This window comes from Gastrolobium bilobum, unplaced genomic scaffold (genome assembly GCF_033153095.1).
Source record: "Gastrolobium bilobum isolate Gb01-03AN ecotype WA unplaced genomic scaffold, APGP_CSIRO_Gbil_v1 utg103666, whole genome shotgun sequence".
In the NCBI taxonomy this organism is placed as follows: domain Eukaryota; kingdom Viridiplantae; phylum Streptophyta; class Magnoliopsida; order Fabales; family Fabaceae; genus Gastrolobium; species Gastrolobium bilobum.
In genome coordinates, this window is record NW_026898640.1 from 1 (window position 1) to 55,151 (window position 55,151).

General features: G+C 37.8%; 1 protein-coding gene across 1 annotated transcript; it reads left to right on the top strand.

Annotated features, from left to right (window-relative positions):
* The first annotated feature begins 11,087 nt into the window (after positions 1-11,087).
* On the top strand, positions 11,088-27,182 carry LOC133317961 (protein PHLOEM PROTEIN 2-LIKE A9-like). The gene is made up of 3 exons (XM_061519869.1): positions 11,088-11,235; positions 11,881-11,960; positions 26,485-27,182. Exons 1-3 carry the CDS (start codon positions 11,185-11,187, stop codon positions 26,843-26,845), a joined length of 492 nt encoding a protein of 163 aa, XP_061375853.1. The 5' UTR covers positions 11,088-11,184; the 3' UTR covers positions 26,846-27,182.
* The last annotated feature ends 27,969 nt before the right edge of the window (positions 27,183-55,151 follow it).

The window sequence follows — 55,151 nt, forward strand, 5'->3', positions numbered from 1 at the left end:
CCATATATCGACCTTTGAAGTTTGCATACCATATGCTCCTGATCTTTGATTTCAAAGTCTTCAGGTTGTGTCATGTACACATCCTCCTTCAAGAACCCATTCAAGAAGGCGGTCTTGACATCCATTTGCCAAATTTCATAGTCGTGATATGCCGCTATTGCAAGCATGATCCTAATAGATTTGATCATGGAAACAGGTGAGAAAGTCTCATCATAGTCAACTCCTTGTCTTTGACGATACCCTTTCGCAACCAACCTAGCTTTGTAGGTCTGAACGTTGCCATCTGCATCAGTCTTTCTTTTAAAGACCCATTTGTTACCGATAGGAACTATTCCTTGCGGTTTAGGAACCAAGGTCCATACCTTGTTTTGATACATCGAATCCATTTCAGATTCCATGGCTTCAAGCCATCTAGAAGAGTCAACATCCTTGACTGCCTCTTCGTAGTTACTTGGTTCATCATCCTCGACGGTTTGCTGATTCTCAATCACAAACCCATACCTCTCAGGTGGATGGATGCCCCTCGTTGACCTACGGAGTTGTGTGTTTAATTCTCCATTGGAGAACGTCACCTGTGGAGCAGACTTGGGTTCCTCAATCTGTTCATGTGGTTCTTGAACTTCTTCAAGATCAATCTTACTCCTACTAGCTCCTTGAGAGATCAAATCCTTCTCAAGGAACTCAGCATTCTTTGACACAAACACTTTGTGTTCATCCATGGAGTAAAATTAGTATCCCTTAGTACCTTTGGGATACCCCACAAATAGACATTTAGTACTCTTAGCACTAAGCTTGTCTGATGCCAACGCTTTGACGTAAGCCGGCGATCCCCATACCCTGAGGTAACTCAGGTTGGGTCTCTTACCATTCCATATCTCATATGGTGTGGTCTGAACAGATTTAGACGGTACCCTATTTAGAAGGTATGCCGCTGTGTCTAGGGCATATCCCCAAAACAATTTTGGAAGTTGAGTCTCATTCATCATAGACCTGACCATGTCTAACAAGGTCCCGTTTCTCCTTTCGGAGACACCATTTTGGTGTGGTGTGTAAGGTGCAGTAAACTGCGAGAGAATTCCATTTTCTCTCAGATAATCCTGAAACTCATGGCTCAGATATTCACCTCCACGATCTGATCGTAATGTCTTAATCATCTTGCCACGCTGTTTCTCTACTTTATTCCTAAACTCCTTGAACTTTTCAAAGGCTTCGGATTTATATCTCATTAGGTACACGTACCCAAATCTTGATTTGTCATCTGTAAAGGTAATGAAATAGGAGTATCCTCCTCTAGCCTCTATAGACATTGGCCCACAAACATCAGTGTGAATGAGTTCTAATAACTCACTAGCCCTATGACTCTCAAGCCCCTTGGGCTTGTGACAAGTCATTTTCCCAGCTAGACAAGATTCACATTGTCCATAGGATTCCAAATCCATGGAATCTAGGTATCCACTTGCATGCATCCTAGACAATCTTGTTTTGTTTACGTGCCCTAGTCTACAATGCCAAAGATAAGATTGATTATCTATCCTAGGTCGTTTCACAGCTACATTGAGCACTTCAGTTCCCATTTCCAGAACATACAATTCATTTATTAATGAAGCAGTACCATAAACAATATCATTCAAAATGATAGAAAATGTACCATTCTAATACTAAAAGTAAAACCATCTTGTTCTAAACAAGAAATAGAAATAATGTTTCTAGAAATGTTCGGAACATAAAGACAATTATTTAAATGTAGTAAAAGTCCCGTAGGCAAAATAAAGTCGGCATCTCCAACAGAATGAGCAGCAACCCTTGCTCCATTGCCAACGCGAAGATTCACCTCGTTTCTTTCCAATACCCATGAAGTCGGATTAGCACAAGAATAATTTATCTCAATCATGAAAGTACCTGAGGAAGAAGCATCACCATGCTTTTTGTCCTTCACACTCTTCAGGTAGTCTGGACAATTCCTCTTCCAATGGCCTTTCTTGCCACAATGGAAGCACTCAGCATCGCCTTTGTCCTTGGATGCTTTCTTACCCTTCTTGTTGCCCTTCTTCTTCTTGGATTTTCCTTTGGGCTTAAGGGAGTCACCTTTAGCAGGCTCCTTACCCTTACCCTTACCCTTGGCCTTGTTAGGCCCACCAATCAGAAGAGCTTGTGTCCTATCCTTCTTGATAGACACTTCAGCAGTTGTTAACATGCTTAACAATTCAGGCAAGCTCACAAGCATCCCATGCATGTTATAATTCATTATGAATTGACTGAAGGAAGGTGGAAGTGAGGCCATGACTAAGTCATTACTCAGTTCGGCATCCATCAAGAAGCCTAGATTTCCTAGCTTCTCAATCAGCCTGATTATCTTAAGAACATGACTGCTAACAGACATGTTCTCAGACATCCTGCAAGAGAACAGTTCTCTAGAGGCCTCATACCTCTCATGTCTGCCTTTAACGTCATACAACTCCTTGAGATGTAAGACAATAGAGGGAGCATCCATATGCTCATGCTGCTTTTGCAGTTCAGGTGACATGGATGCCAACATGATGCATACTGCCATCGTATCGTCATCCATGTGTTGTTTGTGGGCCTCGAAATCATATTCCGCGAACCCATCTTCCCTTTCCCTAGGAGCTACGGGTAATGGACCATCAAGGACGTAGGCAATCTTTTCGGCCCTAAGAACAATTCTCAGGTTCCGATACCAGTCCATAAAGTTTGAACCGGTCAGTTTATTCGTATCAAGTATTGAGCGCAGTGACAGTGGATTAGTCATATTAAAAACTGAAAAATGTAAAGGAAGATTAATTAACATATTGTCGTGTTACAATTTATTAAAGACTTTAAATAAATTGCCCCTCCCACTATTTTATCTAAGTCAATGACCCTTACCATTTGACTTAGGGTTAATCTACTTTTTGATTTTACCTTAGTGAGATTAAGAGTGCGATTATTTATTTTAACCCTCGTCTGAGACCGCAAGATTAATTTAAATAATGGGTTGATCAACAGTATCTCATACCCTCTCTTAACATTAGGTTGACAACTCCTTGTCACTTAGTGGTGCATCTCATGCAACCAACCTAGCATTATTACCCTAAGCCCATAAGCTCGGCGGCCTGCAACTTATGCCTTAGTTAAGCATCAACCAGCACCCTAAGTGTCTAACACTTCTAATACTACTCTTACTCAACAAAACAGTGGGTCCCAACTGAGTTGTGGAGCACCACTATGTAGAGGAGGTTCGAGTAATATTGGTGGTGGGAGGTAATCATATGCTTAATAATTTATTCCTTTTAAGGGTTCCTTTTATTTAGGGATTTTATTAGGTCTCATCAAGCGTATTAGTATATTATCATGCTAGTCGTAACCTATGTCATACATCTATCGGTTTAGACTAGTCGAAATTGGACGTGCATAATAATACATACAAGCGTGCTTTGTCCAATTCATGCATACTAGTCGTTTAAAACATAAAAGCATACATGCTAATAAAACAGTTTTATTTGAGACGGTCATGGTGCTCGTGCATTCGTCATTCCGCTTCTCAAGCCATGGCTCCTTGTCGTCTAAACGCCACTAGCCTATTTCTCTAATTACATATAATTGAAGAAACTCCAAAACATCTTTGGAGGGACAAATACAAAATTTAAAATTCAAAATTACATTTTAATTCAAATCGAACAAAATTACACCTTTAATTTAAAATATAAAATTTGAAATTTAAACTCGGGCACCATGACCATCCCCTTCCAATTTGTACCTGTAAATACAAATAACTAGCAAGCACATAATATCACATATTATATAACATGTTCATCTATACGTCAGCTCATTTTAACATTTAAAATATCAACACAAGAATCATGATTCAAATTTTCTTAATGGCTGAATTATATAACAATTAATATAATTCAAATTTTGATGACTCTTTCTCAAAGGACACAAAATTAAACCACACATGCTGACACCACACATGGTATGGCCGAATCACATATCACATATATGATTAAATTTTTAACAAAATTTCATGTCTTTCTCATGGAACAATTCACAGCAAAAATTAAGAAAACAATCAAGGTACTCATAGTACCCCTCATGGCCGATTTTATCCCTTTCAAAAAGGTGTTTCTTTTAAAACTTTCACAAAGAAAAGAAACAAAATCATGATCACATACAGACACATGAACATAGCAATCACATTAACATGTTCATAAAATAAAAACTTTAACGATTTAAAGCATAGTATTTTGAAATCCATATGCTATGATTCAAGTTTTAATTCTTTAAAGAATTTTGACCGTAAAGAACAAGTTTTTACAAACAAGGTACCATCACCCGCCGATGGTAAAGCAACCGGGCTCTGATACCACTTAAAAGAAACTGACCTTGAAGGTCGAGGCATGTGAGAGGGAAAAACAAAATTTTTCGAGCGGAATAACACGTACCATATCAAGAAACATGCTTTAGGGCATGGATGTTACCTTGTTTGCTTTCCAAAACTTGAGGATGATCAAGATGAGGCTTGAAGATGCAAGCCCTCTAATGTTGATCCACACCACCCTTTGTCAAGACAGAAGAACTCTTTTTCAAGGCCACCAACGAAAACACCAATGGAGGCAAGCTATGCGCCCAATGTGTGAAGGAGGAGGCTAGGTCAAGGTGTTTAGAAGAGTGAATATTCAGCAAGAATAGACACAAAAGTGGCGCATGGTTTTCTTTGAAAAAGCTAGGTTATTTCAAAACTCTCTTAAGAAAAACCTGATCAAAAGGAACCCACAAGGAGATGAGAAAATGAGTTAAAAAAAAATCTGATTTTCTTCACTCAAATAAGGCCCTGTATATAGCGCACACTAGGGGGATGAGTAAAGTTGTTGCAAAATTCAAATCTTGTCAACAACCTCCTCTCACATCCTCATGATATAAAGTGAATATCTCAACAAGAATCTGACTCAACAACCATCATATGGCCAGCCATATAGTGCGCCCCACTTGGCCTCATAACAGTCCAGATACATTGAACAGTTGCATTCAAACTTGAACCAACTGTCTCACTTATTCTCTCAACAAACCAAATCTGACTGGAGCTCATTTGGTTGATCCTATGACCATCATCAGATACCTAAATCAGCGCCCCATATCCTCACTAGAAGATTCTCAAAGATCTCCTCTTGATATTTGGGATTTGTTCCAACAAGATCTTATCTTATCCTTTTGTTATGAAATAATTTTTCATAGCGAATTCAAATTCGAATTCAAACATTTGAATTCAAACGTTCAAATATTTAAATTTTAAATTCAAATTCAAAATTCAAAATTCAAAATTTCAAATTTCAAATTTCAAATTCAAAATTCAAAATTCAAAATTCGAATTTCCAAATTCAAATTCAAAATTCCAATTTCAAAATTCAAATTTCAAATTTCAAATTCAAAATTCAAAATTTAAACATTTGACAATTAATTTAACTAATTAAATTAATTAGTAATGTCTTGGACCATCCAAGCCCATTAACTAACCATGCGCCATTTTTTCCTTTTGGTGGGCTTCCAAACTTCTTCTTGGGCTAACAACCATTATTAGGCCCAATACCTTTAATGCTATATTGTCATGACAATAAGGTGTTAGTGTGTGACCCATTAGGCCCAACATAGCCACTGACATAAATGGGCTTGGGCCCAATAAGCCCACAACCCATCTAATGACAACACAGAGCACTAGCAATGCTTTGTTGCCCCATAGCTAGTTAGGTTAATGACAAAATCATCCTATTACACATATTTGGTTGCCGTATGTATTTCCTTTCGTCTCGGTTACCTTCCCATAAAACCTAGGGTAAGGAAGCGTATCAGCCCTTGCGGTTTAGGGTAAGCTTTATTCGAAATAGGGAATCTTCAATTTACTGACTCTAAAGGCAGATCATCTCGTGATCTCTTTTACTATGCATAGATTCCCGAGTCCCTGTAAATGTCATCCCGATTTCTCCAGTTTACAGATAACCTAATCTCTCACAGAGATTTGACGAATTCCTTCAGCTTATCACCCTAGCCCTGTGCTCTTTCAGAACAAGCCCAACAGTATACCTATGAGTCTCCATGTTTCAGGAAGACGAGGTATACAGTCAAAACATGCCTTCTAGAACACAGTCTAGGTAATAACTTCTGGTCTTAGGAAAGACATACCCAAATATAAAGAGACTACTCTAATGATGCTCTCTGTGAGAGTTCCTCATAGAGTCCCTTTGTGGGTCTGTTCAGTGCGAGCTATACCCTTATAGGTCCACCCACGACTTTAGCTAAGACATCTCCATATCTGTAGCACATGAGGTCTATACCTTGTATCCATATACAAGTAGATAAGTCGTGCTAGTCTTACCCGAGATTACTGACCCCATTCTCAGTATCTCTAGACTAGGAACATAAAATTAGGAATAAACATCCGGTATTCTTGAATCCTCATGATTGTGATCTCATCACAGATACTCAAGAGATACCTATTTTATTCGACGGGGTTTATCAAGTTATTCATAATATATTAACATTAATATCGAGACAGAATTATGAAACAAGATAAATAGTGTTTTTATTCGCGACAATATTAAAAAGGTCTATATCTATGTCCTTATTTAATCATAAGATTGTCTCTAGGACACCCAAATACTAACAACTCACTCCACCAACCCAAAGTCAGCCCCCAACACTCCCTCAAGCTGACCTCCTTACTCAGAAACAACACCACAAACCCCTTCCCAAAGGTGACTCTCCCTCACACAAGTGTTTAAGAGAAGCTTTCAAGGAAGAGAAAGCCTCAAAACTAAAGAAATGGTGAAGAAAGGGATGAAACAGTGACACACTCAGACCAGCCACCAAATCCCACGAAGAAGAGGCAGTTTTCTAGGGCATTGTGCCCTTTGTAAGAGTATATATAGCCACTTAACCATTAAACACGCAGTATTAACTTTAATTGCTACGCTTATTATCTTAATCCCAAAATTTGGATTATGAAACTACATAATTTTCTAAGATTTATCATATTTTTCTTATATTTTTCTGAGCACCTTTCCGGTACGCGCTTTTCAAAGCCAGTACCGGTTTCTAGCACCAGTTCTCATTATTTGGACTTGAAACTCGTTTTGCAAGTCCTACATATTATTCTAGTAATTATCATGCACTTACTTTAATTTTCCGGGATACGTTTTTGGCACGCATTTATACCGACTAGCAGAACCGGTATCTGCACTTTTCTTCCGAAAAGCGACTTTCAGCATTCTTAATCACTTATTATGATTATTAAGCCTCATAAATAATTATTAGGGTCAATTATGGAATCATTTCCTATTTTTGCATAATTAATTAATTAAATACAATAATTAACGGTGCGGGTTCTTACATAACTAGGGTCTACTTTACCTCTGATTCCCCTTAAGTGAATTAAATTAATTCAAAACGCTCTTGTTATCAAACGATTCATCATCTAATTATAATTATTAATTGCTTAAATTCCTAATATCTTAGTTATTTAACCGTTTAATCTAATTACAATCCTAACTTCATAGAAACCCTTTTCAGATTAAGCTTTAAAAGAAATAAATCTCACATGTTTGCAACTCTCACTGGTCTATGTCTAAAAAAAGAAGAAATTGGTATTTATCCTAGTCCAGATTAAAATCCTAAATATTTCTATTTAAAATTTTACCCTCACTATTCCTATATGTTTGATCAAGTAATATAAGAAATTAAACAAATAAATCAGGATAAACATATAACAATTGAGATAGATTTTATTGAAAGATAATTTAAATCAAAATAAGAGTAATCATTGGATCCATATCCCTAACTACAAATAGAAATTAGCCAGACATATCTGGCTTAAACAAAAAAAGAAAAGAAATTAAAATAGATGAAGAGAGTAGAACAAGAATGATGATTGATCGGGATTCCTCTAGTCTCTGCGTTCCTCCCTTTCAATATGTGCAAGCTTCCTTTTGTTTCCAAGATATTCCCCCTTTATATTAAAGAGAAACTTTCCTTTAAAATCTCCAATCAAATCTCTAATTAAATCTTCTTGATTAACAATTCAAAATATCACAGCCTATCAGATATGATTCCTCCTCAAATAAATCCAAAATTGCCTTTTTTTCTTATTAATAAATTAACTGTTGGGCTTAGAAATGGTCCTGAATTAGTAGTTTATTAAATATTTATTTTTTAAAACCACAAGGAGTTTAAGTGAAAATTTGAACCATAGGGAGTTAAATGATAAATTATTTCAGCACAGTAGGTGTAAGTGATAAGTTTAAAACTACAGGGGTCAAATGATAAATCATAAAATCATAGTGGAAGAAAATGAAGTTCCCCCATGATATTATATACTATTTATAAACTTGTAATATTTTGCATAATATTAACTAGCTGATAATTTATAAAATACATTATTAATATTTGATTTAGAATTTATTTATATATTTTCTTCAAAATGAAGAGGGAAAACTTCATTTTCACCCACTGTGATTTTGTGATTTATCATTTGATCCCCTGTGGTTTTAAACATATCACTTAGATCCACTGTGCTGAATAATTTATCATTTATCCTCCTATGACATAAATTTTCACTTAGACCCCTTGTGGTTTAAGAAATAAAATTTTAAAAAATAAGTATTTATAATAAATTTTCTCTCTTTTTTATTTTATTTCCTCATCTAATGCATTTAGGGTTTAAAACATATTTCAAGTTATTTATTCTGAAATTAAATTATAAATTATCTTAATTTTTTCATCTATAAAAATATATTTGAAATTAAATTTTATTATTTAAAACAAATTAAATATGTATTGTCAAAATAAGATGGGAAAATGAAAGGTTAAATTGGAATGAGACAATAGTATGGGAGGGAATTATTTTTATTTGATTTATTTTATGATAAGGTTTTCGAAGGAATTAGTTTTTCGTCGAAAATTTTCAACGGATTTTGATTTCTGTCGAAAAATTCAAAATTATATATTTTTCGATTTATTTTTATATGATTTTCGACGGAATTTGTTTTCCGTCGAAAAGTTCACAACTATAATTTCTATTTTTATTTATGGTTTTCGACGGAATTAGTTTTGAGTGAAATTTTTTCTACAGAATCTGATTTCAATCGAAAAGTTCATAATTATAATATCTTTTTTGATTTATTTTTTTATTAACTTTTCAATGAAAAACAAATTTCGGTGAAATAATTTTTATTTATTTATTTTTTATAAGGGTTTTCGACGAAATTAGTTTTTCATTGAAAATTTTCGATGAAATTAGTTTTTCATCGAAATTTTTTGACAAAATTTGATTTTCGTTTAAAGTTCATAATTATTATTTCTTTTTTGATTTATTTTTTATAAGGTTTTCGACGAAATGTTTTGACGGAAAACGAATTCTGTCAAAAAGTACATTAAAATAATTTTTTTGATTTATTTTTTATGAGATTTTCGACGAAATTCATCTTTTGTCGAAAAGTTCATAATTATAATTTCTTTTTTCATTTATTTTCTTATAAGGTTTTGATGGAATTAATTTTTTGTGAAAAAGTTTTGACGAAATTTTCCATCGAAAGTTCATAATTATATATATTTTTTGATTATTTTATAAAGGTTTTAGACAAAATTATTTTTTCGTTAAAAAGTTCATAAATATAATTTTTATTTATTTATTTTTATAAAAGGATTTTTGACGGAATTTATTTTCCATCGAAAAGTTCTTAAATATAATTTCACTTTTGATTTATTTTTTTATAATGTTTTCTACGGAATTTGTTTTAATTTTCAACGGAATCTGATTTTCGTCGAAAAGTTCTTAAATATAATTTCTTTTATAAAATTTCAATAGAATCCATTTTTCGTCGATAATTTTGGACAGAATCTGTTTTTCGTAGAAAATTTTGGACGGAATATAATTTTCGTCGAAATACGTTTTTCATCAAAATTTCCGTTGTTAATTTTGACAGAATATCTTTGGTCGAAAATTTTTGTCTAAAATTTAAGATTTTTCTAGTAGTGAATATCTTATGGAGATTTGAAGGACAACTTGTGTGCATGATTTATGTATTGAATATCTTAATCATAATATTTTGTAGTGAACTTTTAAGTTATATTGTGAATAATTAAAAACGCACAGGGCATAGAATAATTTCTCACCCATTAAGGGCTGCAATCTTGCAGAACTTCACAGAGAAAAAGGTAAAAAGGTGACTGAGACTTACGTGGGCTGCTTGCAAAGGAAAAATAACATAGAAGAAATCTCTGTTATGGCTGTTTTGATTTTATAATTATATGATCCTATCCTGTATGTGGAAATGTGCTGTGTATTTGTAAAGAGTACATTTCAGTCCATCCCCTGTTATTATTTTGAAAGACATGATGTAATTGAGATTAAAACACACGCACGCACGCGCCCACGTTAAGTACGCCTTTGAATTTTTGTCCGATGCTCTTGTAATTCGGCCAATCAAGACTTGAACCGGCTTTATTTGTGTCATCCCTTGATGTGTATCATTATACTTAGCTTAATCTTTGAATAGTAGTAAGCATGTGTTTCCAAGAATAGATTGGGTGGGTTATAATCAGATGAGTTTTGCTCGCAAAATACTAACCTTTATCTTCTTTTAACAAACATATTTTCCTTTTTTTTTTCTTTGTAAATAACATATTTTCCTTATTAAATTTGAGCGAGGTGAATGTCTAGAATTTATGATATTCAATTCGTTCTAAAAATTTTACCAAACCTTTAGGCAAGTATTTCCCATTATATTCTCACCTGTTTGTTACATAATTGTATTTATCATTGTAACTGCATTTTGAGGTTAGAGAAGAATTTTCTGTTTTCATTTTAATCTATGTGATTTTATAGAAAGTTGTTTTTGATAGACTTGAAAGCGGTTAACCATGCGTGGAAAAAAAGAACGGAATATCTTTTGGAAAGTTCAAGCTATTTTCTCGATCCCTTTGTGTTCAAGTTGTTCTATTATTCTTCCTTTTTATCTCATCGAATACAACTTTATTCTTCTTCACTTTAATATAATGTTCCTTTTTACTTCCTCGTTATCTTTATAAGAGGCTTCCTACACAAACTTCTCTAAAAGCTTCTTCGTTAAGGGAAAGCACTCATATAGAAGGAAAGAAAGGAGTTCAGGAAGATATAAACAGGTTTGCAGATTTTGGAGGATGCCTTTCAAGAAGCCTCATCACACTGCAGAATCTAGTTTCGTAACTAAGGCAAGTATACGTTTTCTTATATACATTCAGTAATAAATTAAAAAGGAAATTTGTGAGTTGTTTCACAAACTAAGAATTATTTCAGATTGAACAGCGGGAAGAACTTTATTTTTCAGGTCTATATAAATAAAAATTTATTTCTTCCTACTTCCGTGCTCTACCCAATTCCTATTTTATATAAGTCCGCAAGGATGTAATCTCCTTATAATAAATTTGACGTGGTCTGCAATTGGAAAGTAGTTTCTAAAATGTAAGCTTACAAATTTTGTTTTCATACCAAAGGGTCGTCGGGTTGACCAGAAGAAGGGAGAACCTCACTGGTTTGATGGAATGAAAACGGTTCGTACAAAAAATTAAAACAAATGAAATTTTTTTCGCCTAAACTGGCTCATCTTCACAGATTGTTACAAAAATTGATAGTTACATCTATTTTTAATAGCTTTATAACTCAAGTAGTATGTTAACTTGAAGTTACCAGCTAAAGAGTCCATCAAATTATTAGTAGTTCGAGTCGGTTTGGGGCAAATGCCTTAAGTGAGATTTAGTCTCCCATATCTACCTTATTACTAAATCTCATCCTTTGACTGAATTTTAAAGTACTTATATATGATGCTTGTATTTACTATAGCGGTATAATATATGCAGGTTGGCGGCAGGTATGAGATAAAACCAAGAGGACTCAACATTGTCTGGGGAAATGATTCTCGATATTGGAAAATACCAGAGTGAGTATAATAATGATATGGATTAAATACTTAATTTTTTTTATAACGTAAAGGAAAACATTTATACTTCTTTAGAATTTTCCGTTATCTTTATTATTTTATTCTTTTCTTTTCTTTTTTTGATCTGATCTCATAAAATGGAATTGAAATCGACAATTTATGTTATCATTTGAATTAAAGAATGGATAAGCTATTGTCGTTAATTTTTGTAAAATTGTGAAATAATTCAACACTTTTGAAGTTCTATGTTTTATCTATATAATATGATTTTATTGATTCTCATATTATAGGAAATAAATTTATCTCTTATATATACATAAAAAATGTTTGGGCCCATATTTTCTCTTTCTCTCTCTTCTCCTCACATGGTCCCACACATTTTTATGTATGTACAGAAGATAAAATTTATCTTCTTCAATATGATAAATATTAAACTCATATAAATAAAGGGTTTAGTGTTTATCCTTTTAAAGGACATATAGTTATGTCATTTTAAATAAGAGAAAAACACATCAACATCAACAACACCTTTATCCCAAATTAATTGGGGTCGGTGGTAGATGAATCCAAATGAAAGATACAAAAAGGTTGAAAAAAGAAACATAAAAGTAAAAATAAAAATAAATAAATCGAATAGTAATAATATATATAAATATAAAAGTAAAAGTAAAAAAGAAAGGGAAAAGAAGAAGAGGGGAAACGAAGGGGAAAAGGACTAAAAAGGGACCATATGGAACATAGGAATAACAACGGGTCTAACCCTCCACCATGCTTATAGCTTTTCTCCATTCCGTTCTAAGACATACCGTCCGCCAATCTATATCCCACTCCATTAAATCTTGTTTTACCACCTTTCCCCAAGTAAGTTTCGGTCTATCTCTACCTCTTTTTGTGTTGAGCTCTTGGTAACAAACTTTTGTTCTTACGGGAGCATCCAGGGGCCTTCTCATTACGTGCCCAAACCACCTCAATCTATGTTCTCTCATCTTCTCAGCCACCGATAGTACTCCTACCTTTCGTCGAATATCTTCATTTCTTATCTTATCCATCCTCGTATAACCACACTTCCACCTTAACATCCTCATCTCTGCTACTCCCATTTTATGCTCATGTTGCCTATGTGCTGGCCAACATTCAGCTCCATATAGCATTGCAGGTCTTACTGCTGTTTAATAGAAATTTCCTTTTAACTTAAGGGGGATTTTACGGTCACACAAAAACCCAGATGTACTGCGCCATTTCATCCACCCTGCTCTGATTCTATGATTTACATCCTCATCAATCTCTCCACCTTTTTGAAAAATGGAGCCCAGGTATTTAAAAGTGTCTTTCTTGGGTACCTCTTGATCACTTAGATGCACGGGATCTTGGTCTACATCTCCTACCAGAGAAAACTCACACTTCAGATATTCAGTCTTGCTTCGACTTAATGTGAATCCTTTAGATTCCAATGTGCTTCTCCACAATTCAAGTTTTCTATTAACACCATCCTTGCTCTCATCAATAAGCACAATATCGTCTGCAAAAAGCATACACCATGACACTTCCCCTTGAATATATTTTGTTAGTTCATCCATAACTAAGGCAAAGAGATAAGGACTTAGAGCTGACCCTTGGTGTACACCTACCGTGATAGGGAAACTTGAAAAAGGGTATTCTAATATATTATAGAATTGTAAATAATCTGTATAAAGGGTTCTCTATTTATAGAGAATATTTGACCTAATTTTAACCTAATGGGCTTGGCCCAATACAACAAATAAATGACTAAATAATAACTAAATAATTATTATTTACAACACTCCCCCTCAAGCCGAGGAATAGATATTTATCATTCCCAGCTTGCTAGTAAGTTCTTGAAATCTGTCTGAAGGAAGCCCCTTTGTTAATAGATCAGCTAATTGACGCCCAGTGGGAATGTATGGAGTGGTAATCAACACGCTATCAAGTTTCTCTTTGATGAAATGGCGGTCAACCTCAATATGTTTAGTCCGATCATGTTGGACTGGATTATGAGCTATACAAATAGCGGACTTATTATCACATAGCAGCTTCATAGGTCCCTCACATTTTATTTTGAGATCATCAAACTCAGAGGCAAGTCGTGTTTGCAGAATCTGTCTCTCCACAAAATCATCACCTGTGATAATAATATCATCAACATATACAAGGAGCACAGTAAGCTTCCCATTTTGGGAGTGCTTGAAGAAAAGAGTGTGATCTCCTTGGCTCTGTCTGTATCCTAAGGTCATCATAACCTTAGTAAATCTTCCAAACCAAGCACGAGGTGACTGCTTCAATCCATACAAGGCCTTTTTTAATCTACAAACTTTATTTTCCCCCTTCACAGAATCAAAACCAGGCGGGATTTCCATGTAGACTTCTTCTCCTAACTCACCATTGAGGAAAGCATTTTTCACATCAAATTGATTTATATCCCAATTGTAATGGGCAGCAAGGGATAACAAGATTCTCACTGTATTCATCTTTGCAACTGGAGCAAAGGTTTCTTCATAATCAATGCCATAGGTTTGAGTGTAACCTTTGGCCACTAATCGAGCCTTATATCTCTCAAGAGTGCCATCAGAATTATATTTCAGGGCATAAACCCATCTGCACCCTACTACTTTCTTTCCGTTGGGTCTATCAATAACCTCCCATGTTTTATTTTTCTCCAAAGCATTCATCTCCTCTTGCATGGCTTGAGCCCAATTCCTATCTTTCAAGGCTTCATGTACTGATTTTGGGATTGCAATAGAATCTAGTGCTGAAACAAAGCTTTTGTGCTGCACAGAAAGATTAGCAGAGGAAACAAAATGGGAGATAGGGTATTGAGTACAAGAGGGACAGGAAGAACAAGTTTTCTTGTGACAAGATCTTTTTCCTTTTCTAAGAGCAATAGGTAAGTCATCAGAAGTAGAAGCAATGGGTAAGTCATTAGAGACATCAGAAGAAATAGACAAATCATAAGAGGAAATAATATTAGAATCAGAAACAGGAGATTCAGGAGACTCAGAAGAAATAGGAGATTCAGGACTTACTAGTGGTTCAGACGATTGAGGTTGCTGGTGAGACAATATGGGTTGTATCTCAGGTGTATTTGAAGGTTCTGACACACCAGGAGCAGACACACTAGGAAGAGAGAAGATTGATCCAGACTCAAAGAAGGAAGGGGACGAGTCTTCTGAAGAACTATTCTCCCCCTGACGATGAGGACCCAAGAAATAAGATTCAGATTCTTGAAAGGTGACATCCATAGAAACAAAAAATTTCTGACTTGGTGGATGATAACACTTGTACCCTTTTTTATAAGGGTTATAACTAAGGAAGACACACTTAAGAGCCCTAGGATCCAACTTACTCCGATGTTGTTTATGAACATGGACAAAGGCAACACATCCAAACACTCTTGGTGGAAGGCTCTGCAATATGGGAACAGAAGGAAAGAAGGAAGTCATGGAATGAATAGGACTGATATTGTTAAGGACCCGTGAAGGTAAACGGTTGATCAAAAAAGTTGCAGCTAATACTGCTTCTCCCCAATAAGAACTAGGAACAGATGTCTGAAAAAGTAGTGCTCTAGCAACTTCAAGAAGGTGACGATTTTTCCTTTCAGCAACCCTGTTTTGTTGAGGGGTATCAACACATGTGAGCTCATGAATCATACCTCTGTCTGAAATGAATTGTGACAGGCGTTGATTGACGTACTCAGTACCATTATCAGATCTGAGTCTTTTAATACCCTTACCAAACTGAGTCTTAACCATGTGATGAAACCGAATAAATATCTCTGGTACTTCAGACTTGTCTTTCATCAAGTATATCCATGTTATCCGAGTACAATCGTCAATAAAAGAAACAAACCACCTTGCACCTGAAACACTGTGCACTTTAGAAGGGCCCCAAACATCAGAATGGATAAGAGAAAAAGGTTCCCTGCTTTTAATAGTGCTAGAAGGAAATGACACTCGATGGTGTTTTGCAAATTCACAAACATCACAATGAAAGGCCTCAACCGACTTATTGAGAAACAGAGAGGGGAACATAGACTTCAAAAGACTAAATGGTGGATGCCCGAGACGCTTGTGATGGAGCCAAATCATAGACTCTGCAGTAGAAGGATGACGTGTCATTAATAACTAATTTTTGCTAGCATGGTCTGGAAGGAGATGATACAACCCATCCTGTTCATTAGCAACTCCAATTGTCTTCTTCGTGGTAAGATCCTGAATAAGACAATGAGAAGGAAAAAATGTGATAGAACAATTCAAATCAGTTGTAAGTTTTTTAGTGGAGATAAGATTAGTAGAAAGCTGAGGAACATAAAGAACATTTTTAAGAAACAAGGAAGGTTGAATTTGAATGTTACCAGAACCAATAACTGATTTATGGGATCCATCAGCTACGGATATAGTATGACTACCAACAGTAGGATGATAAGAACAAAACAACTCAGTACGACAAGCCATATGATCATTTGCACCAGAATCCAAAATCCATGAGGTTTTAAAATCAGTGCAAGAAGCAAGAAAAGATATAGAACGTGTGCTCTTACCAGATAAGATCGAAGAACTATCATGCTCGGCCATTCTTTAACAAAAAAAGTTAACAACCAGCGATAAAATCAACCAAACAGAATATCAAATGACCTCTGATCAGAAAAATAATTACAGATCCAGACAGAAGACAAGAAGACGAGAAGAATGGTGGTGGTCCGGTCCAAAAACACGGCCGCACGCGCCTCCACGCGCCGGAGAAAGGAGCTGCGCGTGGGATTCACTCGCCGGGAAAGGGGCGGCGCGTGAGAGCGCGTGGATGGGCTTCGCCGGCTGAGATTTTTCTGGTGTGGTCGTCCGGTGAGCGCGCACCTGTCTGTGGGTGGTCGCGGTTGAAAAGTCGCTGAAAAGTGGTCCAAACGGTGAAGACAGATCTGATTGGAGGCGGTCGGAGGTGTTTCGGTCGTTTGTGGCGGAGGAACAGTGCGTAGAATGATAGATCGGAGGAAAAATAAGGTCAACAATGGTCCCCTTGGTCCAAAAGGTCCCCGGAAAAATTATCCAGTGGCGGCAAGAGGCAAAGAAATTAGGGTTTTGTTAAAAAAGAAGATAATATGTGCGGAAGCAAAGCCCTCAGATCGAGAGCTCTGATACCAACTTGAAAAAGGGTATTCTAATATATTATAGAATTGTAAATAATCTGTACAAAGGGTTATCTATTTATAGAGAATATTTGACCTAATTTTAACCTAATGGCCTTGGCCCAATACAATAAATAAATGACTAAATAATAACTAAATAATTATTATTTACAACAGGAAACAACTTGATGTTCCGTTACAAGCTTTCACACATGTAGTAGCCCCATCATACATATCCTTGATTGCCTTTATATACTTTGATGGTACCTTTTTCTTCTCCAGAACCCACCATAAAACTTTCCTTGGAACCCTATCGTATGTTTTCTCTAGGTCTATGAACACCATATGTAAGTCCTTTTTCTTTTCTCGATATCTTTCCATTAGTTGTCGCATCAAGAAAATGGCTTCCATGGTACATCTTCCTGGCATAAATCCAAATTGAGAAACCTTGGTATCTCTCCTCAAGCGATGCTCAATAACCCTCTCCCACAACTTCATAGTATGGCTCATTAGCTTAATGCCTCTATAGTTTGAACAATTCTGTATATCTCCCTTGTTTTTGTAGATAGGCACAATCATACTTTTCCTCCATGCATCAGGCATCTTATTTGTCTGGAGAATCTTATTGAAAAGATTGGTCAACCATTTTATTGCCACATCCCCCAGGCCTCTCCACACTTCAATAGGGACCCCATCAGGTCCCAAGGCTTTATTAGTCTTCATCCTCTTTAAAGCCTCCTTAACTTCATGTGTATTAATTCTGCGCACAAATCTTTTATTCAAATCATCATAAGCGTCCTCTAAGTCCACCTCGCTTATATCTCCATCCCCATTTAAACAGCTTGTTGAAGTAGTTCATCCATCTTGCATTTACATCTTCATCTCTCACCAAAAGTTTTTGATTTTCATCCTTGATGCATCTAACTTGGGTGAGGTCTTTACTTTTCTTATCCCTTATTTTTGCAAGTTTATATATACCTTTTTCACCATCCTTGTTCCCAAGATTTTTATACAAATCAGCAAAAACCTTGCCTCTAGCTTCTCGCACTGCTTTCTTTGCATTTTTTCTCGCCAATCTAAACTTTTGCAAGTTCTCTTCACTGGGACTTTTGTGCAAAGATCTAAAGCACTCCTTCTTATGTTTAATTGCCTCTTGCACCTCTTCATTCCACCACCATGTTTTCTTTCTATGAAATCCATTTCCTTTGCTTTCTCCCAACACCCTCCTTCCCATATTTTGAATACACTTAGCCATCTCATTCCATATTGCATTTGCTCCTCCATCAAACTCCCAAGGTCCTTCGTGCAACATTCTTTCAATGAACTCTCTCTCTTTTCCCTCATTAAGTTTCCACCACCTTATCCTCGGGTTCTGAGCCCTCTTCCTCATTGTAAGTACTTTGTTGAACCGAACCTCCAAGACTACCAGCTTATGTTGCGTAGCGACACACTCTCCAGGGTAGACCTTACAGTCGACACAAGAAGTTCTATCTTCTCTTCTAGCCAGAAAGAAATCAATCTGACTACGATTTTGGCCACTATGAAAAGTGATTAGATGTGACTCCCTTTTTCTAAAAAAGGTGTTCGCTAGCATCAAATCGTAGGCTAGTGCAACATTCAAAATATCTTCTCCAGTCTCGTTTCTCGTCCCATAGCCAAAACCTCCATGAATTCTATCAAAACCTCCATTGCTTTTACCAATATGACCATTTAGATCTCCTCCTAAGAAAATCTCCTCCTCTCGAGGAATTCCCCTCAAAACCTCCTCTAAGTCTTCCCAAAATTGGCTTTTATCAATTGGTTGCAATCCAACTTGGGGTGCATACACACTGAGGATATTCAGGATTAAATCACCTACTACAAGCTTAACCAGAATAATCCTGTCGCCTTTCCTTTTGACGTCCACAACTTTATCTCTGAAACTTTTATCGATCATAATTCCAACACCATTTTGACTCTTGTTAATACCTGTGTACCATAACTTGAAAACAGTTCCATCCACTTCCTTGGCCTTTTCTCTAGCCCACTTAGTTTCTTGCAAACAAACAATATTCATTTTCCTTCTAGCAAAAACACCTGCTTTCTCCCTCAATTTACCCGTTAAGGTTCCTATGTTCCAGCTTCCAAATCGCATCCTTAACCCCTGGGCTGTGCTTGCCCGCCACGCTCGCCCATCTGCGTGTTGGGACCCTGACATACTTTTCACCAAATCTGGGTGAAGACCTGGCGCCTTGCCTTGGGGCAAGGACCCTAGCACATTTTTCACTACATCCCGGGCCCGATGCAGCGCCTTACCTTGTGGCAAGGACCCTAGCCCATTTTTCGCTACACCCGGGGCCCGATGCAACGCGTCGCTATGAAGGGTACGCCCCAACGAAAAATCATATGGGTTCATCACATAAAAATATAGCTGTTTTTTATGGCTGGTTTGCTACACCTGACGCCAACCCTCCTTCTTTATCCTGGCTTGGGACAGACCACGCATGCAAGCACACATGGGCGGAGTTAAATAAGAGAAAAACACAAGCAATAAAAATTATGGGAGAGAAAATGAGTGTTTTTTTAATTTAAATAAAAAATTATAAATTGTGTCTTTCTCTCGTTTAAAATGATATAACTCTATATCATTTAAAATGATAAACATTTTTTTCCATAAATATATAATATACAAAACAAGGGCTATGCATACGTACATTTATTCCGTAATGGAGTATACATAATGAGCAACAATTTCTTTATATTTATTTTTAAGGATCTTATAAGGATTCGGGAAACATTTATTTTTTCTTACGTTTGACATTTGATTAGTTAATATTTCACTAAAATTATTCAATTTCTATAAATATACGAGTATCCTGTGAGAGATAAAGATAAAATATGCCCCGCACAAATTAGACCTGGTCTTTGAGAAAAGGTTTTAATGTTTCTTTTTTTTGTATAGAAAAGAAATTAAACAAACACAAACAAACTACCCAACATGGGCATTACTCTTGCTACAGTCACCCAACAGGAGGTCTAAGCACCCCTCAGGAGCATGGCTATACCAGACAGTATCCCAATCAACTATAGAGGCATGGCCAGCTAACCAATCAGCCACCCTGTTGGCCTCTTTATACACATGACCAATCTGAACCGCCCAGTCTTTCTCCAGCATTTCCTTAACTCTGAGCGACAGAACATAACAAGGATGGGAAGGCATACACCCATGAAGACTTATATCATGCGCATCCATCGAGTCAGTTTCCACCATTACCTGCTGGTACCCTTTCACCCAAGCCCATTCTAGCCCAATTAGAACACCCCATAATTCTGCCATCAACACATTGCCACAACTTAATCTCCTTGAAAAACCAGACACCCAACTTCCATTGCAATTTCGAATGACCCCACCACAACTGAGTCTTGTACCCCTCTCAGAACAGGCCCCATCAGCATTAATCTTAATCCAGTTAGAAGGGGGAGCTTCCCACTGAGTTTTCCTTCTGTTTCTAACATCAATAAGTAACCCAGCTTTACAGTATAAGGACTCAGCCATAGCAATATTTGTAACAACCGAATGGGCAGCAAACACCACCTCTGATGGGTTCCTCCACTCATCATTAAAAACCCAATTATTCATTTCCTTCCATAACAGCCAGCACACTACCCCAAAAAACCTCCTCCAATCTTTGTTCTGTTTTTTCCTACACAAATTCCTATCAACCCAATTACAAAAGTCTCCTTCCCAAAAATAGTTAGCCTCACTGCTTGGAAGACATAGCTGCCAAACACTCCTAGCCCAGCTGCATTCCCTGAAAATGTGGCTACAACTTTCCACAGCATATAAGCACCTGGGACATAAGGCATCCTCACAAAGATGTCTTTTAACTCTTTGCTCATTGGACAACAACTTTTCCCCAATAAGTAACCAGAGAAACGATTTAACCCTCTGAGGGCCCTCCCAATCCCAAGCAAGCATCCAATTTCTATTCTCAGACATGTCAAGCTGGCCAATCAATGAATTATAAGCAGACTTAATTGTAAATAAACCTGTAGAAGAATAGGTCAATAACACCTTATCTTCACCAGCTGCCATAGAAGTGGGTCTAACTTTAGAAATAGCTATAACAGCCTCCTCATCCAGGCAGTCCTTGAACATTTCCCACTGCCAGCCCCCTCACTGTCAACACAGTCTGTCACCTTCCAAGTATTAGCATCCTCTGGAATAGGTTCAACAATTCTCTCAATCAGCCTCCCCATCTCAGGTACCCACTTATCCCACCAAAACAAAGTTTGATTTCCATTACCAATATGGATTTTCACCCCATCCTGAACATGGCTCCAGCTTTTGCAAACACCCCTCCAAGTATTAGAATTGCTTCTAGCTTCTTTCAGGATTGGAACTAAACCCGAATCCACCTTGTATTTACTTCTAAGGATTCTGGCCTAAAGAGCATCAGAGTTAGTCATCACCCCAATCCTAATCTTCATGGCATAAGCCTTATTAATCAGACTTTGGTCTCTCAAACCGAGTCCTCCCTCCTCCTTTCTCCTGCAAATATTGTTCCAGCTAACCAGATGAACCTTCCTCTTATTCGGATTTGAACCCCAAATGAATCTTCTAGTCAGCTTCTCCACCTCCTTACAAGTACTAGAGGGGACATCAATGGTCCGCATAGCATAAGCTGGAAGTGCCTCCAGCACTGATTTGGCCAGTGTGACCCTCCCTGCCAGAGAGAGGACAGCCTGACTCCAAGATGACATCCTGCACTGCACCCTCTCTACCACATAATTCAAGGACTTCCTAGACACTCTTTTGTGATTGAGATTCACCCCAAGATACTTCCCCAGGTCACTAGTGACACCCACTCCAAGGCACTCACTAATCTCTTTAGCTCTATTGAAGCCCACATTACTAGAAAAACACACTCTAGATTTCTCCTCACTGATTTTCTGTCCAGAAGCAGCAGAAAACACCTTGAGAACTTGATTAATAACATAAGCTTGGTCCAGGGAAGCCTCTGCATACAGAATAATGTCATCAGCAAAAAATAAATGGGAAAGAGGAGGAGCATTTTTATTAACCATAACAATCTTCCAGGCTTTGGTATCCACAGCTAATTGGATAAGATGAGCCAATTTCTCCATACACAGCACAAAAAGGTATGGAGAAATGGGATCTCCCTGCCTAATCCCTCTCTTAGGCTTAAACTCTTTTGCCAGTCCCCCATTCCCTAATAAGTTCATTGAGCTAGAAGAGATGCAATTCAGAATCAAATCAGACAACTGCTTCCGAAGACCCAGATCCTCCAAAGTGTCTTCAATAAATTTCCAACTAAGACGATCATAAGCCTTCTCCAAGTCCACCTTAATCATCATCCATCCTTTACCCCCTTTCTTCTCTTTCATAGAATGCACCACTTCTTGTGCAATAATAATATTATCATCACTCTGTCTTCCTTTGATGAAACTACACTGGTTAGGAGCCACCAACATGGGCATAAAATCCCTCAGTCTATCAGTTATGATCTTAGTCACTGCCTTATACACCACATTGCAAAGACTTATAGGTCGAAAATCTTTCATGCATTATGGGTTGTCCTTCTTGGGAATAAGACAAATCAAAGACCTGTTTATTTCCTTGACTTTCCCAGGATCCATAAAGATATCCACAATTAACCTACACACAGACTCCCCCACCAACTTCCAGTGACTTTGGAAAAAAATAGCTTGCAGCCCATCAGGCCCAGGAGCCTTAAACTTTCCCATTCTAAAGATCACTCTCCGGATTTCCTCAAAAGTGGGGATTTTAGCCATGTAATCCAGCTCCTTATTTTTTAGAGCAGGAAATAAACCGTTCACTGGAAATTCCTCCACCTCTACATCACTCGGAGCAAACAACTTCTCAAAATAACAACTTGCTAAAGTACTGAGATCCTTCTTGTCACTGACCCAAGTCCCATCCTCATCTCTAAGGGCAATCACCTTATTATGCCTTCTTCTAGATATAGCAGCTGAATGAAAAAACTTTGTATTCTTGTCTCCAAACTTCAACCATTGGCACATAGACCTTTGAAACCAGTCTAACTCCTCCCTTACTAAAATTTCCTGAAGCTCCTTCCACAAGCTTCTCTGTAAGATCTCCATGTTGTGGTCATACCTCCCCATCCTGTAGTTGTCAATCCCCCGAAGTCTAGCATATATCTTATTTTTCTTTCTAATATTCTGTCTGTACACATTGTGATGCCATTCTTTAGCCCTTCTTTCAAACTCATTTCTTGCAGGACCCCAATCAAAGAATCTATTTCAGCTACTCCTCAAAACATCCTCAAACCTATCAACAGTCATCCAAGAAGCCAGGAACTTAAAAGGTCTCTCCTCAGCTTCAGTCTTATAAACCTCATCCTGAGCAAGCAAGATAGGTCTATGATCAGAATTCAGGAAAGGAAGATGAGTCACAAACCTATTCGGCCAGTTGAGAACCCAATCCTCATTAGCACAAGTCCTATCCAACCTTTCTTGAAGTTTTCCCCTCTTCCAAGTAAAGTTAGGTCCTTTGAAACCTATATCCTCAAGCTCACAATTCATCAAGAAAGAATTCATCTCATTCATACTGATATGGAAAGCTTCTTTTCCCCCAATTTTCTCACACCCCTTTTGAACTGAGTTAAAATCACCTAACACAATCCAAGGCCCAACCATCTCCTGAGAAATGAGCACCAAACTATCCCATAACACCTGCCTATCCACCCTTCTCGGATTACCATAAACAAAGGTCACAAACTCACTTCTGTCTTCCTCCACATGCACAACTCTGGTATGAATATACTGATTATGATCATCAATAATTTCTACTTTAACCTTCTTGTCATCCCATAGAATCCAGATACCCCCAGCAAAACCCACAGCATCATGTTTAAAACTTTTATTGAACCCCAAATTTTTTATGATTCTATCCCCCTTACAACCACTTATCCTTGTCTCAACTAAAGCCAAAATGCTAATCTTAAATCTAAATTTCAAGTATTTAATAAGGGCAGGGAACTCTTTTTTCCCTACTCCTCTACAATTCCATGAACAAATGAACATAAAAGCTAACAAAACTAAAAACTGGGCCAAGCACCCAACACAAACAATTAAGAGCTGATAACAGTCCTAACACCCCCTGAGGGTGTAAGCTGGTCCTCTAAACTCATCTCCTGCTGAAAAGGAGCAAAGAAATTGGACAGAACAGGGCACAACCCCCTTACCTTTGATCTTAGCCTGCACCACCTTACCCGAGCCTCCATTTCCTCCATTTGGCAAGGAATTGACTTTAGCCCTTAGTTTCTTCCCTTGCTCAGCCCCACTCTGACCAGCATTCGGGGGAAGATTCTCCATCTCACCCTTCCTAGGATCACTAACCATAACTTTACTGAATTTGAAACCACTGCTACCATTCTTGCTTCTGCTCTCCTTAAGAATCCCTTTCTTCTGCCCAGAATTGTCCTGCCTCAAATTCTTGGTTGGATTTTTCGGACTAGCATCTCCAGCACTGCCATCTATAACAGCTTCCATCTCCCCTTTAAGCTCAGCTTTCTTTGAAACTTCATTCCTACTCGGACTCAAAACAGGAACTAGAGGTTCCTTATCAACAACTTCCTTCTGAGTACCCTGACTCCCTTCCCCTTCTTCCCTTCTGGAACCCCTTATATCCTCCCCAGATTTCTTCGAACTAACCACAGGATCCTTCTCCTTCTCAATCACCATCTTCTCCTGGACAAATCTAGGTTTCCCTCCCCTCTTGGGTTTCTGAACCACCATCCAGCTCCCAAACGCTTCCTCAACCTCCTGGCCTGCCTTGCTATCAACACCAGAAATGCCCTCCAAGGGCTGTTGCCCATTCACATCCACCTCCATTGGGTTCCCCTAATTTTGGCTACATAATTCATCACACTTATCCTTCATGTGTCCATAAACACCACACTTAAAGCAAATAAGATGAATCCCTTCATATCCAACCGGATATATCTTATCCCCAACCTTAAATTTCGATAACAGGGTCTTTCTGAGATCCACTTCCACGCAAATTCGTGCGAACTTCGCTCTCTCAGTGATAACTACATCCCCCAAATCATTTTTCCTTAAAGAATTCCTATCAATTTTGAGCATACGCCCAAGTAAATTCCCAATTTTCCACAAGTAATGGACTGAGTATAACTCAATTGGGAGCCCTGGGACCCTCACCCACACAGCAAGCTTCTTGAAATCCTCATCATACGGATCAAAAAATGGGCGCCACCTTTGAACCACAACGTAGTGATCAGCAACCACCCATGGACCCTCCTCCAGCACATGCACATAGTCTCCATCATCATAAAACCTTGGGAGCAAGTACCCATTATCCAGATCTATCAATTCGTATGTTGAAACAAGATTCCAAAGCCTCTGTAACCGTGCCATCAAGAACCGAGTCCCTATTATCTTCCCCATCAACTTAATGATAAGGGCCTTCCTCCACTGTTTACAACTTTCCTTGTGCTCGCTCTTAGAAATATGGAGAACTGGACACAGAGGGTCCTCCACAGAACCTTGACCAAGATCCTCGTCGCACCCATCCTCCTCCTCTTCCTTTCGCTGAGTTTCCTTCCAATCGTCCTCCTCATCCTCCGAGAAACCTTCACCTCCATTCAGCCTTAACAACTTATCTTTGTACGAAATAACCCTCGTACCAGCTCCTTCCTTATTTGTACTGGCACCTTCCACGCGAATACCCTTGGCTTTTTCACTACCTTCAACATCCAGCTTTTCCAGCATTACATCATCCATATTGTCATCAACTGACGCCTCCCCTTTGGGTTTCTTCACACTTCTCAGAATCAAGTCCTCTTCCTCAGCCGTTCGATCTCTCCCACCTTTCGATCCATCATCACAGGTCTCCATCCCTTACTTGGCTTTCTTCGTCACCGATCGTTACTAACCAGGAACCCTATCAGAGAGAAAACAAATCGCACGCGTGAATCTAACGCGCCTATCCCATCGTATTATTAATTTTATTATTATGGATTGTTGAATATAGTTTTTGACTCTTAGGTTTTAATGTTTCTAAAGTGAATGTAGATAAGTTATCTACATTCGCTCCCAAAACGATGTCGTTTTGGGTTGAAAAATTAAAAAATTATAATAAAAAAATTATTATAACCCTAAAATAAATTATAATTATAAAAATACATTGATTTCCGCTCACAACGAGGTCGTTTTGGAAATCTGTAGAAAAAGCGAACCCTTAAGAATAATGAGAGAACTTAAATAAAAGTGAATAATATACTTATAAACACTGAGTTGTTTTTTGCGATAAACTGTAAATTAAAACTTTAATAGCCACTACCGATGTATTTGATACATGTTTCTGTGTGCAAATTATTTCAGCCAAGGTAATGCGGAGCTGATACAAGTTTCATGGCTGGAGGTATCTGGTGTAGCAAATGATGTAGAACGGAACAAGAAATATACTGTTACATTTCACGTGAAAATTAAAGAAGATGGGTTCGGCTGGAATGGCACTGAGGTATTAGTGATGGCTAAAGTTGGGAAAAAGGGAAAATATGACTATAAGGTAGCGACACTAACTCCTGGTGCCTCCTTGAGCATTCCAATAGAAAAACTTGAAATTACAGTGCCTCAAGATGCAACGGACCGCGATCTTTATTTTGGATTATATGAAGTATGGAGCGGAAAATGGAAGGGAGGCCTGGAAATTATCAGTGCGGAGGTCGTACCTATCAACTGATTTTCCTCGATCATCTCCTTCATTTGTCAACCTCGACGAGTGGTTTGTGCTTCAGTTTGTATTTGGCTTGAATGTGTCATATGTATATGCCCTGCACCATCTGAGACAATAATTACATGCGCAGCGAGAATAACTGTGCTCTATTTATGCGAGGCTAGGTGGGTCTCCAAAAGGGAAAAATAAAGAAATGAAAAGGTCTATGATATTAGCATTAAAATATTTGTAATAAATTAGTGGATTTAAGGTTATATATTTATGTTTTATATAATACTTCATGTGCACCCCGTGTATTAACTCATTATGGTTTTAAGTGTAGCAAAATTAAGAAACAAAAACATTAGGAAAATTTCTTTACTTTGTCACTTACACTTGTTAACCATTTGTTCATTTATATATATATATATAGGTATGAGTTAACTTTTTCCTTTCTTAAACATGTTATTCAACTTGACTAAATTTAATCATGATCTATATAACTTATAGATTCACTTATTCGATTCATTTTTGATTGATTAAAGCTTTATTAACCCTTAAGTGATGGATAAATATTTGGAACTCTAAATCATGGTGGAGAGGTTTATATAGCTCCTTTAGGGTTTCATACCCTTAGAGCATCACTTAATAGCACAATAGAGTCTATATGTCCTTCCATTGAAGAAAAGTCAAAAGAAATAGACTCTACCGTCACACTAAGCACTGAACAACCATTAATATTTTTAATATTGGGATTTCATGGCTTTATTTTCAATTCTAATATTTTAATATGTGAATTAGACATCTCAAGTCTTCGAGAGACATATTATATGCCTTAATTGAATTTCTGCATCTCAAGTTATGAACGTCGCAAACCAACTACTTCAAACCAAACTTCCGGGAATAGGGCCACAACTTCAAAATAGAACTGATATTTATCCTCTTAACCAAATGTCTTAAGATTTTACAAAGTTATAGATCTTTGAGTTAGATTTACATAGGTTAAAGTCTTACTTAATTTGGAGCTCCCTAGCTCAAGATATGCATGTTTTACTACGCTACTTCCAACTCGCGAAAGAATATTGGCTTGTAATAAGAGGCCATTTTAGTGCCCTCTAGTATGCTTTAGCGCCCTCAACCTAAGTGTTTCGACCCTCAAGCACGTTTTAGCGCCCAGTAGCACGTTGTAGTTCCCTCAATAGGTATTTTCCCTTATTTAGCGCGCTATTACACTCTCTAGCATGCTATAACACCTTCAAATTGGGGCTTACTGACTTGAAGTGCGTTTTAGCGCCCTCAAGAATGCTATAGCGCACTCAAGACAATGCTTATTGTCTTAGAGCATGTTTTAGCGCTCTCTAGCGCGCTATAACATGCTCAAACCGAAGGATTTAGTCCTTAGCGCTTTGTAGTGCCCTCTAGAGCGTTTTAGAGTGCTAAGTTTGAATTTTAAAGGTTCATTTGATGTCTTAAACCCCTTCTAAGAGCATGAACATCCTTCTTTCACCTAATAAACCATACTATCAATTACTCCAAAGAATCAACCATCATATACACTTTTCATCCATGGATTAACTATTCTTGGAATTAAGCCATCAAATTCATAATAAGTATTGATCTTGACATAAGCATAATAAAAAAGTCAAGACTTTACTACACTTGGCTTCACCTTCACATATACAAAATATACCATATTTACACAACTCAATACATGTCATTAACCAATTATATGTTTCAAAAATGGCCCAATCATGCTATCAATAACAAACACTGCGTAATACCCCATTACCGGACTGATGTTTTATCATCAATTATGATATTAAGCCTAGTTACAATCACAGCAGTTCATGAAAAAAATATGGAAAAACTTTTTCTTTTTCACAATGCTTACATTTTTAAAACAGTATTAACAATTTAAAAACTGTGATCATAACTAAAGACAAATGTGGAATAAAAATTTTCTATTTCTTAAATATCATACAATATCTATCCGAAGTTGTTAAGTGGTTCTCATAAACCTACAAAGCTTAATTACACAATTTTACGTTTTGCCAAAATAGAGTTTGCTTTAGTTTTCTCAAAACTGCAGATGGACTGCATGTCTTTAAATTTCCATATTTTAGTATGTTAAACTACACTCTTCTAGCTTTCCAACAAGGTATCACAAGCCTCAATTGGAGTTGTATAACTCCGGATATGCTCGCCATAAGTTATTTATTTAAAACCGTCGACAGACAACAAAAGAGGCATCTGGGTTCCCTCATGATTTTTGAAAACTTCAGACTTATACTAATTTGTTTGCTCCCAAATTTTAATATGTTCTAGTAGACACCTTGATATTTAATTTGATATATCATAAGCCTAATTTGGATAAGAAATGAGAGAGATAAATTTTTTAAAATCGATAATAGAGGCTGTAGGATTTTTTGACAAAATAAGGTAGTCCTCACTCATTTGTAAACTGGGAATGATATACAACACATAATGCTCCTATATTAGGACAATGTAGGGGACATCCTAGGCTTTAAAATGGTAGCTCACACATCTCATTTGACCAATAAATGAGGGGGATATCGATCTCTAAAGTTAGGGTAAAAACCACACCAAATTCTAAAAATTTGGGTAGCATGTGTTTGTTTTTACAACTAATCTCATTTATTCAATTGTGTACCTAATTGACATTGGAATTAAATCCAAAGGCCCAACAAACCTTGGTGCACTTACATCCTCAACATAATCCATAATATGAATGTTACTTAATCCTCAAGTCATTGACCACAAGTTATTTGTATTACAATTTACATCCTTTCAATAATTATAACTTTATTCCTACCATTTCATACACAATTTCCATTTCATGCATCTATTCTATCATAAGGAACCAAGCTTTTCAAATAGGCCTAAGCCCTTCCATTACATCCATACATCAATAATTACAATCCATAGTTCTCAAGTGGCATAATCATAGGTACATTTACATCAACTAACCAAATAGAACTATTACATCAACATTGCTACCTAATTCAAAATATTACAATCCTTAATCAAATGACTTAGATAGAAAAGTATGAACAACCCTAGACATGGTAAATGCAACATCATGCAAGATTAATGTTCATACCCTAAGTCAATGATACAAAATGAATACTACTATGTGCATTAATCTAAATATCTCAAAATTGCCAATGAACACCATGCACTCCATATGTCTCATCCAATGCCCTAGGTGGGCCTCTTACTTAGTGCTCCTCTCGCACGGTCAGTCATACCTGAAATGTGGTTCCCCAAAATGGGGGTGAGATTTGACAATCTCAATAAACCACGGGCCCTGGAGGGTCACTCTACTCAATGGCTCACTCAAATGTGCATACGATAATAATGTTCATACAGTACTTTATACAATCAAACAATCCAACTGGGAACAAATCTGAGAACATCCACTCAGGGATATTGTTAAAGGACCCCATCATATAACTCCCGAGATATTCATAGAGTACTCCAACGGATAACAACTCTAAGGCACAACGCCAACTGAAACTCCCTCAGGAGACCTATCCAGTGGAAGTCCCCCCAATACAATTCTACTAGCCAGAGAATACATAGAATAATTTATCACACAACATGTTCAAATACATGAGCATACTCTATCAAGCATTATCATAGTTCACAAATTTCAACCACTACTCCAATAGGCATGGTGGAGCACACAAGGGGATTAACCCTAGAATAAGAAGTTTACCTCTTTGAAGCATCCGCTATAGATAGCTCCAATCACAAGTTACTTCCTCCACCAATAAGCTCACAAAATAGCTATGCACAAGATATCCTATACATGAATTATCATATCAATCAATAATTGACTTAAATGGTTATCAAGCCATATAACACACAATCAAATGCAAGTTATCACACTTACCACAATCCTTGATATCAAGGATCCAAAGGCTTCTAATGTGAAGCTCCAAAGCCTATTCCTCCGAGATAAGATCCAACCTACATGATCATATAATTACATGATCAATCAATATGCTTGACAATACACAATGCAAGCAACATAGAAAACATCCCCCTCTCATTTATGCCTATGCCTTGGCCAAAGTCCTTAAAAAGGCCACCAAAATTATTTAAATTTCATTTCAACCATCCTTATGGCTTCCTTAACCATCCACGACACCATGGTTACACACCATTACAATTAACAACATTGATCAACAACTCCCTCTAATTATTTTCCATTAAGGTCGAGGAGCACAAGACAAAGGGTCAATGTGATTTCTTGTTTTCCTTGGTTCCGACGAATCAATTTCCCATTAAATCCCATCAAAAGGTCCTCACTACAACTTCCATTTGTGCCATTACAATTTCAACATAATTTCCCCCTAAAATACCTCCTATGGCCGAGGGTTATGTTCAAGAAGGCCAAGGGAGTTTTGCTTGCTTTCTAATGCAATAAATCATCCACCAATCTCATCATTAATTGCTCCCACATCCCTAACTCAATTCCTCCTTCAACATTAATTCACTTCACCAATTCATCAACTTTACTCCATTAAAATTCGGCTAAGTGTCATAACTTCAACCCTTAAATTTTTATTGTATTTTCACCAACCATTTGTTAATGCCATCATTAATTATCAAGGGGGCATAATCATTAGACCAACCAAACAGCCCCCACTTACGCACATAACCAAAATCACATCATGAATTTCGATCTACAAAAAAAACATAGGTGGAAGTGGGAATACTTACAGCAAATCAACTCTGAGGGTCTAAGAGAATGATTTACAAGCTTTAGGTGATCCAAAACACCTTTAACCCCAACATTATCTCCAAAAACTGCCACCTTAAGAGGAGATGATCTCTTCACTCACACACTTTCAAAGGATGTACTCAAGATGGAAGTTACTCACAAGCTCATGGTGAACAACCTTTATGTTCAAGGTTTCCTCTCAAAGTGTTTCTAACTCCAAGTAGGTTCTTCAAGCTTTCTTTGTTCCAAAAATGGAGTCTTCATGGTCATGAGAGTGAGAGGAGTCGATGGTGTGAGTGATTAGTGTCTTAAGTTTATGTTTAACTCACTTAAAGGCCACATAAGCATGGAAGTTACTAAAACGCTCTTAATGAGTTCATGTAATCCACCTAGTTAATCTTCATTTAATACATGATCCAATCACTAATTCAAAAATTTAATATTCATCAAAGTTCATCAAAAGTATTTTAAGAGATGAATCTCAAGTTTTTCGATAATTTGGGGAATTTATGATTTTACCCCTAGTTATGTACTTTTGGCACGTTTCCCCAAAATACATCAAAATTCTCCAAATTATTCCATTAATCACTTTCTTAGTTCTAAATGCCTCTACTAACATGTATTCAATCCTACAACAATAATCTCATTCTGAGTTTCTCGGTAAAATTGTACCGCAGTATGTTTCATCCTAAAAAGTGCCTATCAACCCCAAAAAGTGCCTATCAACTCCAAATTTCATTCTAAATCCAATTTCCTATCAACTCCGATATGTTCAATTCTAATTACACCATTTCAAGGTTAGGGTTGTTTACCTGCCAAATTACCATTTTACCCTGATGTGTATTTTAACACAAAACTCAGGATTTTCACTAATTAAACCCTCTAACCCATAATTTAACTCTTAATAATATATTTCAATTATGTGAGGTGTTATACACGCCAAGCCAAAAAAAGGAATCTTTATGGATTGCATAGACCCTTGTTCCTTAGAAGTACTAGCTCCTCCCCTTAATGTACATGAAACATAGTCCACAAACAAGGTGAGAGATAAATCTCAGTATACTAAGGACCCTTGTATAATAACCTTCAATCTCAAACATACGAATAAAAGAGGTTAATGGAGTGTTTAAGGAATTAAACACTAATTCAAGAGAATTGTGAGAGATTAATAATGTAATTGACATGACGAATAATTAAAGGACACAATTCATGCCAAGCAAGTCTAAAAGGATTTAAGTATAAATATGTTATACAATAGAAGCTTGTTCTAGTGGCATTCAAACTAGACTTATCACTCACCTTCTTCTTTCTTGAGTGTGGCATATTTATCCTTCTTTATACCTTTAGTTCTTATCTTCCATAGATAATAGGTCAATGTTCTTTATTTATTGTTTAAATTCCTGATTATAGAAACGATCCTAACTAAATTGGTCTTTGGTCTCACTATTGTTGGTGAGGTTCATATCATTTGGTATCAAAGCTAGTCTTCTAAATCAGGTTTGATCTATCATTATTTTATTGTTAATCCTTTTTTATTTCTATTTCATTCTTCTTCTTGCGTCAACTACTCCCATTGGTATTGTTAAAAAAAAACATAATCTTAGTAATTCCAGAAGCAAAAAAAAAAAAAAAAAAAATCTGATCCAAATTCCTTGAGCTAAAACTTTTCTCTTTGAATTCTTTTTAGTTTTGTTTTTTTCTATTCCACTGTGTACTTCTTTTCTTACGTAATTATAGTTATTAGTGCTTAAATTTATTGTAATTCCAACCTTTCTTTACCCCTAATTCTTGACTTAAAAAAATATTCTCTTGTTCTTCTTGTCTCTTTGTATTATATCTTATTTATAGTCTGTTTGGATTTCTTCAAGAAAACTTCAATTGAGTTCAACCAAGAACTAAAAGAAGGAATTCAAAAGAGGAGGAAAAGGCAAGAGTATGCGAGCTTATAAGAGGGTAAAAACCTAATTTTGAAACACGAGTGTGAGAGCTATTAATTAGGAGAGAAACCCGTGATGGTGTGTTTGTGAGGATATTTCAATTTTTTTTCTTTTTGCAGATAATAAAAATTGTCTCAAGAAGGTGATGCTCAAATTCCTAAAGATTTCAAATTCTACTTTGAAGCCATGACACAGAAATTTGAAAGATTGAACTTCAGGTTCGATGAAATACAAGATAGAATAGAAAGAGTTGAACAAAAGGTGCAACAACCTAGAACTTCAGAACATCAAAATGAAGATGATACCAATTCTACAGTTGATATGAGGCAGAATGAACGTCGAAATGAAGGAAGAAGAGTGCATAATGAAGAGAGGGTCGATAACAACCTAGGAAGTATCAATATGAAGATTACATCCTTCCAAGGCAAAAATGATCCAGAAGCTTACTTGGAATGGGAAAGAAAGATGGAGTTGGTGTTTGTTTGTCATAACTACTCTGAGTTGAAAAAGGTAAAATTGGCTGCCATAGAATTTTCTGATTATGCTATTGTTTGGTGGGATCAATTTGTGTCAAACAGGAGGAGACATGGTGAAAGACCCATTGAAACATGCGAGGAAATGAAAGTTGTCATGAGAAGACAATTTATTCCAAGTCACTACCATAGGGACTTGTTTCAGAAATTACAAAGTCTCTCACAAGGTTCTAAAAGTGTTGAAGACTATTTCAAGGAGATGGAGACAACCATGATTAGAGCCAATGTAGATGAAGATCGTGAAGCTATTATGGCGAGATTTTTGCTTGGCTTAAATCGGGACATTGCAAATGTGGTAGAATTACAACATTGTGTGGTGTAACAGTCCGTTACGTACCAGTGTTGTTAACATTGATTATGATATTAAGCGCAGTTACAATCACAACAACTCATTTATAAAACTGCGAGTAAACTTTTTCTGTTTATTACGCGAGCATTTAAAACAATAAAAAGCATAATAAATAAAAAATGTGATCGTAACTGTAAAATCTTTGCAGACTAATTATTTAAACTAATTTTTTATCATATATCACCTCTCTCAAGTCACTAAGGGGTCCCCAAAAACCCACTTAGCTAAAATCTCACTTTTTTGTTTTCTACCTATCCGAACATGGTTCGATTTTTTATTTTCTGCGGACAAACCACATTCTACAAGCCTCTCATCTTTTAGTATGTCATTCTAGACTTAATTACCTTTCTAGGAAGCTATCACACGAGTCATAAAGTTCTCGTTTGCTCCGGATATTGCCGTTTGAAGTTGAACAAGCAAATCTGTTAGCCAACCTCAAAACGGCTCCAAACAGCCTTAACTCAATCAATTATTCTGGAAAATCCACTCAACTAATTTCTCTCAAATTTTTATACAAAAAACTAGACACAACAAGATTCAATTTCAAATATCATACACCTAATTTGACCAAGAAATGAAGCAGGAATAAATTTCCCAAACTCGCTCCAGATCAGCCACATGTGCAGTGGCCAAATGATCAGTCCGTGCTCTATGCCTTCTACAGGCCGACTCTTAACCCATAATTTCCTCAAATTTAAACACAAGATAGAGGACATCTCAAGCTTCAAAACAGCATATGGCACGTCCATATCGGACTTTTGTGGAGGGAGATATGCTCTCCCAAAGTTCGCCTAATTTCTGCCAATTTCTAAAAAATTCGCCAAAGTTTCTTTTGTTTTTTCAATAAATCCCAAATTTACAAAAGTGTTCTCTAACCTCAAATTGTACCTAATAATCATTGAGTGGCACACAAGGACCAGCAATCCCTTGGTGCTCTTACAACCCTTCACAGTTCATATCCAATTTAATCAATATACATAATTCATGCTTACTTTCTCAATTTACTTATTTCAATCACAAGATCTCATTTGCATGCATTCTTTGAATCATAAAGCATCATTCGCATCCTAGAAAAGGCCTATTGCCCTTTCATCTTATTACATACTTCATTGTTACATCAATTCTCCATATTACAAATTGCAACTTCAATGGACATATTACAATCTTCCTTCAAGTATACAAAATAAATACTCCAAAATAAACATGATAATCAAAGACTAAACTTAGATAAAATACATCATGAACAAAATGATAACCATAATCCTAATCATATGCATTGTTCATGACCTAAGTCTAGCCTAGACCCAATGGCCAACATGCAAAATATGTAAAAGTCCTCCTGCTCAACCTATGGGCTTCTTGCCCGCCGCTCCGACACCACTGCTACCTCCTGAAATAAAGCTCCCAAAGCGGGGTGAGATATACGAATATATCTCAGTAACCCAGAGGTTCTGGAGAATCCTCCGCCCAATGGCTCACTTCGATGCATATAAATAACATAACATAACTTCTGAAAACGGGATAAAGCAAGGGATTTAGTGAAATAAGGGAGCATAGGGATACAAAATATGACGAAGTTGGAATGATCAATGCCAAAACCACGCAACGAACAGCCTATTGGCTCGGCATATAAGCCTGCGGGTTTCAAACCAAGGCGTGTTCCCAGAACATCAACCAAGGCACCCTCCATCCATATCCACCCGAGACTTCCTATTGTGCTCCTATCCGGATCACACACCACGACCCCAGGTCAACTGGAACTCCCTAACGGAGACCTATCCAGTGGAAGTCTGTAACGCCCAAAGGCAAACAGTCTACTGGCCAGACACGGTACATCCTATGTACCACCACACATACAATATGCATGAACATGTTATCCTATATTATTTACATACACTTCCTACCATTACCCTCAACGGGCATGGTGGAACACACAAGGGGATCAAACCCCAGTACCAAGGGATTACCTGTATAATCCTCTCCCACAGCTCCAATGTAATATATTTCCCGAGCTAGGCACACAAACAGAAATGCCTACACATAGGACATTCCCAATTAATTTTCCATTCACCAATTACATGCCAATTATCAAGCATAAAGACGTGGTTCAAAATACTTACCACAATCCCTTTGGGTCCGGGACCAAGGGCAACCCACCGAGCTCACGGTTCAGGGTCCAAATCTGCAGGAGGTAACCTACAACGACCATATACGGATCATCAGAACACGGTAAACCACCAAATTCACAAAACGTCGATTTTTCCTCCCCCCCACCAAGTGAGGTTCGGCCATTTAAGTGTAAAAATACAAAATATTTTTCTTTCTTTTCTTTTCATTTTTCTTAAGCATCCCAAGGCTACCCCAATGTCATTTTGGGTGCCATTTTGCATCCTACATCATCCTAACATCATTTTGCCAATTAATTCACTCTAGGTTCAATTTCCAATTTCACACAACTCCAAGCATTTTTCCTTTAATTTTCAATGCATCAACCCATGACACAACACCTCCAAACACCATTTAACACCACAATACATCACTTACATAATTTTTACATCATCCAAACCCTATAGCCCTATCTTGGCCGAATTCTACATGGATTCATACTCAAAGGTTTTAAATTCAATTCAACACTTCCACACAACATATAATCCTATAATTAACTCATACCAATACCCACAACTCATTGACACAATCCCACAACATATCCATTTCACAAAGTCATGGAATCACAACTCAAAATTTCCTAACTTATAATCCAAATTTTATCAATAATTTTTATGACATCAATCACTCTAAAAACTCATTCTAAGCCACATTTGACTAATACACAATTTCAATTTGAACTCTCTAACTACATCAATCAAACAATCCCTCTTAGGTCGCCAATTTTAAAACTCATGATTCAACCAATAAAAGGTGTGAAAACTTACCCACAATCAAGGCCTAAGACTCCTCCAAGTGATATCCAAGCATTAGCCAAACACGTAACCCTAGGAAAGTAAAATTAATTTGGAGGTCTCAAATGAGAAAACTAACCCTGGAAATGGATTCAGAACGAAAAATTTAGTCGTTAGGCAAGTTTCTGAAAATTTGGCGAATAATGTTTTTACCGGGTAAAAATATCGCGGTATAGTTGCACGGTAAAACGTGTCGAATGAATTTTGAGCTCTAGGTTTGGATATAAGTTATAAATGGTACATAGGACTAGGAAATATGATTTCTGGTGAAAATTGATGAAAATTGGTGTGCTTGGGGAATCGTGCCTACAACGCTTATAACAGCTTAAAACTGCAATTTCTCCGAACGACCGGAAAACTCCGGATTCATCTGATCATGGGCAATTAAAGGACAATGGTTAATGTTAAAAATTAGAGTTTCTAAATAGTTTACGAAATTATGGACGTTTAGTGAAATAGGCGCGGGAGATTTGAGTTCGTTTGAAATCGCGTGAGGTGGCGGTGGGGCCCACCTCACTTAAGTGGACTTGCCACCTTGCACCACATCACAAAATCAGCTTCTTCTCTCTCCTTCCCTCACCCAAGAACCGAGATCCCTCCATGGAAGGCCAAGAAAGCTTCCAAAATTTATTTCTCTCATAACTCCCTCCATACTCACTCAAATCCAACAAAGTTTGTCACCAAAGTTATTGGAAATCATCATCCAAACACAACCATGGTATTATTGAGCCTTGAAACTCGCTAGATTGGGAGAAAATGGACAAAAACAACTACGGTTTTGAGGAGAATTTCAAGGTTTTTGGAGTTATGTGTTCAAGCCATTGCTTGGGGATCACTTGGAGGAGTCATTGGCCTAGCTTGTGAGTATATTTCAACACATTTGAATGGTTGATTCATGAATCTAAATTTTGAAAACCTAGAGCTAAATTGGATGATTGATGTAGTTAGAGAGCTCAAATGAGAATTGTGTATTAGATGAAAGTGACTTAAAATGATGTTTTAGAGTGATAAATGTCATAAAAATTATTGGTGAATTGTTTGGTAACTTAGCCAAATTTGGAGTTGATGATGCATGACTTTGTGAAATTGAGGTGTTGAATGATTGTGTAATTGAGTTGTGAAATGGTAGTATGAGTGAATAATAGGACTGTATGATGTGTGGGGATGTTGAATTGGATTGAATAGCCTTGGTTGGGGAGTATGATAGAATTCGGCCATATTGGGGAAATTGGAGTGTGATGTTGTAAAATCATGCAATTGATGTGTTGTGTTGTTAAATGGTATTTAGAGGTGTTGTATGATGAGTGGATTCATGGAAAATCAAAGAAAAATACTTGGAGTGTGTGAGAGAGTACATTGGACCTACAAGGAAATAAATGGGAAAAATGATGTTGTGATGGTGTAGGATGGAAAGTGGGACCTAAAATGGTGTTGTGGTAGTCTTGGGAGGATAAAGAAAAATTAAAAGAAAATAAAGAAAAATATTTTGTAAAATAAGCCTAGGTTGGCCGAACCTTGCATTGGTGGGGAAGGATTTTTGGTGTTTTGGAATCTTGTTGATTTCACCTTGTGTGATCATTGTAGGTTGCTTCCCTCGGATTTGAACTCGGAACCGTGAGCTTGGTGGGTTGCCTTTGGTCCCGGACCAAAGGAGTTTTGGTAAGTGGTCTTGAACCTATGCATGTATACTTGATAACTTGCATATATATTGGTTGGTTGATATGGAATTGGAAATGGCCTATGTGTAGGCATTTCTGGTGAACCAAGCTGGTTGATACTGGGATTGAGAGCTATCAAGCAGAGGAGATTATTCAGGTAATCCCTTGGTATTGGGATTTGATCCCCGTGTGTGCTTCACTATGCCCGTTGAGGGTAGTGGTTGGAGGTGTATGTGGATAATGTAGTATAACATGTTCATCCATTTTTGTATGTTAGTGGTACATTGGATGTACCGAGTCTCTGGCCAATAGACAGTTGCCTTAGGGCGTTATGGACTTCTACTAGATAGGTCTCCATGAGGGACTTCCAGTTGACCTGGGGTCGTGGTGTGTCATCCAGAGAGGAGCATGCTAGGAAGTCTCGGGTGTATATGGATGGAGGGTGCCTTGGTTGATGTTCTGGGAACACTCCTTGGTTTGGAACCCGTAGGCTATGTGCCGAGGCCACTAGGCCGGATGTTGCGTGGTATTGGCATCGACCATTCGAGCTTCATCGTATTTTGTTCCCTATGCTTCCCTACTTCACTAAATCCCTTGTTTTATCCCGTTGTAATGTTGTATTATATTATTGATATGCATCGAGGTGAGCCATTGGGCGGAGTATTCTCTAGTGATGTTAGAGCGGCGGGCAAGAGGCCCATGGGATGAGCTCATGGACTTGTAGTGGACCTTGCATTTTGTGGCCGTTGGGTCTAGGCTAGACTTAGGACATGAACATCGTTTTGAGTTGAGATTATTATCTGTCATCTTTGTTCATGTCACCTTTTTGCCTAAGTTTAGTCATTTATTTAGCATGATGTATTTTGGAGACTCATTATGTATATTTGGAGAATTATTGTAATATTGGTAAAGAAGCTTGTAAATTGTATTATGGAGACTTGATGTAATATTGAAGCCTGCTATATGATGAAAGGGCAATAGGCTTATTTTAGGATTTGATTTATGTTTTATGTCAAAGAATTGCAAGCAAAGGGATTAATGTGATTGAAATGAAGTAAGGATTTATAATGAAATCATTGAATTGTAAAGTAAGCTAAATGATATAAATTGTGAAGGGTTGTAAGAGCACCAAGACATTGTTGGTCCTTGAGTGCCACCCATGATTATTAGGTACAAAGTTGAGGTTAGATAACACACGTTCAAAGGTGAGATTTATTGGAAAAACAAAGGAAACTCTGGCAAAATTTCTAGAAATTAGCAGAATTTGGGTAAACTTTGGGAGAGCATATCTCCCTCCACAAACGTACAATAGGGACGTGTAATATGCCATTTTAAAGCTTGAGATGTCAACTACCTTGTGACAAAATTTGAGAACCAAAGAAGAACCACGCAGCCCTGTAGGAGACAGAGAGCACGGACTGTGCAGAACACCCCTGCACATGGGGCTATTTCTGGCAGATTTTGGGAATTTTATTCCCGCTTCATTTCTTAGCCAAATTAGGTGTATGATATTTCAAATTGAAGCTTGAGGTGTGTAGTTTCCTGTATACAAATTTGAGAGAAATTGGATGAGTGGATTCTTCATAATCGTTGAGAGAGAGAGAGAGTGGGCTGTTTGGAGCCCTATTTGGGGTTGGCTGGCAGATTTGCTTGTCCAACTTCAAACGACGATAACCGGAGCGAATGAGAACTTTATAACTCGTGTGATAGCTTTTTTGAAAGGTAATTAAGCCTAGGATAACATACTAAAAGATGAGAGGTTCGCGGCATGCAGTTTATCTGCAGTAATTAAAATACCGAACCATGTTTGGAGCTTGAGGTGTCTAGTTTCCTGTATACAAATTTGAGAGAAATTGATGAGTGGATTGTTCATAATTGTTGAGAGAGAGTGGGCTGTTTGGAGCCCTATTTGGGGTTGGCTGGCAGATTTTCTTGTCCAACTTCAAACGGCGATAACCGGAGCAAATGAGAACTTTATAACTCGTGGGATAGCTTTTTTGAAAGGTAATTAAGCCTAGGATAACATACTAAAAGATGAGAGGTTCACACTATGCAGTTTATCCGCAGTAATTAAAATACCAAACCATGTTGGGATAGGTAGAAAACGTAAAAGTGAGATTTTAGCTAAGTGGGTTTATGGGAACCCCTTAGTGACTTGAGAGGAGTATTATATGATATTTAGGCAGTTTAAAAAATTATTCCGCAAAGATTTTTCAGTTACAGTCACAACTTTTATTTATTACGCTTAACTACTGTTTTAAATGCTCGCGTAATAAAATTTCAAAAAGTTTACTTGCATTTTTATAAATGAATTATTGTGATTGTAACTGCGCTTAATATCATAATCAATGTTAACAATATCGGTGTACATTGGGCTGTTACACACACCCGAACAGCCCCTGCACTACACCTCTTTGGGCAGTCTGTGTTCTTTTCATTGTACAGGGAGCTACTCAACTCTAAATGGTACCAAATTTTGATACAACATAGCTGACATCTCACACTTTAAAGTGGTGTATGAAACGTCCCAATTGGACCTCTGTGAAGGGAGATATGCTCTCCCAAATTTAGCTTAAAAACTGCTCATTTATTATAAACATCAAATGGTACCTAATTGACAAGGGTGGCACACAAGGACCAACAAGCCTTGGTTCTCTTACAACTTGCAATATATATACATCATTAGAATTCACTTTATCATTAATGGCTTAACTTGATTTATAACTTAAACTCATTTCAACTATTTGATTCCATTTCATCCATTCATAATATTTGACATATAAAATCATAACCTAGAATAGGCCTATTGCCCTTCCATCACATATATGCTTTACAATTTACACAAGGTCCATAATGCTTCAATTACAATTCTCCAAATATAACTACAAATAAATACATCAATGCCAATAAATACACCAAATCTAGACTTAGCCAAAATAATACTACATGAACAACAAAATGCATGGTGTACATAACTCATGCAACCCAAATATTCATGCACTAAGTCTAGTCTATGTCAAATACAACCCAAAGTGAAAAATGGCATCAAATCTAATGCACTCCATATGCTCCATAACTCATCAACCTGTGGGCCTCTTGCCCAAGACTCCTGTGCCGCTACAACCACCTGAAATGTCCCAAAATGCGGATGAGATATACAAATATATCTCAGTAATCCAAAGGTTCTGGAGGATCATACAACCTACTAAAACTTGATTCAAATTATCACAAGTCCAATTACACAAATTTTGCATCATCCTTTCCCATTTTCTTCGATATGGACGAAATCATTAATCAAGGCACCAATAGATTTTCAATTCATTTTCATACCTCAAACACACCATACATCATATAATTAACTACTACAACTAATCCAGAACTCAATTTCACAAACATACAACCGTCCAATTTCACAAAATCTCAAGATCATCGTCCAAAAATGTTCTAAGTTACCAACTTTTCCTTAATAAATTTTATGAGCTTAATCATCATAAAACATCATTATCAGACATATTTATCTAATACGCGATTTCAATTTGAGGTCCTCAACTACATCAATCAAAGAACCCAAGCTTTAGGTCATGAAATTCAATCTCAAAATTCATCCAACAATAAGTGGTGAAAATGACCAATAATCAAGGCCTAAGACTCCTCCAAGTAATACTCAAGCAATAGCTCAAGTAAACAACTCCAAGAACACCAATTTTTCTCCAAATATTCATGGCATGAGTAGGGTTTTTCTTGAAATCTAGAGAGTTTCAAGAGCTACTAATGGTTGGGTTGTGATTGGAAGGTTGTTTACTTGAATTTTCATGTTAGACTATGTTGATTTTGGTGAGTAAATGATGATGAAATCAAAGCATCAAATTTGCCCTCACTCAAGACCATGGCTGTAACAGCCCGTTGTACACCGGTATTGTTAATATTGATTATGATATTAAGCGCAGTTACAATCACAGCAATTCATTTATAAAAATGCGAGTAAACTTTTTTTTTTCCTTTTTATTACGCGAGCATTTAAAACAATAATAAAGCGTAATAAATAAAAGATGTGACCGTAACTGAAAACTAATTGCGGAATAATTAAAACAAGTGCCTAAATATCTTATAATACTTCTCTCAAGTCACTAAGGGGTTCCCATAAACTCACTTAGCATAAATCTCACTTTTTCGGGTTCTACCTATCCGAACATGGTTCAGTTATTTAATCACTGCGGAAAATCCACATGTCGCAAACCTCTCATCTTTTAGTATGTTATTCTAGACTTAATTATCTTTCCAATAAGCTACACAAGATCCAAAAAGTTCTAATTTCTTAGGATATCACCGTTTGAAGTTGGACAAGCCAATCTACCAGCCAACCTCAAATAGGGCTCCAAACAGCCCTCACTCTTTGAACGATTTCGGACAAACCACTGCACCAATTTCTCTCAAATTTTTATACAGAAAAATAGATACCTCAAGCTTAAAGTTGACATATCATGCACCTAATTTGACCAAGAAAAGAAGCGGGAATAATTTTCCCAAAAACCGACAGTGATAGACCCCAAGTGCAGGGAATTTTGGAAAGTCTGAGTTCCACGACTTTTACAGGGCAGCATCATACTTCTATGGTTCTCAAATTTTGACACAAGGTAGTTGACATCTCAAGCTTTACAACAGTGTATGACACGTCCCTATTGGATTTTTGTCGAGGGAGATATGTTCTCCCAAAGTTCACTCAAAATCTGCCAATTTATAGAAATTTCACCAGAGTCTCCTTTATTTTTCCAACATATCCCACTTTTAAAAGTGTGTTATCTATCCTCAAATGGTACCTAATAAACATGGGTGGCACTCAAGGACCAGCAATGCATTGGTGCTCTTACAACCCTTCACAATTTATATCAATTAGCTTACTTTCCAACTCATCAATTAAATTATCAAATCTTAAACCATTTCAATCACATTAACTCCTTTGCATGCATTCTTTTGACATAAAACATAAATCATATCCTAGAATAGGCCTATTGTCCTTTCATCATATAGCATGCTTCAATATTACACGTGGTCTCAATATACAAATTACAATACTTCTTTACAACAATTACAATAATCCTTCAAATAATCATAATAAGTCCTCAAAATAAATCATGAGCATTAATGACTAAACTTAGACAAAATGTGACATGAACAAAGATGAAAATAATAAATCCTAGATCACATGCAATGTTCAAGTCCTAAGTCTAGCCTATGCCCAATGGCAACAAAATACAAAATGAACTCAAGCTACCATGCTCATCCTACGGGTCTCTTGCCCGCTGCTCTGGTATCACTGCCACTACCTAAAATAAAGTCCCCAAAACGGGGTGAGATATACGAATATATCTCAGTAACCCAGAGGTTCTGGAGATTACTCTGCTCAATGGCTCACTTCGATGCATATCAATAATATAATACAACATTCAAAATAGGATAGAACAAGGGATTTAGTGAAGTAGGGAAGCATATGGAATAAAATACGATGAAGCTAAAATGGTCGATACCAAAGCCACGCAACATCCGGCCTATTGGCCTCAGCATATAGCCTACGGGTTCTCATCCAAGGAAGTGTTCTCAGAACATCAACCAAGGTACCCTCCATCCATATACACCCGAGACTTTCCTAGTGTGCTCTTCAACAGATGACACACCATGACCCCAGGTCAACTGGAACTCCCTTTTGGAGACCTATCCAGTGGAAGTCTGTAACACCTCGTAGTTTTAAAACACTTAATTATAGTTAAAATGTTGGTTAGAGGGTTTATTTAGTAAAAATCCTGAAAATTAGGTCAAACACAAAGGAAGTGTAAAACGGTAATTAGTCAAACACGTAACCCTAGGAGGGTAAAATTGAGTAGGTCTCAAATGATAAAAATAACCCTGGAGATGGATTCAGAACGAAAAATTGAGTGGTTAGGCAAGTTTCTGAAAATTTAGTGAATAGTGTTTTTACCGGGTAAAAATACTGCAGTACAGTTGCACCGTAAAGCGTGTCGATTGAATTTTGAGCTCTAGGTTTGGATATAAGTTATAAATAGTATATAGGACTAAGAAATATGATTTCTGGTAAAAATTGATGGAAATTAGTAAGTTTAGGGAAGCGTGCCCACGTCGCACATAACAGCTTAAAACTGCAATTTCTCCGAACGACTGGAAAACTCTGGATTCATCTGATCAAGGGCAATTAAAGGATTAGTTAATGTTAAAAATTAGAGTTTATAAATAGGTTATGAAATTATGGCCGTTTAGTGGAATAGGCGAGAGAATTTGAATTAGTTTGAAATCGCGTGAAGTGGCAATGGGGCCCACCTCAGTTAAGTGACTTGGCCACATGGACCAGCCACTATTCATCATCATTTAAAACTCCCTTCTCTCTCTACAAAACCGTAGAACCCCCCTCCCTTTGGCCATTTTTGCTCAAATTTTCCTTCTCTCATTACTCACTCAATACATCACCAAATCAAGCAAAGTTTGTGAGAAAATTTGTTGGAAATCATCATCCAAACACATTCCACCGATTAATTTCCCTTGAAACCCTCTCATTTGAGAGAAAATGGGCAAAACCAGCCACGAAATTTGGGAGAGTTCTTGAGTTTTTGGAGTTGTTTGCTCAAGCCATTGCTTGGGGATCACTTGGAAGAGTCTTGTGACTTGATTGTGGGTAAGTTTCCACACTTTTCATTGGTTAATTTGGTGGATTGAAATTCATGAACCCTAGACTTGATTTGTGTGATTGATGTAGTTAGAGAGCTCAAATGAAAATTGTGTATTAGATGAAAGTGACTTAGAATGATGTTTTGGAGTGATAAATGTCATAAAATTTATTGAGAAAATTGGATGATAACTTAGTGGATTTTTGAGTGTGATGCCATGACTTTGTGAAATTAATTGATGGTAGGATTGTGTAATTGAGTTGTTGAGTTTTTGTATGGGTTGATAGTGATATTGTATGATGGTTGGGAGTGTTGAATTGGATTGGATAACCATTGGTAGGAGGCCATGTACATTTCGGCCATAGTGAGGAAAATTAGGATTTGATGTTGTGAAATTATGTGGTTGATGTTGTGAGTTGTTAAAAGGTATTTAGAGGTGTTGTGTGATGAGTGGATGCATTGAAAATAGATGGAAAATAAATGGAAAAATACTTGGATTGTGTTAGAATACACATTGAACCTAGAAGAGAATAAATGGGCAAAATAATGTTATGATGGTGTAAGATTAAAAGTGGGACCTAAAATGATGTTGTAGTAGCATTATGATGCTAAAGAAAAATAAAAAGAAAATTTAGGAAAATATTTTGGAAATTAACACTATGTTGGCCGAACCTACCATTGTGTAGGGTAGGATTTTGACGTTTTGTAATCTTGGTTGATTGCACTCTGTATTAATGATCCTTGTGTGATTATTGTAGGTTGCCTCATGCGGAATTGAACACTAAACCCTGAGCTCGGTGGGTTGGCCTTGGTCCCGGACCAAAGGGGTTGTGGCATTTCTATGTGTACTTAGCTCGGGAACGTATTGCATTGGAGCGGTGGAAGAAGAGATTATACAGGTAATCCCTTGGTACTGGGGTTTGATCTTCGTGTGTGTTCCACTATGCCCGTTGAGGGTAATGGTAGGAAATGTATGTGAATAATATAGGATAACATGTTCATGCATATGGTATGAGTTGTGGTACATAGAATGTACCGTGTCTCTGGCCAGTAGATTGTTTTCCTTCGAACGTTACGGACTTCCACTAGATAGGTCTCCGTGAGTGTAACAGCCCGTTGGACACCGGTATTGTTAACATTAATTATGATCTTAAGCGCAGTTACAATCACAGCAATTCATTTATAAAAATGCGAATAAACTTTTTCCGATTATTACGCGAGCATTTAAAATAATAAAAGCGTAATAATTAAAAGTTGTGACTGTAACTGTAAAATCTTGTGGAATACTTATTTTAACTATTTTTACATCTTACTTTACATATTATAAGTCACTAAGGGTTCCCATAAACCCACTTAGCCAATTTCTCAACTTTACGTTTTTACCTTTCCGCACATGGTTAACTAATTATTTTTATGCGAACACACCGCTTAAAACCAGACTTTCCTCTCAGGTTATATTTTTTTCTTACTTAATTCCATTTCTAAAAAGCTATCACATGCTTTAATCGGAGCTCGTTTGCTCCTGTTATCGCCGTTTGAAGTTGGATAAGCAAAACAGCCAACCAATCCCAAAACAGCTCAAAACCTCTCTCACTCCACGAATTTCTGCAGAAAATCCACTCTTTCAATTGTTCTAAAAATTTTATTCTACAAACTATACACCTCAACCTTCAATTTGATATATCATACGCTTAATTTGACTGAAAAACGAAGCAGGAATTAATTTCCCAAAAACTGCTAGAAACAGCCCCTGCATTAGGGGGTTCTGGACAGTCCGTATTCAATACATCTTACAGGGCTTTTTACAACCCATACATTTCTCATATTTTAACACCATGTAGGGGACATCTCAAGCTTTAAAATGGCGTAAGGAACATCCCTATCGGACCTTTGTAGAGGGAGATACGCTCTCCCGAAATTCGTCTAAAATCTACCAATTCTACAGAAAATTCGCCAGAGTTTCCTTTGTTTTTCCTAAAATCCCCAATTTTGCACAAGCTCACTAGTACCTCAAATGTACCTAATAATCCAAGGGGTGGCACACACAAGGACCAACAATGCCTTGGGGCACTTACAACCCAACTCAGTTTATATTTATTACATAATATAGCTCACTTTAAAATCCTTAAATTGTTTCAATCACCAAAGTCCAATTTCATGCATATTTCCAACATACAAGTAATCATAAACCTAAAATAGGCCTAAAGCCCTTCCATCATAATGTATCATGCATCCAAGGTACAATTACAACATTACTTACATGTTACCACTTACAACTTCAACTTAAATTACAACATACAATATTACAACTTTGATTACAAATCAAAACATAAACTTGAATGACATACTACTAGACTTAGGCAAAATGACATGAACAAATATGCCAGTGAACTCATCCTACATACATATGAGATGTTCATGCCCTAAGTCTAGCCTAGGCCACATGGCCAACAAAATGCAAAATGATGAAGTGCTCCACTAATCACCCTGCGGGCTTCTTGCCCGCTGCTCCAACGCCACTGCTACATCCTGAAATAAATGCCTCGAGACGGGGTGAGATATACGGATATATCTCAGTAACCCAGAGGTTCTGGAGAAAACTCCGCCCAATGATGGTTCACTTCGATGCATATAAATAATATAAAACAACCACTTTCAAAACGGGATAAAGCAAGGGATTTAGAGAAATTGGGGAATATCGAGATATAAAATACGACGAAGCTGGAATGGTAGCTACCAATACCACGCAACGTCCTCGGCATACAAGCCTACGGGTCTCATCCAAAGCGTGTTCCAAGAACCACAACCAAGGTACCCCTTCCATCCATATACACCCGAGACTTCCTAGTGTGCTCCTATCCGGATGACACACCACGACCCTAGGTCAACTGGAACTCCCTCGGAGACCTATCCAGTGGAAGTCCGCACTGCCCGAAGGCTACACTGTCTACTGGCCAGAGACTCGGTACATAAGTACCCTCATAAATGCTACATGCATGCTCATGCTGTTCTACACTACTCATATACATTTCCTACCAATACCATCAACTGGCATGGTGGAACACACAAGGGGAACAAGCCCCAATACCAAAAGATTACCTCAAATGTTCTTCCATTTAGCTCCACAGCAGCTTAGGTTCCAAGTTTGTTACTCAACAGAACGTCTACACATAGGACGTTCGCAATTACTCAAAGTTCACAAAACGCATGCCAATTCACAATTACACATGCATTAATCCAGTCACTTACATCAACCCAATGGGTCCGGGACCAAGGGCAATCCACTGATTCACGATTCGGGATTCAAATCGACGTACGACAACCTATACAACTATGTACAGCCATCAGTATTCATCAATTCTATCAAAACATGAAAAATCACAAAATCACCTCCCCCTCCCTTGGAAGGTTCGGCCAAACAAGGCCATTTTTCAAATTTATTTTTCTAAATTTTCTTTCTCATTTTATTACACATCCTTAGGTTGCCAAGAGGCTAATTCAAGTGTCGTTTTTCCATTTTATGTCTTTGAAGTATCGTTTGCTAAATAATTCACTCTAGGTTCTTTTATGTCCTTAAATACCATTTATTATTTTCTATTGATTCAACCACTTCCCAACCACCACACAACCCAATTTAATACCATTTAACACTTGATATATCATCCAATCAACACAAACAACATCAAATTCCTAAAACTCACTCTATGGCCGACTTGCACCCTTTGGATTTCTAAAGAATTCTCACTCTATTTGATCACTCCACACCTTATACAACACCATTATATCAACATATAATCATCTATCAACTCACCAATAACATCTTAAAACATTTTCCACAATCCAAGTCATGACACTTCCAAAAATATTCTAAGTTAAAAATCCACATTTTTCACCTAAAATTTTCATGGCATACATAGCTAATACACATTATTCTAAGACACTTTCATGTACAAACTTTTCCCAATTGAGCTCTCTAACATCACACATCAACAAATCAATGTTTAGGGTTCATGAATATCAACTATAATCAAACCATGTAAATGGGATGGAAATATACTCACAACCAAGGCTAGATGTTAACCCAAGACTCCTCCAAGCATTGGAAGCTCAAATGACTCCATGAACCTCCATTTTTCTCCAAACATTTGCAGCTGGTTTTGACTTGGATCTCCCCAAATAGATGGTTTCAAGGCTTAAGAGTGCTACCAATGTGTTTAGAAGGTTGTTTCGACCAAATTTCAACACAAAATTCACTTGATTTGGTTAAGAAATGGTGTAGTTATGGAGAAAAGAAAATTTTGAGTGAAGATGGTGGTGAGGGGCTGCCATGTGCGGATTTTGTAAGAACCCGCACCGTTAATTAAGAGATTTAATTAATTTATTATGTGAAAATAGGAAATGATTCCATAATTGACCCTAATAATTATTTTGAGGCTTTAATAATTATTGTAAGTGAGTAATAATGCTGAAAGTCGCTTTTCGAAAGAAAAGTGCAGCTACCGGTTCTGCTAGTCGGTATGAATGCGTACCGAAAAAGTATCCCAGAAAATTATAATAAGTATATGATAATTACTAGAATGATATGTAGGACTTGTAAAACGAGTTTCAAGTCCAGATAATGAGAACTGGCGCTGGAAATTGGTACTGGCTTGGAAAAGCGTGTACCGGAAAGGTGCTCAGAAAATTACGAAAAAATATGATAAATCTTAGAAAATAATGTAGTTTCATAATCCAAAGTTTGAGATTAAAATTCTAAGCGTAGAAATTAAAGTTAATATTGCGCGTTCATTCTTAAGTGGGCCTATATAAGGCCATGGCACATATTTCTAGGTCAGAAATGGTACCTCCTACGTGACATTTGGAGAGCTTGGCTGGTGCCACCCTTCTCCTTGGTCACCTTTGCATGAGAAACCTCCAAGTCTTCACCTTTTCTTCTTTGTTTCACCATCTAAACACTTGGTTGAGGGTGTGTGAGCTTTGTGAAGGAAGTGTGTGTTCCTTTCTGAGTTGGAGAGGTTGTTGGTGAGGTGTTGAGGGGCTGAGTTGGTGTCCCTTTGGGTGAGAGCACTTGTTCTTCGCTTGTGAAGCTTCAAGAAGCCTTCTTTGTGAAGAAAGGACATAGCTTATGTTGCCATTTTCGTTCTTGGGTAAAGTCAGAACCTTGGGAGTGTCAAGTGAGCTCCAAGAGCCTCTTTGTTCTGAGTTTGAAGCTTGGGTATGTTGTACCAACCTTGTTCTTGAGTTTTTATGCTTAAAAGTGGAACCTTGATGCATGTAATGGATTAAAGTTGATAACTTAATGTTGGGTAATGTTAAACACACCTTAAATCGCATGTTTAAGCTTCTGTATGCTTGAAATGAACCACCTTTGTTGGATATCTTCGCGAAATGCAAAAAAACTGCATTCTGTCGCGAAATATCCAGATATGCATATCCATGCATATCCGGATATGCATATCCGGATATGGATATCCGGATTTCGGGACAGCAACGAACCTGTCTTGGTAAAAATTCAATATCTTGAGCTACAGAGCTCCAAATCGAGTGTCGTTTGGACCTATGTGAAGCTAACACATAGGTATACAACCCTGTAAAAATTTGGTAGCCATTGGATAAGCGGTTTGAACTCAGTGTTAGTTTAAAGTCGCGTCTTGGTTGCTGGAATTTCAGTTGGCAGCAGTCACTTTGCGAAAATCACAACCGAAGCTATACAACTCCGATTGAGAGATAAGATATGTCGTTGGAAAGCTTGTGATGTCTAGTTTAACATATTAAAATATCAGAATTTTTGGGAAAGAATTACAACTCCATTTTTAATAAAATGGAACCTTGGGAGCGATATCTCGCGAAATGCAGAAACTGCATTCTGTCGCGAAATATCCGGATATGATATCCGGATATTGATATCTGGATATGGGCTTGGAGATATCCGGATATGAATATCCGGATATGCTCCCGACATATATCCGGATATTCTGGGATTTCGAAGAACAGTAGCTGTGCTGTGAGGACAGTAGGCTATTGGGGGTTTGTGGACCCTAGATTGATGAGGTTGAACTTCTGTTTTAATTAAAATAAGTCAGAATCAAGTGATTAAGGGCTTATGGCTTGGTGAGAATCCTTAAGACATAAAGCGTAATGAAAAGGCGTTGTCTTTAATTTGTATGCATGTGGTACATGTTATTGATTTATATTTGGTCCATATCATATTGTGATCTGCTGTGATTGGACTTTGAGCTTGTGGCATTGGATAGCTGGCTTAGAGGTAAGCTTTCGTGTCCTCGGTTTAGCCATGTTGTGGTTCCACCATGTCCCATGGGGATATGGTTTATGCATGCTGTTTACATGCTTTTGGATATTTGATGTGTTGATTGAACTTTACATGTAATGGCTTTTAATATGCATGTGTTGTTTCATCTTGACGGGAAGCCTGAGTATGTAGCGCCATACAAGACGGTGTATCGGGGTGAATGCAAGTGGTACTTGCACGTTGTGTAGGTGATAGACGTATACCTGCACTGTCTCTGGCCAGTAGATTAGTATTGACACACATGGCATGATTATCTGCTGCATTGCATTGTTTTAGAAATGATAAATGATAAACTGCTTTTGAACTTATATTGCACATGTAAGTGAGCTTGGGGTGGAAGATCTTTGAGGACTCACTGACTTACTGAGATTTCTAGATTAGAGATCTTACCCCACGTTTGGGGAATGCTTATTTCAGGATCAGGTAGTATGGGTACTGATGCCTCAGGCGGCAGGAGGCCGGAGCTTAGCTGATTATGTTGTTTCTGCTTATTTGTTAGCATGACTGGATATGGATGCTGATCATGTTTTATGCCTTTTATCATTATGTTGTTGTTGAGACTGATGTTGGGCATGTTGCCTTATTTGAGTGAGCATGGGGATTGTCCATGACACTTTCTGTTAGTACTTGTAGTTTGGAGTTGTATAAACTGTTAGATGGTCTGGTCTACATTGTTGTAGTTCCGTGACTAGAGCCACACTTATATTATCTTTGTTATGAGGTATTTCAGTTAGTTGTTTTATTGCAATTACATACCGGCAATGTTTCTTAATTGATTATTAAGCAAGTTGGTAATGTTAATGGCATCATAATTGAAAAGAAAAAGTAATTCCGCATTTTAATTAAGCGCAGCTTAATACGATATTATGATAGCATTACCGGATATATACAGGGTGTTACATTTATGGTATCAGAGCAATGGTTCGAGGGAAAAGCCTGTATGTATTGCAATAGCTAGGATGTTTGGTTGTGTCTGTCTTGTGTGTTTACTCCGTCGAATCTTATTACGAAGATGCATACGTGATCACATTGCGTGGGCTTGATCAACTCACAATTTGTGTAACTTGTGCAGAGTCATGGTAAGGTCCGGGAGAACACGAGAGACTTCTGAGGATCAACCCGATCCTATCCTGACTACATTGGCTGAGATGCAGGAGGCTAGGTGAGCCGATCAGGAGGCCACTAGATTGGCCAACGCGGCAATGATGGATGTTGTTCGCGAGGTGAACCGGATAGCCGCAGCTGAGGTTCGTGAAGCGAACCGGAGGACCACTGAGGAAGTCCTCGAGGCGAACAGGATGGCGAACATGACGATGATGAGAGTCATGTTAGAGGAGATGAGAGCTGGTCCTGCTATTGGCCAGGCTCCGCCACCACCGCCACCGCCTCCACCTAGTGTTCAGGAGGAGAGCCATAGTCACATCGGCAGTGCTACTCATGCCGCTGAGATGGGGGAGCCCCTTGTGGGGATTGCTGAGGATCGTGATGTGATCGATCGCCGGCTGAATGCTTTCAGAAAGCATAAGCCACCTGTGTTTGAGGGGTCTTTGGATCCTATTGCTGCTGCGAGATGGCTAAAGTCGCTGGACAAGATTTTCGGGTCATGCAGTGTACAGACCCACAGAAGCTGATGTTCTCGACCTACATGTTGGAGGGCGATGCCCATGAGTGGTGGACGCACACCTCTCGTGCTTTTGAGAGGCAGGGTCGTGTCATGACGTGGCCATTCTTTGAGGAGTGCTTTCTGGGCCGATACTTTCCCTATGATGCGCAGGAGAGAAAGCAGGGAGAGTTTGATCGTTTGGTACAGGGCTCGATGTCTGTTGATGAATACCTGGCTAAGTTTAATGAGCTGGTGAAGTTTGCACACTTCCGTATGGTTCCTCCTACTCTGTTATTTCTGGCAGCTAAGTTCTGCAGGGGACTTAGTGAGGTGATTGCTGAGCATCTTGCTGGTGCTGCTTCGAGGGACTTTGGTACACTGGTTCAGTAGTGTAAGGACATCGAGGATGTTTGCGTGGCAAGCAAGGCCAAGAGGGCCAAGGTTGACGAGAGCAAGGGAACAGGTGGTTCCACTCCTGCTCCTACTTCTTGGAAGGACATGAGGTTTGCTGATAAGAGCAAGGGAAAGTAGTTAGCGACTAGACCAGGCGCCTGGTCAGTTCAAGAGAGCTGTTTCACATCAAGGGAGTTCTGCTAGGCCTCCTACCACTCCGAGATGTTCGGGATGTGGGAAGGAGCATGTGGGACGCTGTGCTACGGGGCAGTTGTTGTGCTTCAAGTGTGGCAAGGAGGGCCACTTCTCTAGAGACTGTCCGTCGTCGACGGTGAGAGCTGCAGCTGTTCAGGCAGTTCCTTTGCAGATGATTCCGATGGCATCTTCTTCGGCACCTGCAGTGCCACCTTCTGTTGGGAGAGTGTATACACTAGATAGGCAGCAGTCGGACCGCGCTCCGAACCTTGTCAGAGGTACTGTGTCTATTGGTGGTTTTGTTTTGATGCATTGTTTGATTCTGGGGCTATGCATTTGTTGTTGCAACCCCGATTGCTTGGGGCTTGAGTTGCCCATGTCTGTGCTTTCTCCACTGTTGCGAGTGACTACCGCCATCGAAGAAATTTGTGATTCTACCACTGTACATCGCGATGTAGCGTTTCAGTGGGACAGCTGTGAGTTCTCGATGGATCTGATAGGATTGCTGATGGACAAGTTGGAAATCATCCTTGGCATGGATGGATTGTCCAATAGTTGTGCGTGATTGATTGTTTGGTTGTTGTGCTTAGCGCGTGGTGATGTCTCCGTGTGATTCCACAGCTAGTTCCTCGCCATATATCTCATTGCTGCAGGCCAGGGGAGCTTTGCGAGCAGGGGCATTCGGATATGTCATGTTGGGAGGTTTGGTGAGTGGGACACAGGAGGATATCACTGGCATTCCTGTGGTGAAGGAATTCCTCGAGGTGTTCCTGAGGAGATTCCTGAGTTTTAGCCACAGCGGGAGATAGCCAGTGAGTTGTTGCCTGGTGTGGGTCTATTGCATTAGCCCCATACCGGATGTCACCGCCAGTGTTGGCCGAGTTGATGTTGTGCTCTGAGGGTCTTTCAACGAAAGACTTCTTCGACCGAGTGTGTCTCCTTGGGAACACCGGTCATTTTATTGTAAGGTG

Excerpts from the sequence above, each read along its gene's own strand:
- LOC133317961 (XM_061519869.1), top strand. The coding sequence starts at position 11,185 with ATGCCTTTCAAGAAGCCTCATCACACTGCAGAATCTAGTTTCGTAACT. Across the intron at positions 11,236-11,880 it reads AATCTAGTTTCGTAACTAAG|GTTGGCGGCAGGTATGAGAT; the intron begins GCAAGTATACGT and ends TAATATATGCAG. Across the intron at positions 11,961-26,484 it reads CGATATTGGAAAATACCAGA|CCAAGGTAATGCGGAGCTGA; the intron begins GTGAGTATAATA and ends AAATTATTTCAG.